Below are 72,089 nucleotides of genomic sequence, written 5' to 3'. Positions count from 1 at the left end.
CTAAGAGGGAAAGGAGGAGAAAAGCAGAAAGATAACTGGCAGAGCCAATTCATCACAGGAAATCTACGCACAATGCCAAGTCTTGTTTCCAGGCTTAGTACTAATGTGGCTTTTAAAGAATGAATCAAAACAACATTTGTGATGTACAGTCAAACAAAAATTACATATTGTATTCCGTATACGACTGGAGCCCCTTCTGGGAGCAATGGCAGACTGGGTCTCACCGAGTACTAAGCCAATCACTGCAAGCTTCTAGTAATGTTTAGGGACAAAGCATTTGCAAGATAAACCTTTATAGGTGAGACGCTTAGGGGGCAAATTTACCAATAAAAAAAAAAAGAAGCCCTAAGGAAGGGTTAAACCCCAACAAAAATAAGTCAACTCTGCACAGGGGATCCCCTTTAAGAGATCACAACATTATTGGAACAAAAGTTAAAAAATATTCAGAAAATACTATTTCTAGTAAAATCCCTAGTAAGCAGCTTTATCACATCACCTTTGTACACCCATCTCCCACCCCGTGTACCCAAATACAGGTATGGGATCCCTTATCCGGAAACCCATTATCCAGAAAGTTCTGAATTACAGAAAGCCCGTGTCCCATAGACTCCATTTTAATCAAATAATTTAGAATTTTAAAACTGAATTCCTTTTTCTCTGTAATAATAAAACAGTGCCTTGTAATTGATCCCAACTAAAATATAATTACCCCTTACTGAAGGCAAAACAATCCTGTTGGGTTTAATTGTTTTATTGATTTTTTAGCAGACTTAAGGTATGGAGATCCAAATTATGGAAAGACCCCTTATCCGGAATACCCTTGGTCCCGTGCATTCTGGATAGCGGGTCCTATACCTGTATTAAATTCAGATTTTCATGGTTTTATAGTCTTTTAATGCCATAAATAAACTAATTTCCACGAATGGTCATTTATCAAGATCTGAATTGAAAAACCACAAATTTTTCAAACTGTTGCAGAAAAAAATGCAACTTTTATGAATTGTTGCACAAATGACTGTCAAAAAACACAGAAAACCTCTAACGCCACAGAGCAAAGAAAGATCTTCCACTTGTAAAAGGGACATCTGACTTCTACGTGATCTAGACAGGTTTTCGATGGTGTATTTTCTCTCAGATTTGTTGCAGTTTTGTTGCATAAAAAAATCATGTTTTTTCCACAACAAAATTGTATTTTGGATTAAAAAAAACCCGAACCAAGCACTAATAAATGCCCATCTTAGACATGTAAAATTTGTTTTTCAAACAACCATACAAGGTAAATATTAGGTGAAACCAAGCAGGATATAGATACCCAGTTCCATGCAAATCCTGGATGTACCTCTAATGTAACAACTCACCTATGAGTAAAGTGGTGGCAAAGTTAATACAAAATGAGCCCGTGTCCATATGTTCCTTCAGAGAGCTGAATTCAGTTACTATAATTGACGTGCAAGGGGCCTTTGAGCCTGCCACCCAGGCAGTATTTGACAGGCAATTTGCCAGCTAGGGCCACTGTCGGGATTACAAATTTTCCAGCTATATACCTGCTGGTTAATGTGTAAGGCTAGTGACCATACCTGTACCTCTGTGGCTGATCAGCCCCTTTTAAATAGAGAAAGTGTCTGCCCGGTCCATTTTCCCCGCCCCATACACCCATTCCCCTGCCTAGCCCACCCACTTCCCCGCCCCATACACCCATTCCCCTGCCTAGCCCACCCACTTCCCCGCCCCATACACCCATTCCCCTGCCTAGCCCACCCATTTCCCCCGCCCCATATACCCATTCCCCTGCCTAGCCCACCCATTTCCCCCGCCCCATACACCCATTCCCCGGCCTAGCCCACCCATTTCCCCCGCCCCATACACCCATTCCCCTGCCTAGCCCACCCATTTCCCCTCCCCATACACCCATTCCCCTGCCTAGCCCACCCATTTCCCCTCCCCATACACCCATTCCCCTGCCTAGCCCACCCATTTCCCCTCCCCATACACCCATTCCCCTGCCTAGCCCACCCATTTCCCCACCCCATACACCCATTCCCCTGCCTAGCCCACCCATTACCCCCACCCCATACACCCATTCCCCTGCCTAGCCCACCCATTTCCCCGCCCCATACACCCATTCCCCTGCCTAGCCCACCCATTTCCCCACCCCTTGATGTCACTGCCTGCGCCTACAAACCCAAAGGCCTGTATTCTAAAGAAAAAAAGGTGGCAACCGTGGGCCCAGCAGGATCCTCTGTGGCTCACACAGACCTGTCCCACTGTGCTGAGAAGCAAATTAGCAGTGCAGCTGTATTTTTTGTACATTTCCCTTAAATGACTAATTTTTATTATTATTATTATTATACTTTCATTTTCTTTCATGGCTGATGCTTGAGAGTAAATCTAGACTGGGGAAGCGGAAGGCCCTGGAATGTGAGGAGGAATCATGTTTTGCTGGCGTATTTCCCATACCAGGCCCAGGGCAGCAGTAGCTATAAATACACCTCACACACAAGCACTAAAATAAATCGAAATTCTGCCTCAATGGCTTCAGCAAATACCAGCACGCAGCCCACCCCTGTCTTCATTCTACAGCTTTTAGGATCTGTTATCCAGAAAACCTCAAATGTGGCATTGCTATTTCCCATAGTGTCCTGTTTAAACAGCAAATCATTCTGTCTGAATTCGTCCCAATCATGAATAATAAATCCCATGCCTGTATATATAAATGCAATCAAGCTACAAAAATGGATCTATACCCTCCATTAAATGTCCCTCTGGTCATCTGGGGGCCACAAAACGTGATTACGGATGCATGTTGCAGGCAGAACTGATTTTAAGCAGCCATGCAGAATACATAACATACACTATGGGGCACATTTATCAAAGCACGATTGTGTAAGATTAAGAAAAATGTGTATTTTTTCTACTTTATAGAACCTTGCATATTTTCCACAATATTTAAAAAAAAACTTAAAATATATATTTAAAAAAATAAAAACTTTTCCATGCTTTGCAACAATTTGCGAGACAAAATCGTATTGTCGCGCCGAGTACGAAAGTTTTGGATTCATTAAAGCTTCAGTATCGTGACTTTCCTTGGGCCAGGTTGGAGCTGCAGAGTGCCATTGAGTCCTATGGGAGACTTTCCTTGGGCCGGGTTGGAGCTGCAGAGTGCCATTGAGTCCTATGGGAGACTTTCCTTGGGCCAGGTTGGAGCTGCAGAGTGCCATTGAGTCCTATGGGAGGCTTTCCTTGGGTCGGGTTGGAGCTGCAGAGTGCCATTGAGTCCTATGGGAGACTTTCCTTGGGCCAGGTTGGAGCTGCAGATTGCCATTGAGCCCTATGGGAGACTTTCCTTGGGCCAGGTTGGAGCTGCAGAGTGCCATTGAGCCCTATGGGAGACTTTCCTTGGGCCAGGTTGGAGCTGCAGAGTGCCATTGAGCCCTATGGGAGACTTTCCTTGGGCCAGGTTGGAGCTGCAGAGTGCCATTGAGCCCTATGGGAGACTTTCCTTGGGCCAGGTTGGAGCTGCAGAGTGCCATTGAGTCCTATGGGAGGCTTTCCTTTGGGGCGGGTTGGAGCTGCAGAGTGCCATTGAGCCCTATGGGAGGCTTTCCTTGGGGCGGGTTGGAGCTGCAGAGTGCCATTGAGCCCTATGGGAGACTTTCCTTGGGGCGGGTTGGAGCTGCAGAGTGCCATTGAGTCCTATGGGAGACTTTCCTTGGGGCGGGTTGGAGCTGCAGAGTGCCATTGAGCCCTATGGGAGGCTTTCCTTGGGCCAGGTTGGAGCTGCAGAGTGCCATTGAGTCCTATGGGAGACTTTCCTTGGGGCGGGTTGGAGCTGCAGAGTGCCATTGAGCCCTATGGGAGACTTTCCTTGGGCCAGGTTGGAGCTGCAGAGTGCCATTGAGCCCTATGGGAGACTTTCCTTGGGGCGGGTTGGAGCTGCAGAGTGCCATTGAGCCCTATGGGAGACTTTCCTTGGGACCGGTTGGAGCTGCAGAGTGCCATTGAGCCCTATGGGAGACTTTCCTTGGGCCAGGTTGGAGCTGCAGAGTGCCATTGAGCCCTATGGGAGACTTTCCTTGGGCCAGGTTGGAGCTGCAGAGTGCCATTGAGCCCTATGGGAGACTTTCCTTGGGCCAGGTTGGAGCTGCAGAGTGCCATTGAGCCCTATGGGAGACTTTCCTTGGGCCAGGTTGGAGCTGCAGAGTGCCATTGAGCCCTATGGGAGACTTTCCTTGGGCCAGGTTGGAGCTGCAGAGTGCCATTGAGCCCTATGGGAGACTTTCCTTGGGCCGGGTTGGAGCTGCAGAGTGCCATTGAGCCCTATGGGAGACTTTCCTTGGGGCGGGTTGGAGCTGCAGAGTGCCATTGAGCCCTATGGGAGACTTTCCTTGGGCCGGGTTGGAGCTGCAGAGTGCCATTGAGCCCTATGGGAGACTTTCCTTGGGCCGGGTTGGAGCTGCAGAATGCCATTGAGTCCTATGGGAGGCTTTGCAACAATTTGCGAGACAAAATCGTATTCTCGCGCCGAGTACGAAAGTTTTGGATTCATTAAAGCTTCAGTATCGTGACTTTACTTGGGCCAGATTGGAGCTGCAGAGTGCCATTGAGTCCTATGGGAGACTTTCCTTGGGCCAGGTTGGAGCTGCAGAGTGCCATTGAGCCCTATGGGAGACTTTCCTTGGGCCAGGTTGGAGCTGCAGAGTGCCATTGAGTCCTATGGGAGGCTTTCCTTGGGTCGGGTTGGAGCTGCAGAGTGCCATTGAGTCCTATGGGAGACTTTCCTTGGGCCAGGTTGGAGCTGCAGATTGCCATTGAGCCCTATGGGAGACTTTCCTTGGGCCAGGTTGGAGCTGCAGAGTGCCATTGAGCCCTATGGGAGACTTTCCTTGGGCCAGGTTGGAGCTGCAGAGTGCCATTGAGCCCTATGGGAGACTTTCCTTGGGCCAGGTTGGAGCTGCAGAGTGCCATTGAGTCCTATGGGAGGCTTTCCTTTGGGGCGGGTTGGAGCTGCAGAGTGCCATTGAGCCCTATGGGAGGCTTTCCTTGGGGCGGGTTGGAGCTGCAGAGTGCCATTGAGCCCTATGGGAGACTTTCCTTGGGGCGGGTTGGAGCTGCAGAGTGCCATTGAGTCCTATGGGAGACTTTCCTTGGGGCGGGTTGGAGCTGCAGAGTGCCATTGAGCCCTATGGGAGGCTTTCCTTGGGCCAGGTTGGAGCTGCAGAGTGCCATTGAGTCCTATGGGAGACTTTCCTTGGGGCGGGTTGGAGCTGCAGAGTGCCATTGAGCCCTATGGGAGACTTTCCTTGGGCCAGGTTGGAGCTGCAGAGTGCCATTGAGCCCTATGGGAGACTTTCCTTGGGGCGGGTTGGAGCTGCAGAGTGCCATTGAGCCCTATGGGAGACTTTCCTTGGGACCGGTTGGAGCTGCAGAGTGCCATTGAGCCCTATGGGAGACTTTCCTTGGGCCAGGTTGGAGCTGCAGAGTGCCATTGAGCCCTATGGGAGACTTTCCTTGGGCCAGGTTGGAGCTGCAGAGTGCCATTGAGCCCTATGGGAGACTTTCCTTGGGCCAGGTTGGAGCTGCAGAGTGCCATTGAGCCCTATGGGAGACTTTCCTTGGGCCAGGTTGGAGCTGCAGAGTGCCATTGAGCCCTATGGGAGACTTTCCTTGGGCCAGGTTGGAGCTGCAGAGTGCCATTGAGCCCTATGGGAGACTTTCCTTGGGGCGGGTTGGAGCTGCAGAGTGCCATTGAGCCCTATGGGAGACTTTCCTTGGGCCGGGTTGGAGCTGCAGAGTGCCATTGAGCCCTATGGGAGACTTTCCTTGGGCCGGGTTGGAGCTGCAGAATGCCATTGAGTCCTATGGGAGGCTTTGCAACAATTTGCGAGACAAAATCGTATTCTCGCGCCGAGTACGAAAGTTTTGGATTCATTAAAGCTTCAGTATCGTGACTTTACTTGGGCCAGATTGGAGCTGCAGAGTGCCATTGAGTCCTATGGGAGACTTTCCTTGGGCCAGGTTGGAGCTGCAGAGTGCCATTGAGCCCTATGGGAGACTTTCCTTGGGCCGGGTTGGAGCTGCAGAGTGCCATTGAGCCCTATGGGAGACTTTCCTTGGGCCGGGTTGGAGCTGCAGAGTGCCATTGAGCCCTATGGGAGACTTTCCTTGGGCCGGGTTGGAGCTGCAGAATGCCATTGAGTCCTATGGGAGTCTTCCAAAATCATGCATTGAAGGTTCAAAGTCAGAAAGGTTTTTACGCCATTTATGATCGTTCGGATACGGAAAATATCGTATTTACTCCGAATTTTTGCAATTCGTTCTTTAAAATACCCGGAATTCAGACTTTGATAAATCTGCCCCTAAGTATGGCATGAAGTAAATGGGCAAACACTATTTCCAATCCACTGCAAATTTTTTGTGTGCCCACTGGAGTCTAAAGGTGTTTTTGCTGCAAAATCAGGCTAAAAATTTGGCTCATCACAGCAACTTTGCAAAACCATACTAGAATTTCACCATTCATTTTGTTTTTCCAAAAGAAAAAAAAAATGGGAAAAAAAACAAAGGAAGAAACCTCAAAGTTCTTATTATATGTCCCTTGCCTTATGCATCAGCCAATAGGATAAGAGCCCTCCCAAGCCTTTAATCTAACTGCATAGAAACACGGTCTGTGAGCATCACTCATCACTACAAGTTTAGGTGCTGTAGTCAAGTAAACTTTTGACTATTTATTTCTCATGTATCCAGTGTGGGACTGGCCAACCAGGATACCAGGAAAACTCCCGATGGGCCCTGGTGTCAGTGGGCCCTCTTGCTTCTATTTGCTGGAGTTGGACTGGTCCATCAGGAAAACGCCCGGTGGGCTGCTTCATGGTCATTCCCTATTCCTGTATGAGAACAAAGTAGAACAAAGAGACTGGGATAATAAAGAGATTAAATGAGCAAAGGTGGAATAATAGTTTATGGAGTGGGCCCATGGTCCAAGGTTTTCTGGTAGACCCCTGGCATCTCATTCCAACACTGGGGGTTTTGGTGGCGAGGGCTGGGGGAGCTGGGGACCACGACGGGTGTCCCTTGGGCGCTGCAGGGCCCATGCGGTGGCAGCCCGATGGGCCCTGCACCCCCCAGTCCGACCCTGCATGTATCTGGATTGCAATTTTGGGTATCAGCTTTGGCAAACTGACCAGATCACCCCAATATGGTATTGGATTATTTTTTTTCAACAAATACATGACCAAATGTAATAATTCTTATTTAATTTGTGTAACTAGATTTTCTTCATCTACTTTTAGGACTTGTTTGAAAATGAGGTGATGTTTGAAGTCACATTTATATAAAGATATAGACAATTTTAAAGGGAGAGAGAGAGAATTATAGGAAACATTGCTTATTGCACAAAATGCTACACATTATTCTGCAGTCCCTTAATAAAGGAGCCCTATAATCTTTTGAACTGGATGTTGGTTTTCTGTAGCTGCTTCAACTATAATTCCCAGCATGCTGTGGGTAAGTATATTGCAAAATGGTGACTCCCTGGGCAGGTGGATAGAAGGCATATTGCAAATGATGCAGGTAAGTTGCAAATGCTGCCAAACTAATTTACTCAACATTCAAGTTTTGTCTGATGTCTGGAGTTGTCATCATTTTACCTGGCAGGCTTATAAAGCATGGATGGTTTATAGAGTGTATCTGATATTACTGGCATCTCGGGAGACACTACAAAGCTAATGCTGTGTGTTTACTTGAATAGGACACAAACTTAGTGCTTTCAAAAACAAGAGGCTTCATCGTAAAGCAGAAGGTATGGCATGTATTTCCAGCAACCATCAAGCCATTTCTAAAAGATCAGTAAATACATTTGCCGAACAAAGAAGTGCCTTTTAAATCTCCAATCCATACACTCCTGTATTAAAAGAAAGATACATACATTTACAGAAAACGGTTACTTTTCTCCCTGACTTAAGGGCGCCATCTACTGGCCGTATCAGTAAAGACCCACTTGTGAATTAATGTAAGGGGACAATTTAATTTCAAGATTTATATACTGAAACAAGGACAGCACTCCTAGGAAACCTTCATCTGGAGTGAAAAACACTTTCTGTGTGAGACCGAAACGTTGAGTAATAAACCTTTCTATTTTTGCATTTATATTTTGCTCACAATTCTTTAAATCCTAGGAGTGCTGTCCTTGTTCCAGTATGTATGTATGTATATATATATAGGCAAATAGTTTAAGCTGCAGATGTTGCTGAATGAATTTATTAAACATTGTATCTGTGTGTGCCATGTGGAGTTGCTACTAGGCCTATAATATCAACATTTGACTGTTTCTGATAAAGAGATGATTGAAACATACTGTCAACATATGGCTCTGAATTACCAGGCTGTATCTGTGCCATTTAAAGTGGACCTGTCACCCAGGCATAAAAAGCTGTAAAATAAAAGTCCTTTTCAAATTAAACATGAAACCCAAACTTATTTTTTTATTAACACATCCATACCCATTATAAAATAATTTAAAAATCCCAGCTGTCAATCATATATTGCCTGCCCCACCTCTATGCCCAAGGCATAGAGGCAGGGCAGAGAGTTACTTTCACTTTGAATTCAGAACTTCTTAGATGTCACTGCCCTCCTCACATTCAATCGCCCTCCCCACCTTCTAATTGTGTAGCCAGTGCATAGACATGGGCATCAGGTCCCCCCCATACTGGCACAGAAACAAGATTTTGGCATGATACAAAGCTTCCACAAAATGGCGACTGTCTTCAATGGCTGCAATTGTGAATTCCAAGGCTAAAGAAAATAAGATTAAAACCATTTTTATAGTGTAAGTAAAGGTTATTTTACTTGACAAATAGAAAACCATTTGGAATTATTTCTTAGGGTGACAGGTCCCCTTTAAGCAACTGATACTGATGCAAAAAAAACTACTGTTCAAAATACAAAAAAATTGTATATACAAAGTTACCTATAGGTCATGTTGATCATTTTTCACTGATAGCTTTGCTTTTGTAAGTGTTACTTGATATCCCTAAACCTGACTGTTTTGCCAACCTGACTGTCCCTTCTCAATCTGTCAGCTTCTAATGCTAAAGGCCTGCTGCAGCACATATATGGCAGCCCCCTCATAGATCAACAAAAGGGCCCGGGGAAATACTTTTTAGGCAAAATTATAAATATCATGCAAAGACAGTGTTATGATAGATTTAAAAAAAAGGTTTCATTTTAGGTGTCAGTATCTCTAAGTCAGTGCTCTGTGTGTTGCACGAGGCACGTTGTTATTGGCTGCTGTGAGGCGGCTTGCTGCCTGCCTTGCATTGTCGATGGCTTCTTCAGCTGCTTTTAGCCCTTCTAACTCTAACAGTGATGACTTCTCTGCTGTATAACTAGTTAGGAATTCTTATTGTTCCATATATTGAAGTTTATATAGAGAATATTGTACCACCTATTGTAAAATATAAAAATATTCACAGTTTAGTGAAGTCATTTGTGTCATGGAACTTGTGTATTATAATAAAGTTCCCCCTACTGTAAAAACTTAGGATATTAGAAGTCACCTCAGAGTTGCACGACAGTGATGTGTTGGCCGGCTCCAAAACTGTGGGACACATACAGCAAATATGCAGGTGGGTGTGGGGGGAGCTCTCCCTGCCGCCCTCCCCGCCTGCAACATAACTGTGCCACCCTTCCAGCTCCAATAATGCCATATATGAACTAAATGCTATATCCCCTCACTGCACCCACAGGATGGCCTCTCACTGCTGATATTTTCAGGCCTGAGGGAAAGTGATGCCAGCACTGCAGCCCATTGGGTTACTTTTTGACTGGCACCCAGGGATGTAGTGTCTGTATGTGGCAAGTATGGGGCCCCATTATCAAGAAATCTCCAAATTACATCAAGGCCACCTCACAGAGACCCCATTTTAATCAAATCTTTTTTTTTTTGTCTCTGCAATAATAGAACAGCACCTTGTTCTTGATGGGAACTAAGCTTCAAGGATCCTGAGTGTTCCCAATAAAAGATCCCAAACCTGCACCAAGCACTAAATGTATGCATGCATGTAACATATACTGTATACAAGTGCTGTAATGAAAAATAAAGTGTGCATCTTCTCTATATTATTCCACATGTGGGGAAACTGTGACTGTGGCACATTACTCCCATACATATAGGGGCACATTCATTAAAGTACAACAGGTCCGATTAGAAAATAATTGTTTTTTTTTTTTTTTTCAAAAGTTTACAACTTTTGTGTATTTTCTGCAATATTTTTGTTAATTTGTGACAATTGTTGTGACATAATTGTATTTGTTGCAACGAGTACGAAAGTTTTGGATTCATTCAAGCTTCAGTATCGTGACTTTCCTTGGGCCAGGTTGGAGCTGCAGAGTGCCATTGAGTCCTATGGGAGGCTTTCCTTGGGCCAGGTTGGAGCTGCAGAGTGCCATTGAGTCCTATGGGAGGCTTTCCTTGGGCCAGGTTGGAGCTGCAGAGTGCCATTGAGCCCTATCGGAGGCTTTCCTTGGGCCAGGTTGGAGCTGCAGAGTGCCATTGAGCCCTATGGGAGACTTTCCTTGGGCCAGGTTGGAGCTGCAGAGTGCCATTGAGCCCTATGGGAGACTTTCCTTGTGCCGGGTTGGAGCTGCAGAGTGCCATTGAGCCCTATGGGAGACTTTCCTTGGGCCAGGTTGGAGCTGCAGAGTGCCATTGAGCCCTATGGGAGACTTTCCTTGGGCCAGGTTGGAGCTGCAGAGTGCCATTGAGCCCTATGGGAGACTTTCCTTGGGACAGGTTGGAGCTACAGAGTGCCATTGAGTCCTATGGGAGGCTTTCCTTGGGCCAGGTTGGAGCTGCAGAGTGCCATTGAGTCCTATGGGAGACTTTCCTTGGGCCAGGTTGGAGCTGCAGAGTGCCATTGAGCCCTATGGGAGGCTTTCCTTGGGCCAGGTTGGAGCTGCAGAGTGCCATTGAGCCCTATGGGAGGCTTCCAAAATCATGCACAGAAGGATCAAAATCAGAAAGGTTTTCCTGCCGTTTACGATCGTTCAGATACGAAAATTGTGTAACTTTCTGATCGTATCACAATATTTTCGTCCAAGCATGACGCAACAAAAGGTGTTAGTCAGGAGGAGTATCTCCCACATACCTTCATCAGGTGAAGGACACTTGGTTCTGGCCTATACAGGCAGGTTTGGGGAGGCTCTTTGGGGGGGGGGGTGTCTGTAACTTTGAGAGAAGCTGAGGTTTCAAATCATCAGAGATCTGGTCAAGTTTACATCTGCGCAGTGCCTAGTATTGGTAAAATTCTTATAAACAGATACTCTCAACCATTACAACTCAGTAAATGTAATAGAGGCACTGTTGAACTTTAGGTATATTACCGTAACAACACATACGTTCTGTACCTACTATATGCCATGCACAATATACTACTACCTTTTGTACAAATCTTTATTTTCCAATAAAATTGATGTTGAATAAAAAGGATTGTGTGGCACCTACAGACCGAGCTGGAACACACATAATGGGAGCTATACTTCAGTTTTATTTCCCCTCACAAATGTTATTAATGTTGTCTGAGCTCGATGTTTAAATATGTACCTTATCACTAATACTGTTAAATATTAACTTGATTTGTCATTTAGGTAACATTGTTGTACTGCTGCATTGTATTATATAAAATGAATAGAGACATAAAAAAGCATAGTTTTTTATTTCTTCAGGATTTTAACTTTCTGTATGAGATTGTTGATGAACTTTGAGGCATTGATGAACGGTTATTGCAGAGGTTAAATGTCAAAAATGAATATACTAATTCCAATTGATATATTGAGGGTCTCTATGAGACACATACTTTTGTTAATCTATGAATGTGGGATATCTATTAAATAAGGAGATGAAATTCATATTTATAATATTTTCCCCCAACAATTAGTGGGAACAAAATGATACTGTAATGCAGTATTTGTGCAAATGTATAATTTGATCAAAACTATTTAGAAAGATTATTGCGGTTGACCAATTTTGCATACAAAAGCAGATTTACCCATATTAAACTCGCTCTCTGTGTTTCATCTGCAGCGGTCCGGATGTCAGCCACAGCTCTCGCTAGCCACTTGCGTCTACAGTTGCAGAACTTCCCCCATCGATGCTTGTGTGCGTACCGTAGGTGTCTTTCGCCAGTGGTTGAAATGCCAGCGACATGATTGAGCTCAAGTCTATATTCACATTCTCTCCCTGGCGTACTCTGAAGCAGACTCCTATGCTTTATACTTTCCTTTGGAAGCGATGAGAGCTCAATGCAAGGTCAGTGGGGCCAATCCGCCATGTTAAGGGATGCACAACATCATCCTCAGGGTAATGTGCAACATTTATATAGATATAAAAAAAAATTTCAATACATAAACTACAAAAGTATAAAAATCCAAACGTATGTAAATGAACAACATGAACTGAAATAAAAAAAAAACATTCCACATCCTTAAGATGATAAAGGAACAATATCAGAAGTAAAAACCTTTAAAATAAGAAACTGGGAAAATAATATTTGGGATCCCCAGGTCATTTTGATAAACAGCTCCCAGTGAGAGATTTATGGTAAACCCTCAGACCCAGACATTATGGTAAGAGCTTTCATTATTCCTCAAATGGATAGGGCAGTACTGGCACAGCTGCCAGTTGTTAAAATTCATACTTACGGTGTTTGCATTATATTATCTTTAAAAGGAGATCACATACTAATATGCATTTTTTTACATTGGCATTATTAGTATGTAGAAGTGCTATGTACTTTGTGGAGAATAAAGTGGTAGTGTGTGGCACCTTTTAAGTATATGACACATGTTAGACTGTTACTATTTTGGTTTATTCCGAATCTGTACTTTCTAAAAATGTATTTTGTGAGGTTATTTTACTCTTAGGGACAGTTTTGCTTGCAGATTCCAAATTGCCAGCCCCACCTTTGAGTTACCAGGAGCGGCAAAAACCTGCTAATGCTAATTTGCAATATACATTCGTTACAAGTTTGTAATGGTTTTTGAGTTATTTGTATATATAATTGCTATTAAAAGCAATGCTTATGTGGGCTTTTCTGTACGCTGCCATGGTGGTTTTGACAATTGAAACCATGTAACAAAAGAAAGCAGACTGACAGACCTGCCTTGCTGGAGGAGACTGACCTTTGCAACATTGTTGAAAAAGTAACAACCAGGAGTTCAGCAAATGCTGCTTTCTATACTAATTACATTTACAAATAACTTTAAATGCACTAAAATGTTTTAGTAAATTCATATTGGAGTTGCTTAGAATTCTTTTATTGGGCAAAACATTATTTTTGGGGTTGACATATCCTCAATTTTTTGTTTTTTTTAAACCAGAAATGTGGCTCTTCTAGTACAGGGAGCACACAATGGTGGATTAGCAATGCCACCCGCTAAAATGAGTGTTTGGAAGGTGAACAACCCCTTTAAAAAATCCATGGCAAATCAGCAATACCTCAAAACCCTAGAACAGAAGGTTTACTAAAAATGGTCTATGCTGTATAACAGGGGTCCCCAACCACCGGTCCGCGGACCGGCTGCTTTCTAATGGGCCGCCTCTGTTCCTGGCTGCGCTGAATATGCGCGTATAAAAGCGTGTGCCACCCCCCGGTCCGTGGAAAATTTTACCTGCTCGCCACCGGTCCTTGGCACAAAAAAGGTTGGGGACCATTGCTGTATAAGATTTGCTATTACTTTGCTTTTCTCATAGAGATTTTCTTAACGCTACAGATTTCCAACATTTTATCTCTTATTATAAATGCAGCTATGGGATCTCTTATCAGGAAACCCATCACCCAGTAAGATCGCAATTATTTTATTTAAATTATAGTTAAAATGATATCCTTTCTTTCTCTGCAAAAACAAAACAGTACTTTGTAGTTGATCCCAATAACACTGCAATAATCCATATTGGTGCCCAAACAAACTTACTGGGTTTACTTAATGTTATATCATTTTAGTAGACTTAGGTGATCCAAATTACCAAAACCTACAGGTCCCAAGCATAACAGATGTAAACCCACAGTTATCCCTCAGTTAACCCTAAGTTTACTCGTAATCTCAGAGCAGAGAAATAGTTAAAAAAAAAAAAAAAAAAAAAAAAAAAAAAAAGGCAGGTATTCTCATATACTATTCATAGTTTAGAAATAAAATTTTGATTCTTTAAATACAAAATTATCCTTAACATGACAAATAACTGAATTACTCACTGTGCACAATATGCCAAGCTTAATTAAACCCAAGGTTTATTTATTTGTTATGCCTAGTATAAAGAAATGCTTTATTCAACTTTGGACTGCTTTGTGGTTAAACAAATGCAGAACTGTTGTAAACAATATGCCCAGAATTTCTGAAGGCACCATCCCATGTATCTTTAATGACAGAAGTCAGCATTCTCTGCTTTTAACCATTCTACATAAAATATGTTGCAGACATTTACCTTGTGTTCATCAGCAAAAAAAAATAAAAAAAAAATACAGAAATCTTTGTAGAAATGTGTGCAAAGGGTCACTCATATTGTTATATTAGTGTTCTGAATTTACTGAGAGATACTATTGGAAAGTGCTAAAAGCAGATAAACCCATTTGGCAGAGTGCAAAATATGCACTTTAATTTCCATCTTGTACATAAGGCATGTGGTCACAAATGGGCTAAATCAGGATGACCATGATGTAGTTGAGACAAAACACACATTGTGATGTGCAAAACAAAAATATCAGACATAGCATAGCTACTGCTTTAATAACACGATTTCCCTTGTTTAAAGAAGGCAAAGATTACACATTCTTTCCAGCAAAATTGTTTTTTGTTTTTTAACTGGCACCATGATCATTTCTCTATTAAAAAAAAACTGGGGGAAGAAAACAAGAGTACCCCTTTGGTGAAGCAGGTACCAACAGAGTAACTTCTTGTAACATTTTGTTAACTGAACAGTAATACAACACTATACTTCAGTTGTGTTAGGTACCACAAGTCTCGCACAGTCCTCGTGATTTTAGAAAACAATTTTAAAGCAGATGCTTAAAGCGCAAAACAGATTTGAAGCAGCATACAAACATCCCTGTATATATATATATATATATATATATATATATATATATATATATATATATATATATATATATATATATATATATATATATATATATATATATATATATATATATATATATATATATATATATATATATATATATATATATGGCCGGTGATTTAAGACAGAAAAGGGCACTCTCCTTAGACCTCAAGGTTCACAAAGGCCTCCTGAAAGTAAACTGTCCTTAATAAAAGTACAGTTTACTTATTATTATGCTGTGTAATATTGGATGGATATTTTATATTTACCCCATAAAACTGAAGCTTGCAGCTCTACAGTTGATAAGCTACACTGTAGTTATAACAGCTGTAGAGCCGCAGCTTGGACATTCCATATTTACATAGTCTAAGAAGGGACCCGAGCCTTCCTGCTTTGCCTGAGGCCAAGCCAGTGGAGGATATTATCTGTAGAACCTAGGTGATTATTCACATATTTATTTGCATCTGACTTACTCCTGTCAGACCAAGAGTCATATTCTGTGGTGCAATATTCAGCCCATAAGAAAGGAATAAGACAAGTTGTCCCTTTTTTGTTTAATCGGTTTCAATTAATTGCAATCTCAATTCCTTTCATGAATGTTTGCTTTCCAACTAAAGGAAAAGTTTTTAGAGTTTAGAATACACTATTTGTATTACAAGGAGTTTGCATTTTCCAATAGTGGAGGACCATCTCTGTGAATAGAAGGATGAGGGGGCTCTCTTTTGTAAGTTTTTGGAGGGAGCTTTGGGATAGGTTGAGAAGTGCTTTGTCGAGGTGGGACAGGTGGTCCAGTAGAAGACGCTAGTTCTACATCTTGCGGTATTAAGGGTGGGGAGGGCAGGTGTCTTCTTGTCCCATGAGGGGATGGAGTCTGTGGTGGAGGTGGGGTAAAAGGCGAAGGGCTGTATGGAAAGAAGGTGTTGGTATGTTCACTTTTCCGACCAAGTGGGGGAGGCTGGAGATGTAGTGGAGAAATGGAGAAGACATCTGGTGTACGTACTGGTTCTCGTGGTGGTAAAAGTGGAGGGCTCTCTGGTGCATCAGAAACTGATGAACGTTCAGACATTTGGTACCGTGGGGAGTATACTTTTGATGTAGGCTGACGGGGAGGGATTGCTGGAGGGCTGTCCAAATGCTTTGATATTATCTGAAACATAGAATAAGAGGTGTAAGACCATGCCTAGATGTCACATGTTCAGTCAGTCCCTCTACTAATGACAAACGTAAAACACTTTGGCCTCATAAAAAATAAATAAAAGACAAAGAAATGTATGCTTTTCTAACATATTGACATAGCCACCAAACGTAAGTTTAAAAAAACATTTTGTGTGTGTGTATATACATACATACATACATATACATACATATATATATATATATATATATATATATATATATATATATATATACATACTGGAAATGGCAAACGAATTGATAGTGTCAAAAGATTAAGAGTAAAGAAAAAATGCACAGTTTACCTTTGATGGAGATGATTCTGCGGGAGCAGATTCAGGTCTTCGCCTTGGTGGTACAGGAGGAGGAACCTGCATTTCATCCAGGTTCTTAGTAAAACTTATTGATGATACTGAAGCTGAGCCTGTGAAAATATTGACAAGCGAATTATTCTGCACCCTAATATTTATGAATATATGACAATGCCTCTTATCTTATCTTATTATTGCATAGTATAAAACAAAATGTAAAACATTCAAAATGTATTATGATATAGAAATGCAAGGGTAAGAAGGAATGATAACCCTCTTCCAAGGATCCTATAGTACAGGTATAGGACCCATTATTCAGAATGCTCGGGACCAAGGGTATTCCGGATAAGGGGTCTTTCCGTAATTTGGATCTCCATACCATAAGGCTACTAAAAAATCTATAAAACATTAATCAAACCCAATAGGATTGTTTTGCAACCAATAAGGATTTTTTAAATCTTAGTTGGGATCAATTACAAGGTACTGTTTTATTATTACAGAGAAAAAGGAAATCAGTTTTAAAATTCTGAATTATTTGATTAAAATTGAGTCTATGGGAGACAGGCTTTCCATAATTCGGAGCTTTCTGGATAACGGGTTTCTGGATAAGGGATCCCATACCTGTACTAAAATTGTGCAGTCCAAAGACAATGTGGCATCTGTTATGTCACATGCTTCGGGTTGCCATGTTTATCCTATTAATTAATAATTAGAAACCCTACGTGCGCCTTCAACAGCAGGTAAGATCTGTGACAATTAACTTTAGCAGATAACTGAAATAGGGTATGTTTCACTCTAATGTAATAACCTTGATCTAAAACTCATGGCTTTATATTTTGCACATCAATCCCTCCCTCCCATCTCCTTGCTACTTTCCAGTCTCATACCTGCCTCTTCCCTTTTAAGTTACAAATTCTGCTTGTGCTGAAAATAGTTTTGCAATTTTTTAAAATGAATATTTATCTATGGTTTTTGTTATTAATTTTTTTATAAACTAAACTGAAAGTAGTTTTATTTTCCAACTTCTTGTGGTTCTGCAGAGCATCTGTATGCACAGGAGTTGGAACTAACTAATTAGTAATCTACAGTAAGGTCACGTTCCAGTGACTCGTGTTGTAAATTATATTTGTATAAATGTTGATTTCTGACAAGAGAATGAAGTATTTATAAGCTAAAGAGACACGCACACTGTTTTCCATGTACACTATTAGGAATCCCCGTACTGGCCCCACTGCCGATATCTATTCTGTCCTTTCAGCCTCTCTTACTTACCACCACTTTCTTGCCTCAACGTGCTATTATTTGTGAATGAATAATAGAACTGCTCTAAATGTGTTAAGAAGAAGTAAAAGAAATCCACATATATTTATTTGCACAAAACGCCACACCCACTGTTTATTTAGGTGTACTTCAACATTGCTCTTGTAGCCAGGTAGCATACGTAGTACCTACGTGAATGAAATGGACTTGAAGGATCTGAATCAAACACACTGCACACGTCAGTGGTACTAGAGGCAGCAGATGGAGGAGGTGGTGTTAAAGGAGTCCGAGGAGAGTTTGGAGCAGATGCTAAATTTTCTGTTTCACTCTCTGGTATGCGACTGTAGCTGATTTTCCTGGGTTCTTGTTGCAGAGGAGTAGGGTGCTTCATTGTACCTGGCCTTGGATTGGATGGGCGTACCCCAGGAGATTTAAGATTATAATTATACTTTTTAGCCTGTAAAGCAATTGGGAGAAAAAGGCAATCTTAATAAGAACTCCAAAAGTATGGACACATATATTACCAGTTAAAAATACAAGAACAGAAGTTATTCAGTTATCTCAAGGAACAGAAAAGACACTTACATTTTTTATCATATATAAATTAAAAATATCTTTTTCATTTCTCATTTTAGCCATTTTCTGGTTACAGAATACTTATTTTTCAATTTTAGAACAGGCAAATTTAACAGTGGGAAATCTGAGCCTGTACAACCAAAGCTGAACGCTGACTGCTCTTGTGGCAGATGGCTGAGCAAAGTTACTGGGTAGACTTTGTCTGAACTACAAAATCTCATCATGCAACAGCACAAGATTTTGTGGCAACCTACACATTTTCATCTCCACTGCTCTAATGTAAGATAAGCTAATGTCAGATAAGTTAAAGATGGATAGTGGGTTTTATTTGTGCATCTACATCTGACATAGGGATGAAATAGACCAGAGTCCATCAAGTTCAACCCTTCCAAACCCAGCACACACAAACCTATACTTACCAATCTATACACTCACATACATAAACTATATATACCAACATCAATACTGTGGGGCATATTTATTATGCTGTGCAAAAAATGGCGAGACAATTTGGCACACATCGGCAGGCTTTACTGTGTTAAAAACGGCGTAATATCAGCGTAAATTTTTTTACGAATTTTTTAACGAGTTTTACTTACAGAAAATAATGGCGTAAAATCTGGTGATCTTCGTTTATTTTACACAGATTTTAACGCTGTTTATTCAGCGAATTCGTTTTACACAGCTTAATAAATATGCTCCCAACTGTAGATTTTAGTATCACAATAGGCTCGGATACTATGCTTGTTCAAGAAATCATCCAAGTCCCTCTTAAAGGAAATCTATACCCCCAGAATAAATACTTAACCAACAGATAGTTTATATTATGTTACGTGACCTATTAAAGAATCTCGTCAAACTGGAATATATATATAACAGTAAATTTTGCCCTTTTACATCCTTTCCCTTGATCCACCATTTAGTGATGGGCTGGGTGCTCCCTCAGAGATCAGCTGACAGGAAATAATGCAGCTCTAACTGTAACAGGAAGTAGTATGGAAGCAAAAGACACAACTCTCTCCATTAATTGGCTGTTGGGGCCTAGCATGTATGCGTGCCTGGGCTTGTTTGTGTGCGCTCATTAATATCCTTCTTAAGGACTGGAGCCCAAAACTGCACTGCAAACTCAAGGTGAGGCCTTACCAGGGACCTATAAAGAGGCAAAATGTTTTCACCCCCTGAGTCAATGCCCTTTTTTTTTTATACAAGACAGCACTTTATTTTCTTTTTAGTAGCCACCGAATGACACTGCCTGGAATTAGACAAATGGCCCAATTAGAAAACGTTCCATTTACCACCATTCTTTGTAATCAATCCTTTAGCCAGTTTTCTATCCAAGTACATATATTATTTGTACATAAATATTACATTACTAATCACTAAATCAAATCATTAGTCATTAAACCAAGATAAGAAGCTTTTTACCTTTTCTTGAATTACCTAAACAAGGCACTGAAAGCTTGAAACTCAAAAAAAAACCTCTGTTTACTTTTAACTATGTATTAACACTTTTAGAATACCTATGTACTTACAAATCTTGGCAGAGTCTTTGCATTGCGTGGCTCAATATCCAAGGACTTCTTAAACAAGTAATCCTCAAATTCTTTCTCTGGGGTATTTCCCATTGGATTTAAATTCTCAAAAAATTTCTGAAATTCAAGCACAATGTTATTTTAGTCTTGGTTTATGAATTACCATATAGGTACATTTAAAGGAGAAGAAAAAGCATATTGGCATTTTACTGCCAATAGATTAGCTACATTAGTGCAAGCTAGAACGCTATATTTAGAAAGGGAAAAAAGGAAAGAAAAGTATGACCTATACATTAGCACCTCCCCCTCTTTAATATCATATTGTAAATGAGTCTGTTTGCTCCGTTAAGACTTAACCTTTATTGATAACAGCATTTACCAACCATTATATATACTGTTAATGCCACAACTCTAATTGGCTACTAAACCATATGTCTACATTACCACATGGTTAGAATATTATAAGCCAAAGAGTTGGCATGTAATACAGATATGAATATTATGCCACTAAAATATGGGCTGTGGGTGGTTGACACCGGGTACAGTTGGGCATCTGGAATCAGGCCCAGACAACAGCCTCTCAAAAATGGGCCCAGTCGTGGTCCTATAATGCCATCAACAAAAATCCTGTGTCATCTGGTCCACATGCCAGACCTACTTGGCCTAAAGTCACTCAGTGACATCAACAAGCTGCCACCCCAATACCCCCCACTCCACCCTACCAATCAGCCCTTGCTGCGGCTATGAGGCCCTGCCTAGCCAAAACTAAAAAGCACCAGACGCACGTTTCACCCTCCACACACAGAGCCTTTGTATAACAGTATATATAATGGTTGCTAAATGCTGATTTCCTAGTAAGACGACTAAGATGGTCCTGCACTAACCAAATACAGTTTTTATGTAAATTTTATTTGCTGATTTCTGCACAATTCTATTTTTATTTCATTGTAATCAATAAAGGTTAAGTCTTAACGGAGTAAACAGACTCATGTACAATATGGTATTAGAGAGGGGGAGGTGCTAAAGTATTATACTTTCATACTTTCCTTTTTTCCCTTGCTAATTAGTTATTTCCCCTTGCACACCCTCTCTGAGTTCCACTTTGGTCAGTAGTTGCTTCCTATTTTCTTATTATCGTAGGACACAATATTTATTCTGCAGAAAGCTTTACCATACCCAAGTAAACAGCCCTAGAATTTCCTTCTGTATGTTTAGGATTGCAGCTGCCATTTTAGCTTGGTCTCAGTAGCTTCAGTGCTGCTGGTAGCTCAGATTACACAGAGTTGGAGGGGGGGGGAACAAACTGAGCAGACGAGTGCCCATGCCCTGATGGATTTTTCTGAGAAAAGGAAGTCTGACACTGAAGAACATGTGTACACAAAAGAAATCCTGTGTTTCTTTAGATAGAGGACTTTTGATGCAGTGTTTCTGTAAGTGCTTATGGCTGTATTTACAGAGACCTTTCTGATAAAGCTTACTTAGTTTTTACCTTTCATTCTCCTTTAACAATCTATTAAAACAAGCATTAAGAGCATGGTACGGTTTAAACTGTATTTTACTATTATTGGATAACACACATGAATCCAGGTCCACATGTATGGGATACATAACTAACAGGTAAAAAGTCCAATTCCAAGTAGTCACGTGAGTTTAAAATATTGGACAACTGAAAATGTAAGCAAAGTTTTGTCCTTAAAATGTTAATATGCAAATTTAGATGCAAATTTGTTTGAGGTTTTGCTGAATCTTTTTGTGAAGGATTAAAAAAAAAAGCATAAAAAATAATAATAATGGTGCTTAGAATAGGTTGTTCTGTAAGTACAACTTAAAGAAGAAAGAAACCCATTTCCAAAAGGCTCCAGTAAAATGTTCACTACCCCCACCCCTCCTGAAACGCCGCTTTATTTTTAGAAATAAACTTACTAAATTAGTGCAGCAAGGTAGAGAACATCAGCTCCTATTCAAACTTTGCGGCCACCATTTTAACTCGTCTCGTCACTTCCCTCATCTCCTGCTACGTGTTGCGCATGCTCCCCCTAGTGACCCCTTGATGTCATTTCAACCACGCTCTCTCCATGTACAATATAAACAAACCAGGCTTGCAGGCAGACAGAGCCCAACGCTGCTTGGCTGCTCCTGCAAAATTCCTCCCCCACTCTGTGTCAGTCAGACAAAACTTCACTGTCGCTTCTGTTCAGGGTGTTGCTATAGTAACGCCCTGAGCAGAAGCGTGTCTGTGATTGGCGATGTGCTGACAGGAGGGGCAGAGAGGTCAATGATGACGCTGGAGATTGTCATGTGACCCGAGCGTCATCAATCCAGGAGATACTCAAGGCTGGCTACTGCGCATGCATGGGGCGCAGTAGGAAAGTAATGCGCAGGCGTGCGCCCTAAAATCTCTACAAGACTGAAAACCTGACTATGCCTTCTACTACATGAAGAAACTTTTATGGAAAATGAAGGAACACTGTAAAGAAAGCACTGAACAGTATAAAGAATCTCTAAGAGTAATTGTATGTTCTCCTAATTGCCATTAATTTGAGATGTACTTTTTTTTTTACCTTTAGTTGTCCTTTAACTTATAGGTGAGCCCTTTAATCTTAATTTCTCCCCAGACTACTAATGATTTTGATCAATAAAAATGTGTCAGTTCTCATTGGACCATTATGAGTATTTAATACATGTCTTACAACCGTGCTTTCATTTGACTACCTATAAATGTCCTTGTCTGCTGTACCATTATCCAATTAGGAAGACTTTTTGGCAGTATAGGGATAAATATACAATCGATGTTGTATAATTAAATGCATCAAATGTTGTTACATTTTATAATCTACCAAATATGGCAAATTAAATTAGTTATAAAGATTAACAGATTAAGAAAAAATAGTTAATAAAAATAATTAATGTAATTACAACATACTCGTATATCTGGTTCTACGTCTAAGCAATAAGGCTGATTCTGGTACTGCTGTATTTCCCCAGTGATTTCAGCCACTTTCCTCCTTTTGCTAAAATTCACAAGTTCTTTCCCATGCCTCTTAAGAAAATCGGGGTTGCCTTCTTCTGTCTTTAAAATATTTGTCAAATAGATTCCTGGGAAAAAAAACAAAACACTGAAGATCAGTTTTCTGATGCAGAGTAGATGGCACACCTATGCACAGAAATCAAACATTTACAAAATCCTGTAATCTCGTAACAAATATTGTAAAACCCTTAATTATACATATCATAACCAACATAGCTATTTCCATGGTGTGGCCTTCTAAAGAGAACATCATACATGCAGCCCAGCTGTAATGAAAATGTACGAAGGGCACATCTATATATCCAAAACCTCAAAGAATACAAAGGCTTAGAAAAAAGCAAAATGACTAGAAACTGCGTAGAGGTAGAAAATTGTAAATGCCATTCATTTTTGCAGTGCCATCTATTTATTCTGTGGTCTCTTCACACTAACCAGTGTAAACCTGGCTTAACAGTGATGATTTTTGGTTATATCTCTGAACACATTTACTAAAACACCTTATTTTTCAAAATCCACATTTTATAATGTTTTTGTTCCTTCTTTTTTTACCGTCTTTGCATTTTGTTTGTTACTACATTTGCCATAGCATTAACAGGTAAGCTAACCAGATCATCATTGGGTGATTCTTATTTTTTTTTATTGCAATAAGAATTCCAATAAGACTGATGTGGAAAAATGCTACAATGGGCATTTTCAACAGTTTCTGGTCAGTGGTTATTCACAGATCTTGCCATTGGGAGCAGGGAGCAGGGAGCTATCCTTGGCTTTGATTGCTCATGAATGACAATTAAAATGATGCATGTGCCATATCCCTAAGGCTTATGCCACACAGTCTACAATAAGACTGTACTTCACACACCTTCAGTAGGTAGTACCAAAACAACTATGTTAGTAAGTAGTGTGTTGTTAGAGCTACTACTTCTACTAGTTCCTCTTCAATCTTGTGTTTACTGATGCTGCTATGAGAAAGAAAATTGCCAATATTTAAGTCCTGTTTAGGTTTGTGAGGTGGAGGTGTGTGGAGTTTGGTCCTATTGTAATGTGCGTCTTTAAAGTGTGAATTATTACTTTGGATGATCATCCTGCTAATGTAAGAGCAATAGGACTATATATTGGTCTATATAATAGACAAAAATGTTTTGGTTTTTTTTGTCTTTTTGGCAGAAATATAAAGAGAACATTTTGCAAACAGTTTTGTTTCATAATTTTTTAACCTTTTAAAATAATATTGTATGTGACACCTGGAAAAAGTCAGCTAGTCCTGTGGATGGTGGCACTGACCAAATTAATTACTTGTTCTTTACCTAAATCTAGTCTCCTATAAATTTTCTTTTAATAAGTAATGTACATTTTAGTCATACAGTAATGCACATACCACAAAAAGGCACACACGGTGGATTAATTGACCTGAGTTTCGCCAAATATTTCTTTTGGTGATCTTCACTCAGTTCATGAGCTTCTTCCAATATTTTTCTCTGACGGCTTGGTACTTGCTTTGAAATGCAAACAAAAAACATTTAGAAAACAAATTTGAGGGTATATATTTTTGTGCAAAGAGTTATATAAATTATAGCAAACACAAGTTTTACCAGTGCAGGGCAAATACAATTATGTTGTATATACTACTTGTATGGGATCCGTTATCCCAAAAGCTTTGACATGCAGAAAGGCCATCTCTCAGACTAAATTTTAATTATTTAAATTTGTAAAAATGATTTCATTTTATTATATAATGATAAAACAGTACCAACTGAAATATATCCTTATTGGAGACAAAACAATTCTATTGGGTTTAATTAATGTTAAATTTATTTTTTACAGACTTAAGGTATGGATGACCCAAAGTACAGAAAGACCCTGGACAGAGATCCCATATCTGTACCAGATGTCACAGTTAATTTACTATACCTGTCATTTACAGTGAAAACCACAATTTTTCTACATAATTCTACTGTAACATCTTATCGGAAGTCATATGCCTAGGATTTATTATAGATAAGCAGGGTACAATATAAAGTTCTCTCACCTCAAAGGTGTTATCCAGCCTGTATATAGGAGAAGAGTTCATGGCACTCACAACTTCAAGTACACCATTAAAATTATTAAGCTCTTGAAACACTTGGAGAATTTCTATGATGCGACTAACCACAACCACTCGCTCTTCCAGATTTTCAGTTTCTACAATGCACCTTTAAATTAAAAGATAAAAAAAAATAAAGTTTGGTATTTTAAACTTAACAGAACCAATGGACAGACCAGAGATGCCCAACTCATCAATGCTCAAGTTGTTGTTGTTCACAGCTGTGGATCCACAGGTTGAACAATGCTGTGTTGAATGAAAAAAGCAAAATGCTTTTAACATTATCTACAAAGCAATAACCAAATATTTCCAATCACATAAGAAGACAAGGAAGATAAACTGAATTAGAATTTGACAATTGTTTATTAAACACAAAGGAGTTTGGGATATAATTTAACTGGCAGGTATAACACTATACTTTACTATTCATTCCTTAAGCAATTTATCAGTTTAAACTGCAAGCTTGTTGCTCAGTCACTGTTTTCCAGCCAAGCCCCCTGACCTAAAACAATGTCATACATCTCCCAACCCTATTACTAATCAAACCCCAATGAAAAGTCTTACCTCTGACGTGCATACATTTAATTAAAAGTACTCTTATCATGAGCCAATTAAACTAACCCATCGCCCTGAAGGTTACCCTTGTGGCTAGTTGTTACCCAGCACTTAAGGAAGTACTCAGTGAATAGACCTCAATGAACTGCACAAGGTTACATGGAATGAAGGCTGATTTATTTAGCTTGCCTACAAGTTCTTAGATTGCTCACATATTGAGTGAGAAGCTAGAGCAATAGCTGGTAACAGACTTTAACAGGAACCTTAGACCCTTGAGAGCAACTTCTGCGCCTATATAGATCACCCAGAATCAAGGCACACCACCACCAGCAAGGAACAAAAGTAACCCTGGTTCAAAATCAATGAAAAAGTCATGAGGAGTCCATAAGGTGACTTTATAAACAATGGCCCCTTATAAATAAAACATAAAAACCATGAGGTGGCAGAGTCTAACTGCCAGACACAAGGTTAACACACAGATAAAGCAATTATATTGACTTGAACGTGGTTTTGCTAATTACAGTCTGTCAACGGCTCCCTGTGCTTTTAATATTAGTTTATATTTTATTTTTATAGTATTTAAAGTTTTTATGTACTCTGTGCTCAAATCTATACAACAATTGATTTTTTAGCTATTTCTACTATACTTTGCATGCAGTTAGTTCAGAAATGCAATCACAAGCAAAACAAATCAATTAATGCAATATGAACAATCGTTCATAGAAATGTTTGCAAAAATAGGAGGACGTGGAAAACAGAGGAAATCTATTCCAACTGTACTTCATTTACAATGCTTCCAGGTATTTACAGACTGTATATAAGTGAGACCATTAAAATTTCCTCTTGACATGAGTGGATGGAAACAGCGATTATGCCAGCAGAAGGTTGGCTAAAGGCCACCAAGACTCTGTACATTATGCTACAATGAAAACAAAATGGCCTTAACGGAAGCTTAGAACTCTATAAACAAAGATAGACAATAAGATTAGGTGTTACCTCTACAAAACACCAATTCATGCTGAACATGCAAGACCTGTAAATATTTGGCAACTACCGCAAACTTCACAAAAATATTTACATAAAATTACTGCAGGAATTGGGAGCCATTTCATATATATTTTTATTAATATTTTGTAACCACTTTATTTTTAAAGGCCACCCTTTCTAATCTCTGTGGTTATCTAATGGATAGAATCAAAAATAGCCGAGGGTTTTTCTTTGGTTCTGTAAAGGATTTATCAACTATGCATGTATATTTTGTATTGCCTTCAAAAACAGTTTTTTTTATTTCTAAACACTTTTCACACTTATCTCATTCATAAGCAAGGGGGCTATTAACCCTGTTGCTGCCTAAGGAGGCAGACCTACCTTTACCTTATACCTACCCATAGGTACAGGTCATGTGCTTGCACCAAAGTGAGGGAGAGGCAGAACTGCTGGTACAGATAGCACAACTACACTCTTTACAGAATGAAAAAGAGTTCCTATATCTTGCAGGGTAATTTTACACACATAGAAAATAAATATAATTCCTTGTTAGGTTTATTGAGGAGTAAAAGAAGACATCCCTTTACTTTGCTCATAAATCCTGCAGAGAATGAGAACAAGTTACATTTCAAATAAACTCACTTTTCAAACCAGAGGGTGAGATTAGTTGTGTGTCTGATCATCTTAAGGAGATTGGGGGAGTTGGTTTCTTTGTCTTCCTTAGTCCATACACTTCCAACAAGCTCTGATGACTGCACAGCCCTAAAACAGCATCCAAAAAATGAAAAAAAATCAGTCAGTCAGTTTTAAACATATATTGTGGTTTTATTGTTATGGAAAGTATTAAAGAAACAGATCAATAGTTTAAATTCCATCTTGGTCCACCTAGAATATGGGAGAATATGGCATAAGCTTAAGGCTAACAGCACATGCTGTGCATTCCCTACAAGCAGATAAAACCCTCCATTGATACACAGTGTAGGGTAGGTATTTGTGTACAAATGCACAATTGTGAATTTTTGGCCTGAAATCCCCTATATGTGCACATCCCTACTAATGGGAAATATTGGCTAGTTTTTGGGCTCTTTTTTTACCGGTGGTGAAAACAACATGTTGCATTAGACTTAAGATTATTACAGTATCCTGTGCATAAATGTACTCTCTCTCTTTAAACAAAAACTTAATGAGGGGGTTGACTCTTCTGTTGTCTCTTTAGAGAAAATCCAAGGTATGTTTCACTGTGGAGTGCATGGCCAGGGAGAGGGAGAGGGAGAGAGAGCACACCAAGCAGCATGGGACTGGAGCACAAAGAAAGAAGAAAACTTTGCTACTGATATTCTCTTTGTGCAAGTGTAGGTAATGCTTTCAATCTATTCTCTGATCTCACTGGCATGTCTGCAGTTAATGGAGTGCTCATTGCCTATTTTTCAGTGATCTTACTGGCATGTGCAGAGTTAATGGAGTGCTTATTGGCCATTTTCCAGTGATCTTTCTGGCATGTGTAAAGTTAATGCAGACCTGTCAACTTCCCCAATTTCCCCGGCAGTTTACCAAATTTTTCACTCCCTCCCCTGGTCTTCCATCACTATCCTGAATCCCCCTAGATTTCTACTTCCTGAGGCCAAAAATCAGAGCCATTCAGCGATGTCAGCTGAGCTATGTGAGCACATGTGGCGAGCAGTCAGTGGCTTCAGAAACACTTGTGCGCATGTGCAGTGATGTCACTTCCAGGTATGAAAATTTTGCACAGTTCTCACAAATTCAAATGCTTTTAAGTTGACAGCTCTATTAATGAAGTGCTTATTGGTCATTTTTTAGTGGTCTTACATGTTTGTCTGGGATTAATGGAGGTCTCATTGGCCATTCCTACAGTGATTATACTGGCACAGCTGGGGTTAACATGTTATCCATTTTCTGTGGCAATAATACTGGCTTCATATGCCGAGTATAACATTTTCTGTATTAATGTTAGGGTTAATATGCCCACTATCCATTTTACTTAGGGATTACATTGGCATGTCAGGGGTAATATACTCATTATCCATTTTCTGTGGTAATTACACTGGCACGCCTAGGTTATGTTTTGGTAAAATGGGTGTGGCACTTAGGAGTGCCAAACATCTTGCCACATGGGTTTTCCCCATAATTGTTTTCTAATTTCCATGTTGTTCCCCATGTCAGTTTTGAATTTTTTTTATATTTTGGTTGCTAGGTTATTTGAAATCCAACAACTAGACTATATTTTTGTTACTGGATGAAGGCCTGCAGAATAGGACAAAAATATCCTCCAACTTCAACATTTCTCATTTAGATCATAATGTTAAAAAAACATACAGACTTATCATGATACACTACCCATGCACCTCCTTACATTATGAGTAAGGCAATAGCGACTAAGGTTGAAAGAGAGATCAAACTTTTCCGGAATATTGTACCCCCATACCTAAGTTTTATAGTTATTGTTGTTATTAGTGTTAAATCAAACTGTAAACGATAAGGAATCTTATTACAGTCTAGAATGTTTAACAAAAGTGATAATAACGTGGGAAATAAGTTAAAGGGGCAAGGCCCCGTCAGAAACTATTAGTTTGTATAAAAATGGGAAATACAAGATAGACATCGCGATTTTTTTTTTCATTATATAAATACTGATGCAACTATATATGTAACAAACAATGCTTTTATATGCTTTGAAAATTTGAAAAAATAAAAATATTAAAAAAAAAAAAAACATACAGACTTTGTAATGTTTTAGTACATGCTTCGTCTTCTTCCATAGGCAGTAAACATTTATTTTAAACCGTGTTCCATTACAAAAATGTGATTAGATTATTAAAGTATACCTGTAAAGGTCTGACTCCAACAAAGTCAACTGCCGAGCAATCTCTATTGGATGCAAAGTAAGCAAGTCAAAGGTTTCTATTTGACCACTCCTGCTAATGTGCCATTCTACGGCAGGTGGTAAACTTTCAAAGGTTATACTGTGGCTCGGTCCATTAGCTTGCACCTGCTTCTTTCGATTAATTATTTTAGTTATTGATTCTACCCATTTTTTCATTGCTTTGCCTGCAAAAAAAGACACCTGATTAATGAAAGATCCCCTTTAAAGGAAAACTATACACCCAAACAAAGTAGGTCTCTATAAAATATATCACATAAAACAGCTCATATGTAAAACCCACTGCATTTAAATTAACCACATTTTAATTACTTTTTGCCATTGGGTAATCCTAAATAGAAAATTGCAAGTTATGTACTAAGGGCCACCCCCCTGGAATCATACGATTCACAGAGCACACAAACAAACCAAGGGCACACACATGGTACTTTGAAGTTACTCAGTAGCCGAAGGTAAGTAATAAGGACAGAAAAAACAAATCATTCAAAAAACACAAAGAATTGTTTAAACAGAAGACTATTGAAAAATTGCACTGTTGGTAGTTTTGGGACTTTCTGGATAATAGATTCAATACCTTTACAAGCTTTTTGAATATTTTGGGAAGTGGGGTCTATGGTGCCTACTACATTTCTGCACAATTACTAATACCATCTCTTCTAGTGTTATAATTATGTCAGGTCATGTATTCAATAACTGTATCATGCAGCTATTGAATACCAACTGGTCCAATGTCCTGTCATTTGGATAATGCACAACTTTACCATGCATGTCGCTATGAACTATGAACAAAGAGACCCATACATGGGGAAATAGGATATGCTCTGGTTGTCATATTCATTTACATTTGTGCTAATCAGGGCTGCTCCTGAGCCAAAATTCCAGTCTTAAACCTGAAATACAAGTGAGGAATGCAACAGAGGCAACATCAGCAAGTGGTTAAGGCAGAGTGACCAGTAATGCCAATAAACTAGCCAAATTTTCTAACAATCCCATCTGAATATTAAAACTCCTGTTTTACCTCTAACTGTTCCAATGAATTCTTCTAGTCGGATTAAAAGATCTGAATCTCGTTCAAAGTCATAAAAATGATGTTCTACCCAATGTCGACAAACATTTAGAACACTGTGTTTAAAAAGAATACATGAAAATACAAGTTAGGTTATTTTGTATCATTGGTAGATACATAAGATGCATATATTTTTTTTCTGCATATAGATTAAATTTATTTTAAAAAAGGAAAAAAAAAAAAGCCTTGCTTTACAAACGTAATTTCTGTAAGTTGTACCCCAACTTTGGGGTACAAGCGGCTGGAACCCCTACCACATACAATATTAGAGAAATCTACAAATAAATTGTGCTTGTCAAAACAAGCCCTATAGACATTTTTTCATGGTTGTACAAAAAGAAATCATTTTTTTTCTATTTTGTTTCTTTTCTAATTCTAAATTGGATTCATGACATTTTATAACGGAGTAGTGATGAGCGAAATTGTGTGCCTGGTGTTGCTGTGAAAAAAACACCCACAGTAGCGTGGTAAAAATAGTTGTGAGTTTCCTTGAAAAAACACCCAATGACTTCAACGGGTCATTTTGCGTATATTTTGGGGAAGCGAGACAGAAGAGATACACTCATCACTAACTGAGTACTGGTATCTATAGCCATTATAGAGGAAGCTGTGAGAAGACCCTCTTTCCAGCTGCTCTATCACGTACTCTGCGTGAGTGGCTGGGAGAGCAGGGGACACAGGAAGGAGAACAGCTAAAGGGAGTGCCATTTTTATACTGCTAACAGTTAGTATTGCCCAAATATCACAGTCTATTGTTTGTTAAGCGTACCGCAGCTGTACAGGCTGTACATATTCCTTTCTAAATCTTTTCAGCTCTGCGCTAAGTGGCTGATCACCATTCTCCATAGCTATCCGGTCAGCTTCACTTGGTTCAGGATCTGGAATCTCAAACCTAGAATAAACCAGTCAAGAATAAAGAAGAAAAGGGAATCATTTAGTGTTAACATGCACTGAAATTCAAATTTTTCTAAACAGCTTGTTTTATTTATATTCCTAAAAAGTTAACTGCTTTGGCCTCACAAACGTATTGATTCACAAGGCCAATGAAATGTATTTGAATGAAGCAGATATTTATACAGGTATTATCCAGAAATCCATTATCCAGAAAGCTATCCAGAAAGCTCTGAATTAAGGGAAGTGCATCTCCCACTGACTCCATCTTAAGCAAAATAATTTTTAAATGATTTCCTTCTCTCTGTAAAAATAAAACAGTACCTTATATTTGATCCCAGTACTGGTGGCAAAAAAATTACATTTATTTTCTATTTTTAGTGGTATCTAAGATACTTGCATTTTTCGACTCCTAATAGAATCTTCTTGGCTAAACAGTCAGCAAACTGAGAGTTAACTAAATACAGGAAGTAAATAGAAAGTGTATAGACAGGTAGGGTCACTGATGCTCTAGACCAGGGGTCCCCAACCGCCGGGCCGCGGACCGGTCCTGGGCCGTGGACTGTATGTGATTGGGCTGCCGGCGTTCCCCAGAGCAGCAAGTGCCAACCAATTCAGGACGTAAAACGAACACGCCGCGCAACTGAAGACGTAAAATGAACGTGCCGCACATAGAGACGCGATTGAACACACATCCGCCCCTGCAATTTGTGCTGCACCCGCACAGTAACCGGTCAGTGGCGCAAAAAAGGTTGGAGACCCCTGCTCTAGACCAGTGCTGTCCAACTGGTGGCCTGCGACCCCCCTCTGTGTGGCCCCCCAGCTGTCTGACTGATTTGATGGCTTACCTTTGTGTAAATTTTAAATGGTATGAGTATTGAGATTAACTGGCAACTGCATTGCTCACACCTCAGATTCAGGCTGTAATCCCCCTGTATTGTTTAAAAATGTAATCCCCTGTGTTGTTCACACCTTTTACTTTTCTGCATTGTACACCCCTGCAGTGTTCACATCTCAGAATGTAAGAGCAGTGCCTGCATTGTGTCACTGTGTGTACAACCTGCCCTATACTATCTGAATGGCACACACAGACAGGGTAGGGCAGGCAGAGTATGGCACACACAGGCAGGGTAGAACAGGTAGAGTATGGCACACACAGGCAGGGTAAAGCAGGCAGAGTATGGCACACACTGGCAGCATAGGGCAGGCAGAGTATGGCACACAGAGGCAGCATAGGGCAGGCGGGGTACGGCAGGGAGAGTATGACACACACAGGTGGGGTAGGGCAGGCAAAGTATGGCACACACAGGTGGGGTAGGGCAGGCAAAGTATGGCACACACAGGTGGGGTAGGGCAGGCAGAGTATGGCACACACAGACAGCATAAGGCAGGCAGAGTATGGCACACACAGGCAGCATAGGGCAGGCTGAGTATGGCACACACAGCAGCATAGGGCATGCAGAGTATGGCACACACAGCAGCATAGGGCATGCAGAGTATGGCACACACCTTATTTTTACTGGACAGCAGAGACTGAAAAAGGGTATGTGTTATTGAAAACATCCCCCCCAAAATAGAAACTCTCTGTTTAACAGATACCTACCTTTCTATAAGAAGGCTTAAAAGTTCTTGGGGTTTGCAAAAAGATCTATATGTTGTCAGAAATGTTCGAACAAAGTTGGGATCTGAAAAAAAAAAAAAAAACATAGCTTATTTAAGTACAAATATCTGAAAACATCTTGCATAATATGCTTAGTGTCAGAGCACTACACAGAAATGATGATCTCAATAGAAGAAGACTTGGGATATCTTAGAATTCATGGGATGCAGTAGAAGATTTTCTGATGCTGCTTTTTTGATTTTTTTTTATTCTTTAGATCCCATGAAATTAAAAAATTAGAATACAGAAACTAAAGAAAAATAGGAATTGAATATGGTTGTACACAGCATCAGTGTCCAAAAGCCTACAATTTAGTAACTTTCCAAAGCCCTGGGTAATAAACTGAAACAGCAATGATAACTGGTATAAGAGCATAAAAATCGGTTTCTCCATCTAATACATAATTCAGTATTTAAGAGGGAGATTTCACATTTAAATTAAATAAATGTTAGTATGATGCAGTGTGTGATAAGTAGTGGCTTTGCAAACTGGTCTTGGTTTTTAGGTTTATGTATAAGAGAGAGAGAGAGAATGACACAATGAAGAAAGTGTGATTATTATATCTCGATATCTACACTTGGCACCCAGGCATTTATAGATATTTTTTGGAATTGTGGGTTTTTTTTACACTGTAGTTAATATACACTTCAGAAAAATAAGTACGTTTCTGAAAAAAAAGTATAAAAAAAACAAAACATGAATGAAGTCATCAACTACAATGAGTAAGGGGCCTCCACTTACTGTACGGCATGGTAATTTGCACCTGCATGCATTCATTCAATATAAAGAGAAAATCTATGAGCCTATGGAATTGGTTGCAAAGATTTTTCACTTGACAGTAGAGGACACAAAGCATACAAATGAGCAATGTGCACTTTTGGGGTAGGGGGAAAACATGGTATTGTGTCTGATTTTTGCATTTTCCTCAAAAAAAAAAAAAAGCCCAAATATCATTATCAAGCTCCAGTAGCAGAATATATTTTCTCTAGACAGTAATGTCTAAAAATGAATACTAATATGAATAAACCATCATCATGTAATATAAATTGGATTTATTTTTTTTTTAATTTGAGACCCAGTGAATTTAAAATGGCATGCACCTACATAAACCTTTGTTCAAAGGGGTGGCTCACCTTAATGTTAACTTTTAGTATCTCATGTTGGTAAGTTATAAAATGTCCTCTTTCTATGAACTTTGCATTTGGTCTTCAATTACTTATTTTTTATAGTTTTAAAATTTTTACTTCCTACTTTCACATCTTTAGAGCTTTCAGCTTATTCAGCCCTCTCCTATTCATAATCCAGTCTCTCATTTAAACCACTGCCTGGTTGCTAATGTAAACAAGATCCTAGCAACCAGATAGCTGCTGAAAAAGAACTTACCTGAAAAACCATAAAAAAATACAAAATGAAGACCAACTGCAAAACTGTCTCAGAATATAAATGTGAATGACCCCTTTAACATGAACACAATACATTCTGGCTTGTGCCTGTTTCTTGCACTTTGGCTCGTGTCCTGGTGTTGTTTGAATAAAGACATAAATCTTTCTTAAGTAAAACAATGCATAAAACGTATATTCAGTTGACGTTTTATTCGCTGAAATTTTCTTGAAAAAGGTGTATACTGTCTTTTTAAAGATAATGTAAAGCCAAAAAATGCGTGCGTTATTTAGCCAAAATGACATAAATTTGCAATATAAACTCATTAAAAATTATCTACAGTTTTTGATTAGAAGCCTTTATAGTTTAAATCTTAATCCTAATCCCAGCATCAGATCTGCTTACAGCTATAAATCTACATAGCCAAAAGAAAAGCAGGGGACTGCTCTGCACCAGACTTGAAATTAAAATCAAAAGCAGGGACTGTCCTATACCAGACTTGAAAGAAAGCACAGGACTTTGTTTACTGGAGCTTCATTCTGGTCACTTGCTGATAAGAGCATGTCAGGCAAGGAAGACAAGACAAGGAAGTAAAACACATGCAGAGAGTAAAACGTACCCACTCCTCATTCGGCTGGAAACACTGAGAAATACAGAGCTCCATTTAGTTGTTTTAACTGCTTTGCCATCTGTTTTTTAGCTTTAAGAATCTCTCTTATAGTGCTTTCCTAAGCTTTATATAAACACTGAGCTTATATTTTGACTTCCCCCTTTAAGAAAAACAATGGCAAGTTTCATGGAATTATATTAATTGTTACATTAGTAACTCTCAACAACTCCTAACAGTCCATACACACATTGTGAGAGTGAGTGCGCATGTGCATGGTCTGGGAGGCAAATTAATATGCCTCAGTCAATTTGTTATACAGGTATCGGACCCCTTATCCAGAAAGCTCCGAATTACGGAAAGCCTGCCTCCCATTGACTCCATTATAAGCAAATAATTCAGAATTTTAAAACTGATTTCCTTTTTCTATGTAGAAATAAAACCGTACCTTGTAATGGATCCCAATTAAGATATAAATAATCCTTATTGGATGCAAAACAATCCTATTGGGTTTAATTAATGTTTTATTGATTTTTTAGTAGACTTAAGGTTTTGAGATCCAAATTACGGAAAGACCCCTTATCCAGAATACCCTTGGTCCCGAGCATTCTGGATAATGGGTCCTATACCTGTACCAAAAGCTTTCCTAAACAAAATCCCAGGGGTGGCACAAGCCAACCGGGTGCCCTAGGCAAACCAGCCAGCTACTTTGCCTCCTCCTGCATATGTGCGATTATGTTCTTAGGGAAGCGTATAGGGTGTAAAGCGGTGGCAGGGGGCAAGACATTGCCGATTAGGGGTAGCCCCCCCCCCATCATTGTGCCCTAGGCAGGTGCCTCTTCTGCCTACCCCTAGTTCCAGCCCTGCAAAATCCATTCAGAGTAAATCAAGCCAAAGTAACCCCTCAGCAGGTATGGCTAGCAATAAGCACAAATCTGCTGCCTATATGCTATAGTGACAATAAAAAATATGCTAGTTGAATGCCACAAAAGGAAACTTGCACACTCAGTAATGCTCATCCGGCATTTGCCTGTTAAAGTTTGCAATAAATAAAATATTTAAGGCACTTAATAATTTTATTATAATACTGTCTTTAATTTAATTCTCTTTAAAGCAAATATGCCTCCCTTAAATTTTAATAGCACATATCTATTCAGTTCTTTCACCCTTTCAGTGAGGCAATTTTTAGACCACAACAACAATGGGGCGACCTACAATTAGCTTTAAACAATTGCTCACAAATTCCTTAAGAAAGGAAGCAGACATCATGATGACGCACAACTACTATTTTTGCAACAAATAGAGAAGAACCAAAAATAGGACTGCTTTTAGTGCAAGGAACAATAGTGCAGCGAGTGAAGACCCCAATGAGTTGTTCCTGGGAGTGCAATTAATTATGGAGGACAAGATAGCAGACAGGTCATTTCCTGTCACTATAGCTGCAGACTATGCTCATTAGAGAGAGTGCAATGCTGCATTTTGACTTCTAATTATAAAGCAACCACAGTGAAGCTTTATTTTCTTCTTCTTCCGTTATCGTCAGTTTTCTGCACAGTGCCAAGAAAACAAATCAGCAAAGAAATACGGGAATCCACATGTTGGTATTGGATACTGGCCATTAAATTTTGTCATGTTACAAAATCACTAACAAACACAACTAGAAAGGGAAGTTTGAGAACAAACTTCATTGAATGAAATCTGGCTGTTGTTGGTTCTCCCAGTTTTTCTAACCTTGGATCATAATTATATAGTAAAAACCACTGTGCAAAGTTTGTGGACCCTCGTTTTAATAGTGTCTGAATGGCAGCAATTTAAATTTTCCCACTGAAAGTCAATGAATGACTTCTGATTGGCAATTGGTGGATGTGCCCATTTTTTCTAACCTTGACTCAAAGTCACCCAGTAACAAACTGTGCAAAGTTTGGACACCCAGGCATAAATAGTGTGAGAATAACAGCCTTTTATTATATTTAAGCCAATGAAATTCAATGGATGAAATCTGATTGGCTGGTAGTGGCCCAACCCACTTTTCCTATTTTTGAACTGCAGTCCCCCAGTGACCAACTTTGCAAAGTTTAGGGACTCGGGCTTAAAAATTGTGTGTCTGACAGCTTTTCACCATTGAAAGAAAATAGGTGAAATGGTGGCTCGCCCACTATTTATAACTTTGAACCGCAAATACCCAGTGACTAACTTTGCAAAGTTTAACAACAACTTAAATATAATGGCAACAGTTTAAATATAAACCAATAAAATTTAATGGGTGGAAATGGATTGGCTGTTGGTGGCTCCGGCCACTTTTTATAACCTTTACCCTTAGTCCCACAGTGACCAACTGTGAAAAGCTTGGGGACATTGGCATTAAACGTGTAAGAATGGCAGTAGTTAAAATTTCCCCACTGAAATCAATTAAGAAATGTGATTGGCTGTTGGTGGCTCAGACCATTATTTCTAACCCTGAACTGTGACTTCAAAGCTGTAAGAGTGGCAGCAGTTTGAAAAATCTTCCCTGTCAAAGTCAATGGAAAAATTGGGGGCGGCGCCACAAACAGGCCGGGGGGGGGGGTCGCTTAGAAAAGCACAAGCAACCTGCTCCGCTATAGGGCAAAGAAGTGTGAGAGTCTGGGTGTTGTACCCCTAAAACTGTAGCATTTAGAAAATGGGAAGTGCTAAGAATAAGAAGAAAAAGAAGATTAAGAAGTGGAAGAATTAGATGAAGTCCCCCAAGCCTTCTGGGATCCTTTCAAAGTACAGTTAAGGCTTTCACTTACTAAATATTGCTTTTTAAGGACTAGGTATGACAAGGTCCAGCACGGTTACAAATATCTTATCAACAAATGCCGATTTACATAATGAACTTGTCAAAACCAATGACAATGTAAAAGGTTGATAATTCTATATAAGAACTTTGCATAAAACTGCTTTAGGGAACACTGTTCAATAAATCTGACTACCATTCCAACGGCATATCAGTTAATCAAAAAAGCATTTGTCAGCAGACTAGTATTTTAGTAATGAAAATCATAGAATTTTTTCAAAGAGATTCTGTTATGATTTTTATGGTGTACTTTTTATTTCTAAATTACACAGTTTACATAGCAAATAATTTGCTCTACCAACTAAAATTTTATTCTTGAAGCAAACAAATTATATTTTTAGTTGTAATATTGGCGTGTAGGCGCCATCTCAGTGCATTGTGACTGAAAGATGCAGCACTACACATTAGAACTGCTTTCAGGTTATTGTTTCTCCTACTCCCATGTAAGTGGAGGAGTCCCAAGCCAGACTTGGATTTTCTATTGAGTGCTATTCTGATATCTACTGAGAGCTGCTATCTTGGTCACTTGCCATTGTTCTGCTGATCGGCTGCTGGGAGGCGGTGATATTACTCCAACTTGCAGTGCAGCAGTAAAATGTGACTGAAGTTTATCAAACCACAGGTCACTCGGTTGTAGCACACTGAGAGGAATACGTCTAAGCCCATGTGAAATTTCAAAATTAAATATAACAAAAAATAAGTTTGCGGTTTTGAAACATCGATTTCAATGCAGGAGTTTGCTGGAGAAGCTCTATTAACTGAAAAAACATGTTCCTATGACAGTAGGTCTTTAAGTCTAAATATCTTATGTAGATGTACAGGCCCAAGTAATCTTGTAAAACTATTGCTGTGTTATGAACCTGTGTTATGATCTGGAATACTAAGTATAAACTATTGCAGTGCATGTTTCTGCTTGTGTGACCAGGTTCTAGCCTCTGTGTGCTCTGTCAACCTGCAAGGAAGTGTCAGGACATGGTTAAAAATCATACGAATTCCAAATTTCAGAATATTTTTTCGTGTATATACACACAGGAAAAAAATTATATATACAGGAATGGGATCATATATCTGGAAACCCATTTTCCAGAAAGCTCAGAATAATGGCAAGGCTATCTCCCATAGACTCCATTTTAATCAAATAATGCTCATTTTCTTTTTCTCATTAGTAACAAATCACTTCTTTGTACTTGAACCCAACTAAGATATAATTAGTTTTATTGGGCTTATTTAATATTTAAACTTAAAGTATAAAGATCACCCCATTAATCTAGAAAACCCTAGGTCCCAGACAGATACCCTAAAAACAAGTTTACAAAAAAGGAGACAAGTTATCCTGTGTTTCCTTTGATAGAGGACTCAACATTACTGTAAGTGCGTATAGCTGTATTTACATAGACCTTTCTGATAACACTTACTTGGTTTTTACCTCTCCTTGTCCTTTACAGCAAACTACTAAAATCAGCATACATAATTTTAGCAGAAAAATTGATACATAATACAGAAAACAATGTTAAGAGCAGATTTGTATTTCCCTTTTGGGTGTCAGACGATCAGCAGAAATAGCATTGGTGCCTACCTGCATACATGTGATAAGTTAGTCGTTCAATGAGTTTTACTACAGTCCCAGCTTTGATGATGGGTATCCCAGATTTGGGCTGCACATTTTCCTCAAATACAATATTCTCCTCAGAATCGGGTTCAGTAAACCTGTAAAGCTTAGGACTAGGGAGCCTCATTTGTTCCTCTTTCTCTTCTTGTGACATAGTTACATCCAACATTCTTTCTAAAGTACTTCGGTACTGCAGGGATATTAAGGCAGCCATCCAGTTATTTTTTTCCTCTGCTGACTTTGCAGCAAAAATAACACTGTTCTCGTCTTTTAAGATAATCTCAAAAGCATGTCTGTACTCGTTAGTGTCATCCTTGTCGTTGATTTGTACCTTTCGCATAAAGAACTTCTCTTTCAATCGATACTCTGCATTACTAGCACCTGGCAGTCTTGGCTGTCCATGATTTGACTTGCAACAGATCATCAAACCATCAAATAGGAATATGTGTCTTTCGTGTTTAGCCCCAACACGTGTTAAGGCTCCCTCCATGATGAATTCGTTACAGCACTGCCCAATGTCTTTTCCCTCCCATCCATCAATGTTCTTTTGAATTTCATTCATTTTCTTAATAGCTAGTTGTTTCCCCTTCATTTGCTGACTATAAAATCGACATGCAGATTCACTGTATGAAAAAAAGAAAAGACAAAAAAGGATTATCATATGTGGCTGCTTGATGACAAAAATAAATAAGGTTTACCCTGAATTATGCTTTTATGATACAGTTCCAACTGTTTTGCTTGTTATATTGGATCTGGCAAGAATAACGGGTTAGGGAATGTCCTGTGGAGAGATTAGCTGCCTGCAATAGATCTCTGCTACCACAGGCAACTAATCTCTCTGAAATGCCTTTCCAACAGCAACAAAGGGATCGCCGGTAGAAAGGCCTATGCATCACTACGGTTTTCTGAAGTTGCGCCACCACAAATATGCAGTGTTTTGTCCTTACAAGTCTATCTGACAGATGGTAAGTTAAAAATTTAGTAGGAATCTTCAAGCAACAGTTCCTGAAAGAATTGTTGCATTTACATACAACATAATATAACATACTCTGGAGACTATTGAATGCAGGAAAAAAAGGACAGCTAGAAAGATAAATTACCATCCTTTTTACTTCTCAGGTTCTACTAGAAAATATACAAATCAAGATCAGTAATTATCTAAATTGCCCATATAAAAGAAATACCAAAGTATTTCTTTGTCTGTAAAAATTATTTGTTAGTAAACATCCACCCTAATATGACTCAAACTAAAACTTAGGCATATTTAAGAGCTAGGTCTCTGACCCCACTGTAAACTACTAAAGAAATATTAATGAAAAGAATTAAGGCCTTAATAGCAGACAGACAGCCAATGCATGGAAATATTCACATTATTCTTGCAATATTGATCAAACCTGAAAGAAGTGTCCAGTAATGACGCTTGACGGCTGTGCAGGAATGTCCTACGTTACAGCTTGCAAATGGAGCAAACTATGAGAGGTTTTTAAACAATAACACACACTGTGTGCCTTAATGTCACTTCCTTTAAAAACATAAAGGCAAAAACCACTCCCATTTTGAATTGCTTCCAAAATCACTTGACACAAGGGGGGAAATGTATCAGACTGTCCCACTGTACTGTAGAAACAGCAAAAAGCAGCATTGTTTTGCAACTCCCTGAACACTACTAAATGGTAACTTTAATTTGTTGCATTAAAAAAAATATAGAGAGCACCCCAAAAATGTTTTGCATTGCTTACTGATTATGATCCTGAATAAGTAGTGACCATTAAACAGAAACACAAAGCTATGTATACCATAAGAAAATCTTTACAGCTTGTTGTATAATGTTAAATGGAGTCAGTATTGAGAATTAGATTAACTTTTTTCTAGACAATTTTTACTCTGCATTTAGATATATATAATAATTTCAGTACAAAAATAGCACTATTTTGCTTATCGTTAACATATCAAAATACCACCTGCTCTCACGAAAGGTGTAACTTGAACCTGGGGGTCCCAGAGGAAATAACTTGCTCCTAATTTGTTAAGTCCTCAGAATACATGCTTAGCAACCCATATGATGTCATCACACCACAGTCAAGTGCTACTATTACATAATGTTGAATTTCTGTGTCTACAATAATGCAGTCAGAATAATATTCTGAATTTGCACAAACATTTGGATTATTGCAGTTTGTACCAATGGTTACCTATAACATGGATTTACCTGAGTCGCCTCTTAGCAAGGCTCTTGGAACATATTCTTTCCATGCTGCTCTGAAGGTTTAGTAGAGCAGTTATTGACTGCTTTAAACATTCTTTATCTTCCTCATCCTCACTCTTTTCTTCTAATTGCTGAGATTTAAGAATAAGTTGGGTGAATTTCTTAGAGCATTGCACACATTTTAACAATGTAGAAAACAATCTTACTTTAACAAACGTAATTAATTAGTCCCTTTACTCTTTTAAGGGACCAGGGCTAATAATATAAATGTAGCGAAAATAAGAGAAATAATCACCACTTTAGCATTTGGACATCAGAAATGAACCCTTTTAGTTTACTATGGCCAACAAACAGCGATTACTTACAGACCCAAGGCCCTTTAGGCTAATGCCAGACGAGGCGTAGGGCGGATATTTTCCGCAAGCAGAAAAGTGCTTGCTGAAAATTCCGTCCTACTCCTCCTACATGTTCCTGCACCCAAATGAATGAGATACGCTCGGATGCAGGCACATGTAGCTGATATACACATGAAAACGTGAGATAATGCAAAAGTATCTCATTCATTCGGGTGCAGGCACATGTAGGAGGCGGAGGGCGGAATTTTCTGCAAGCGCTTTTCCGCTTGCTGAAAATATCCGCCCTACGCCTCGTCTGGCATTAGCCTAAGATCAAGTCAGCAGCTTGTCTGTGTATGGGCCCTTTTCCACAACCTCCCTGACAATATATGGGTGCATTGGTGCATTAATATGGTCTTCTCCTGACAGGCCTACATACGGTTATGAACTGATTGTTGGCCTGGGGGCCGAACAATTGGATCAGCCTGATTTGGCCCTGAAAAACCTGCAGTCTTGATAAAATCACTAAAGTGCATCCTGGAACCAATTCGTTTTTTTTTTTCTTAGTATGTTATCGCCAAAATAAATAAATAAGCTTACCAGAAAAAAGTAACAGGAAAAAAAAAAAAAAAGATGCCAATATGTCTTTGAGGGTGAATTTAGTTTCCAAGTATTACATTATCATGGGTATTTTTTTTTCCTTTCTTTTTTATGTTTAATGTATTAAACATTACACAAGGTCTAAAATCTTGTCACAGATAGTAGGGTTTGCATGTCTAAGACATCCTGTTTGTTTCTCTGTTCCTCTTCTGATAAAGCACCCAATGGCATAAAATGCATTGGAAGGAGCCTGGGGACTATTTGGCACTAGGATGCACTTTGTCATTTGGTATGGTATGAATATTGTAAACTTCTATTTTGAATTTATCTGTAACCAACACATGTTTTTTGTTAATTTTGGTTTTATGTATGCTTTTTCTATAATTAAAATGTATTTATTATTTTTTGACTGTGCTACAACCATTTTTTTTCAACTCCAGAAAGACCTCAAGCACTTTTAGTTTACAAATCACATTCATCCCCATATATCATTAAACTATATCTGGACATTTTTTTCAGAGGCTTGGAAAATTACTGTAATGCTTTAAATAGGAACTAAAGCTTAACAAAGAAGTAGGGAAGAAATGCTGCCCATTATGTTTTGGGCTTCTGTACCAGCCCAAGGCAACCACAGCCCTTTAGCAGGGAAGATCGGTGTCTCCAAAGATGCCCCAGTTGCTTGTCAATTTCTTGATTCAGTGTACATGCTCTGTTCTGCTGACAGTTATCTGAGCTTAGGGACCGACTTGCAATATGCGTGAGTGTGTAAATATAATATACAAGTTACAATGCAAGCCTGATTAATAATTCACTCATAACTGTATTATATGTAATTTCCGACACCAGCGCATTTTGCATCAGAATTTAATAATGAGCCCTGAAGCTCTGTAGCTTTTAATGCAAGCATAATTTTCTGCTTGATAATATGTAATGACCCCTGAGCTTAGCTTTTCCATGGCAATGCAGAGCCACAGACACTACTAACAAAATCCAAGATAGTAAGCTCTTGTGCACAACTTTGAACGTCTGGATCATTACTTTTATAGAGATGCTTAACCTACAGGCTTGTGCAGTAAATTTAGCATATGAAATACAGCATTTCTATCCCTATTAATGTTTAGTTCTCCTCTAATGTGGTACAGCTGAAATGTTTTTGCATTGTATTTTTTAACATTAAGAGCTATAAGCCTTTTACAATACAACACATTACAGTAAATACAATACATTAAAGGGGACCAGTCACCCTAAGAAATAATTTGAAATTCTTTCACCTCACTTACATTATATAAGTAATATAATCTTGTTTCCTTCAGTCCTGGAATTACACAATCGCAGCAAATAGGCAGGTGCCATGTTGTGGGCAATGTTATTAAGGCAAGGTTTGTAACACCCCAAAATCTTGTGTATGTGCCAGAATGGGGGGCCAGATACCCAGGCCCATGCACTGGCTACACAATTAGATGGCTAGAAGGGAGGGGGAAAGTGAAAGCTGAATTGAAAGTTAAAGTACTAGTCAGCCCCACCTCTATGCCTAAGGCATAGAGGTGGGGCAGGCAATATGTGATTGACAGCTGGGATTTTTAAATGCCTTTATAATGGGTTTGGATGTGTTAATATGAAAACGAATTTGGGTTTCTTGTTTAATTTGAAAAGGACTTTTATTATACAGCTTTTTATGTCTGGGTGATAGGTCCACTTTAAATACAGTGCTTGTCTATTTGAGATTATGACTAAATGTACTTTACTACTTACCTTAATAAATTCAAAGTAGTGCAGGCAGTAGTAAACAGGAGCAAGAAGTAGCCGAGGTAAAACATATTGCACAGCTTCCTTAAAACCTTCACCTATAGACTGAATGTGACATACAAGACAGGTAAGAGGAATGTGTTCCTTTTCTCAAGATAAATAGCAAATTTTACTTACCCACCAATGATACTGAGCCAACCATTTTAGACAAGGATTAGGATCCACTATTCCTTTGCTGAGCATACAAATTTTTGTTCTACTTAATTTTTATTAAAAAAAAAAAAAAAAAGTATATATTTCCTTTGCAAACCATTTATTAACTATTTCACTTTACTTTACTAACCTCTAGCTCTCCTGACATTTATGTTAAAAGTGACACTACAAATACAAAACACATTAGGGGATACATTGAGGGAAATTTTGATTATTACATTCCCTTTTAAGTTCTGTAGAATATTAAACCCTGTGTGTGTTTTAACTGCACTTAAAATACAGCCTATTCTTCATGCAGATATTACTTTATGCTCACTCAAAATGAATGCAATTACTTATGCAGAATAACATTTTAGAAGATTAAACAAGAATAAGCTTTGATGGCACGTATTTGAAATATACCTGTAGATAGAGGGCAGCACCAGGCTTCGAAAGCTGGCCAAGGAAATGATCATGAAAACCTGGTCGTAGAATATCCTGAGCATAGGACTCATAAGGGTCAAAAGCCAGCTCCTAAAAGAATGGGAGAGCATAAAATAGTAAAAAAGTAACCATCATTCATATTTAAATGTGTTTTTTTTTTTTTTTTTTGCAAACTACTAATATGAATAAAGCTATATCTAATTACTGGAAAATCTTACATTCCATACTGAAGCTGTGTTCCAACAGTCTGTCTCCCCCTACTGGTTAATGTAAACCATCACCAACAACTTTTCCAATTTTTAAAGGTAATTATTTTTAGCTTTTCACTTCCATAAATTTACATGTAAACACTCCAAGTTTAGGAAATGTGAATACTTGTCCCTAATGTTTTAATTTTTGCACCCAAGACCCACAATATCTCTTAAACACCTTACCTCAGCCAGATCCTCAAAGCAGCTTCCTACTAAAGGATGAGGGCTGCCTTCATCTGTCATTTCCACAGTGTCCTCAATAAGGCCCAACAGTTTCACACTAAGTTCATGGATATCAATTATTCGACTAAATATATTTTCTACATCCTACAGCCAAAAAGAAACAAAAAAAATAGTTATGTTATAAATAAATGCAAAACGCATTCATGTTTAATCTGTTAAAGTATAATTCCTGTTAAGGAACTATCATTTCAGTGTGACCATTATTTACTCTTGTGAGGCTCTGCTGGGGCTTGAACCAGAGACCTCTTGGCTTCTGGCTAGCTCTTGCCTGTGTAGATTGAGTACTATGACCTGTCCTTAACTCTTTTTATGTTTGCCTTAACTAGTTTGTGAATGCACCATTTTATCAGTGTTATTGCATGCCTGCTCCATTCTGCTGTAGCAGTTCTGTTCTTGCTTCTCTAGATCTTTGGCCCTCTGTCTTGTTCCAGCAATTCTTAGGTCCTGGTGTCTCCTAAATGAAAGACTCACAACGTTGCCCTTTAGAAATCACAGCAGTATAAGTCATTACTGAAAGTATGAAGAAATCCAACTTGCCAGTCACAGATTAAGCAGATTCTCAGAAACTTGCTCATCATTTTTGGTACATTTCATTTTAAAGGATAAGAGAAGTCAGAACTCTCTCTCTCTGAACTATGACACTACACATGATCCAAACTGAAAGAATACATAGGTACACTGTACCAAAGTCAGTCTTTGCTTCCCCAGGGTCCTACCAGAAGTCAAAAAATTGTCTTTTGAAATAAGTCCTAAATGTGTTATTACTGTATATTACCCCCTGGCTGCTTACTAAACCACACTATTTTCATTAATTATTTTGAGTGTATTTTAAAATTGTACCCTCTCAGAAATATACCAAATTTACCAATTCTAGAATATTTAGCATAGTTTATTTTAATACAATTGCCTTTAATGTGTATATTTAATTTCTATTCCATAATACAACAGAAGGTTTAGCAATGAACTAGAATAAATACCATCCACATGCAGCAATCAAAATCAGCCCTCATTCCTTTAAAATGCGTATTAAAATTTAGAAACATAAAAACGTTTGCCAGCAAAATGTAAATTTGATGCGTTTGCCATCAAAAAAGTACAAGCAGTGTACATTCATATGACTCTTCCATTACTTCTAATGTTTGGTGTAGGTTTATTATGCTAATGGGAAAAAAAACTAATTTTTGTGAACAGAGTAAGCCTTGCTGGTTTAAAACAGTACTTACATGACTAGAGAATAATTTGGGGCTGGATACAAATGGTTCCCGGAACACTTTGATGATGAGGTTCAGTTCTCTTATGTACTGTCTAACCTCTGCCATAAAAGACTTGACAAGGTCATAGTAGGTTTGTTCACCTAAAGTAGATGGCTCTTCATCAGCTAAGCACAGTACACTCATGTCTTCTTCATCTTGATGAAACATATCCATTAATACCTGTACGTATAAACCAAGGCATTATTCAAAAACAATGAAAAAAAAAAAAAAGCATAAAAACATACACATAAAAACTACTATCCCTTTTATTCCATTCCAAGTAAAATAAAATTGTACAAGTTATAACTACATAAACTGCTAAAATTAAGCAGAGTATGTTTTTCTAAAACAATGAGTTTTAGTTTATTATAGCAAGCGTTAAAGGGCACTAATCCCAATGCAATAAATATTAAATACACAAAGATTAATTCGGAGCTCTTTATAACCATATTGGCCAGCATCTTTGGAAGAATCTATGTAGAAAACTGTATCCCCCTTTAGAATAATGCGTATCTCAACAGTTAAAAAAAAGGTCTGGTCGCTTTAAATGCCTGGAGCAGTGGTCAGGTGGCCAGCCTGAATGCCAGTTAGAGCGAGATTTGAGTAAAATGGCTATTTGCTCTGCTAGAATATCCTGGATGCCCAAACTCAAGGACAGTGTCAGTATTTAGGTTAATGTGTATTTACTGTTTTAGATAGTGTTGAATCAGTGCTTGAAACACTATTTTCATATCATTGGTAAGCATATACAAAACTGCTTTACTGTGTGAGTAGGGCTGGGCGATATACCGTTTAATACCGAATACCGGTGTTTTTTTTTTTTTTTTTTTTTTTTTTAAACTATATTCATTTTTCAGATACCGCAATACCGGGGTGTCAGGGTACTCACCCGTGCGGGCTGGTCTTGCGCGCCTCCTTGCGTGCGCGCGCGTCCCGTTGCGCGTGCGTCAAAGCGCACATACATGTCGAAGTGTGCACGTCCGTGACGTGCTGACGGCGCCGGTTCTGCGCATGCGTGGGGGGTATTTAAAGCTATCAAACGCCTCCTCCTGTGCTATGTTGTCTGCGGCCTTGCCTGGGAAACTAAGCCTGCCTGATTTACCTTACAACTTTCTGTTGCAGATCCTTTGCTTGCCTGACTCTGATTTTCAATACTGCAGTAATTATTCTCTAATTTATTAGGAAATGCGGTTAACACCTAATCATGCATGGAAAAAAAAAATACCGTCAAATATCGTGACACCGATATAATTTTGAAAAATACCGTGATATAAATTTTTGGTCATACCGCCCAGCTCTATGTGTGAGGGCCACAAAGTATTTTTTTATTTTAATTTTTATTATTTTACTTAAATCCCTAACTTCTGTGAAGAAAAGAAATACTTTAAAAAGCAACAGCAGTGGAGCAAGCTGAAAAATCAATAGATAACTTACCTTATCAACACACATTGCAACTTTTATGTCTTGCTTTGTAATTTCATAATGCCTTATATTCCGAACGTAATTCCCAGCAAGTTTTAAAATATCTGCAGAAATGTATTCTAATACTGCAACTATGTAAACAGATACCTGATGATCAATTTTATAACCTAAGACTTCCTGGAAAACAAAAAAAAAATCAAAAAATCATTAGTTACAAGTCAACCTGAAATTAACCAAGTTGTATATATATATATATCATTGGGTTTGTGCTATTATATGGATAAAGTTATTAACTTTATATTTTGGTAATATACATTTTAAAATGTAATATTAGAAGGATACCAAAAAAAAAAAAAAAACAATGTTTACTGTTTTTGAGTTAAACTACAAAACTTCATACAGTTTGGTTTTAAAATGAAAAAAAAGAAAAAAAAAAAAAAAAAAAGCCTTTCACGAGACACTGTCAGACTGGGAGAAGTTATGGACACGAAACATGCAAATATGACTTTTAGCGCCAAAATCTGCCCATCTGCAGGCACAGGGAAAGGCTGATTCCAGAGTAGGTGCCAATTCCCGAGGGCGTGTTAGCGTGTTTGGTTCCTTTGAGCAAATTACCCAACAAACTGTCGATTGTCAAATTGATAAATGTGTTGATTTTTTAAAACTTGAAAAAAAAAAAAAAAAAAAGAGAGGTAAAGTTACAATCACTGGGGGTTCCTCGTAATTGTACTCACTTACCTCAAACCCTGGGGTGTACGTGAGTGTTCCTCTTCCTCCTTAGGTCTTTGCGCATGCACAGTAGAGTGAAAAGCCGAACAAAAGTAAGCCGGCCTCTTCGCTTAACTGCGTATGGGCAGGCCCTGTGATCACTGGAAAAGGAGAAGTAAGGAAGAGGATCGCTCATCGTTATTATCCCTGGGCCGGTGCACTTTTCTCATAGCAGGAGCACCAGCCAGGGTTTTCAGGTAAGTGATTACAATCACTGGGGGGGGGGCTAACATTTGTCACCCACTAGTCATTTAGCCTTTACGTCTTCTTTAAGAATGGAAAAAATACCATACATTTTCTCACATTAGTACAACTTTGAGATGATGTTTTGTGTTAAATCACAGTATTCTTAAAACATTCCTGATTTATATTACTCAGTTGTACAAAGCCTGACATGCTGTCAAAAACCATATGGACAGGTTAATAGATTGACATATATGCATTACCTTTAATAATGGATGGATTTTATCTACAGGAAGAGACAATGGATTTCTACGTTTCTTCTTTTCAATAGCAGACTGAGCATCAGCAATCGCCCATTTGTCAATGGGGTGAGGAAAACTCTTCTGCACACGTTCCTATGAGTACAAAAAAACCCACTTTGATAAACTCTAAAGAAAGGTGGTATTTCCCTAACAGCCATGGGGCTGTCAATCAATTTTAAATATGTCTGAAAGTCCTGCAACTTTTCTTTTTTCTATAGCGCTGGCCCATTAAGTCATTAGGTTTACCCACACCAAGCCCATACACCTATAAAGCTGAACTGAGCATTCTGCTAATGAATTCATTCCTGAGGCCTAATACTAGGGATGCACTGAATCCAGGATTCAGTTCTGTATTCGACTTTTTTCGGCAGGGTTCCGATTCAGCTGAATCCACGGTCCTGGCTGAACAGAATCCTAATTAGCATATTCTAATTCGGATTTGGATAGGTTAAATGATGCCACATGAACACGGAAGTGGAAAATTGCATATGCTAATTAGCATTTGGTTCGGTATTCGGCCGAATCCCTTATGATGGATTCGGGGGTTTGGCCGAACCCAAAAAACTGGATACGGTGCGTCCCTACCTAATATATCCATTGCTTAAGACTTAGACATAGCTCAGAACATGATGTTCACATGCTTTCAAACAATAGCTTTAGAAGTGTCAATCATACCACCACCACAATGACCAAAATGGCCAGTACACAACCATACCCACAAATACATTGATGCACATTTTCTGGACTTTAAGCTCCCTCCTGCCAAAGACAGGCTTACATGGACTCATTTAGATTTGTAGCTATGCAACCAAGTGACCCACAGGTCATAAAATCAGATATTTAAAGGGGATGTAAATCCTGCTGCACAGCACTGCTCAACCAAAGTTAACTCAGTTATTGCTGGACTACAAATTCCAGAATAATGTTACATATAATGAAGGTAGAGGTATGCTGGGAGCTGTAGTCCAGCAACATCAAGGTTGTATTCCTAAAGCAATATTGCACCCAAAAACTTTTCCTAAACCTTTCCCCAAATCTCCACAGCCAGCTACTGCTTTAAGACACAAACAATTCTCAAATGAGAATCTCATCTGAGACAGCATCATGGCTGGGTTTACAACCCCTTTAACATTCATGATTTCTGTATTTATATTTTGGAATACCGCAGAAATGAAAACAAATACAAATATACATACAAATCTAAAACTGGCAATCCCCAAAAGATAGCATTGTCAAGCCATTGTAAAGGTGTTCAGCACTGAATTAGACATGACCATTTTTTTAAAAAGCTTTATAAAATTGATAGTGTGTATTACATTGAAACAAAAGTTTGTATTGCAGGGGCTTTTGTGGTTAACTTAAAAGTAACTGCAAGCACAAGAGCATGCACACTTGCTCCGTCTATCTCCATAGACGGCAAAGGAGCTAAACGTAGTGACAATCTCTGCTAACTGCAGAAAACCCCAGGTCCCGAGCATTCTGGATAACAGGTCCCAAACCTGTACCAGGGATTAAAAGCAGTACAAATCCATATGAATAAATACAAATTACTGCTGTAAAATAACGTTCACTAATTTTATTAAATTAGGACATACCTTAGTTTAGGCTTTTCGGGCTTGTGCCTTAAGACATCCTTCTTCCCAAAACATCAAAAGAACCCATCCACAAGGTAAATTTATTTGAGTAACCTAATATATCTATATTGGGGAGGTAATGATGCAGCTATATACAAATGTATAAGGCACAACCCAATAAGAAGCATTCTCTGTATAATCCTGGGTGCCGTGTAAAGAAACTCAAGCAAGACATGCAATACACTGAATTGTTTACAATAATTTTCAAGGAACAACTGGATTTTTTGAAAACTTGAACATAGAAATTATTTGTTTCTTTACAGGGCAAAATATTATTTAATTTGCAAAGACAGTTTTTCTGGTATTAATGGGGTTATTTGATAATTGTCAAAACTTAGTACATGTGGTAACTTTCTATTAACCAGACAATTCTATTTTTTTTTTTATAAAGGAAATCATTTATGGTTATAAGGGAAATATAAAGTGTAAGCAGAAGTAATCTCACTGCAGAATAGACCTTGAATAATTTTGGACACTCACCACTGCAGCTACTGAAAATAGAATAAAATGCAGTACTTTTAAGTGGCATCTTTACGACTAGATCAATATATAAACTATTTTAAAGTACCTCAACATCCAGGACACTGCGGGGCTGCGCTTGGCAAAGCATGCTTAGCAGCTGCAGGATTAACTCTTCAACATACTGGAGCGCATCTTCAGCAGATGAAAGGTTGGGATGGACTTGCTCTTGAACCTGAAACGATTACAGTATATTTATGTGGATTTCAACAGTAGCAATTTAGAAAATGCAAACCATTTAAAACTATACAAGATGTAGACCATGTATAGTTGCTAAAAACAGGGCATTCTGTAATATGCTAAAAGTTAACGTAAAGAAGGACTACCCCTTTAAGTCAGGGATCCCCAACCTTTTAAACTCCTGAGCCACATTCCAAAAGAGCTGGGAAGCAGCACAAGCATTAAAAAAAAAATAATGGGGTGCCAAATATGTGCTGTGATTGGTTAATTGGTAGCCCCGATGTGGACTAGCAGCCTACAGGAGGCTCTGTACACAGTACAGAATTTTATGCAACTAAAACTTACCTCCAAGCCAGGAATTCAGAAATAAGCACCTGCTTTGAGGCCACTGGGAGCAACAAGGGGGGTGGGGAGCAACTGGTTGCGGATCACTGCCTTTAAGCCATGCCGATATATTAACATGAAAATGCTAAACCCATTCAATAGTTTTATCACTTGAAGATAATAAAAGTGCATCTTATATGTACTATGAAGCAGTCAAACAAATACAGCGTTCAAAACATCATATTAAAATGCACAAGTCACGAAGGTATAGTAAAGATCCTCCTTGAAAGCTTGCAAGGTAAACTAGAGAGGCAGTACCAGGCCTGTTTTCACATATATTTAAAAAGTCACTTTAAAGAGAAGGAAAGGCTACATCACTGACAGGTGTCAAAATGTTAGGCACCACTAATGACTTTAATAGATTACCTAAAACCCCCGGTGTAGTTTTCTCCTAACAGGAGTACAGGCCAGGGGTATCAGGTAAGCGTTTACAATCACTGGGACGTGTCTAAAATTTAGCGTACTCCAGTGATTTTGCCTTTCCTTCTCCATTCAAAATAGATGTCACAGTTTATTGTTTACAAGATCAGTCTCTCACTTTATATCAATTTCAAGGCTCTCTCCTTTGGGCATCACAGTTACATAGATAAACATCTCCCCTTTTCAAGAAAAGTTTATGTAGTGTAAGAATGCCATGTGTAATAAGGCACCCCTGGTACATTTCCTGTCTTGGGCAGCAACATTACCCACCCCTTTTAATCACTTGCCCATCCCATAACGCAAAGTGGTTGCGAAAGCCACCAAGACCAAGTGTCAACTTTGCAGAAACTTATGTATTCTACTCAACACTTTTGCTCTGTCAGTTTCACACAAGGCTTCAACAGTTACTAGTGTCAAAACCTACAGCTCTGAACAACTTTTTTTCTGAAATCAGCTTTCATTACAGCAAATGCCTTTTTTGCCATAATCATAATGGTAATACATCACCTATAAGTATGGCAAAAGAGGATAGCCTGGTTATGTTTAATTGATGTCTAACCTAAGATTCAGCCGAAAAAACAAATGAACTGAAAACAATTTAGATTAATGTATGATGCCCATTTTAGAAATGCTATTTATAGAGTTAGCCTACTAATATGTGGTATACTAGACAGATTGTCTCTGTTTACCACAAAAATAATTAGAAGGTAGATTGATTTGCCATCTGCTGGCTTCATGCACGCTGTTGATTTTCTCTCCTAGGTATATTAGGCTGCTCCTTATCTCAAAGTCAAATAAAGACTGCAAGATAGGGGAAGAAAGTGATTTGTTTATACAGAGGTTAATAATGCAAGTTTACAAATTGGTTTTAGATGCCCAGCTGTCAACAAGCATGACAATTTTTACAGCAGGAAAAAAATACATATTTTATGATTAAATCAACAAGATGGTGAGGCATGCCCCTTAAGACATTACCAGCATTATACTGCACAGGTAAGAGCTTTTAAAATTTAACATATTCTTGAACAAACAAATTTAGTTTTTTTAGTTGTAATATTGGCAGCCTTTTCAGTGCATTGTGTCTAATTCTGAGCTTTTAGAATCAGGCACAATGGATTTCCATACAGGATTCTGCTTGAGAAGCTCTATTAACTGATGCATTTTGACAGTATTCCTTTAAACTATTACTCTGAAAATATTAAAACTAAAGGGGAAAAGTAGCATTTAAAAAAAAAAAAAAACAGAACTTTCTTATAACCGATGCCTGAAGAGGAACACATACTGTGAAATTGTTTATTCATCTTTCCGTCGGTGTGGTTTTTATGGTTACAACTGTCTACTTATGGGAGGTCACATGGACAGCCACAATTCCAGGAATTATATTGCCTTCTCATAGGTCTGTTAAGCAAGCTGCGAGAAGCACAATTGGAAAACAAGTTTTTGGCTTATCTACTATAATGGGCTAGGGAAAATGTAAAAGCATGAACAAAATAGAGAGATTAAAAAGTTACAGGTATAGGAGCAGGGGTATTCTGGATAAGTGGTCTTTCTGTAATTTGGATCTTCAAACCTCCATAGTCAACTAAAAAAATCAATAAAACATTAAACCCAACAGGATTGTTTTGCATCTAATAAGGATTAATTATATTTTAGTTATATTTTATAATGGAGTCTATGGGAGACAGGCTTTTTCATAATTATGAGCTTTCTGGATAACGGATTTCCAGAAAATGGATCCCATATGTGTATAAAAACGTGTAAGATACAAAGCATCAGCTTTGAATTACCTACATTTTAACTGAAGATTGCTTATCTCAGCTACTGTAGAGCCAACCTGGGAGACCTAGTTTACCTAGTACACATGTGGCCTCAGGTTATAGTAAAATGTACGTAAATCTATTTAGAAATGCAAAGATGTTTTACATTTAAAGGCAGTAAGTAAAAAGTTAAAAAATAAAGGTGCAGCTTAAACATAAGTAGATTGCCCTGCCTGAAAGCTAATCAGTATACTGCCTTGACTGTACTGTAGAACCCAGTGTGTGAACTTCAGCATATTCCACATAAATGAAAATTTAAGGAGTGATTGTGAATTTTTTTTCCAGGATTCCTCGCCTTCAATGAATTTATACTATTTTTGATACAAGACATTACCTTTCTGGCCCTTCCTGTTGCCTGGCATTTGCTACTGCTGAGTTCATAGCTGACAAGTACCTCCATCATTCTCCATCAAGGGCTTTCCTAACTTACCTTGCCTAACATCAAGGATCTGCTCATAAGGGATATAAGTGGCTAGCATCCTTAAAATCACGTGAATTTTTGTCACATAAACATCTGTAACCCTTCCATGTCCTAATTTACACATCTGAAAAGTGGATTCGGTGCTTTGTTTTTTTGTTTTTTTTTTTAAAAACACATTTCTGCAGTAAATGTTAAAATTTCAAGGACGCAGTTTGTCAATGCTGTCAAAAAAATACCTTGCTTGCTTGCAGAAAACTGGGGCTGTACATAGACAATATTTAAAAACCATACGGTATACATGCTATTTGTACAACCTATTATTGCATGAGTGCTGTTTACTCACAATAACCTAATTATGTTTAACTACAAAAGTTTGGACACCCCTGGGCAAATTACATATCTAGTTAATTTTGTAAAGTAATTTATTTTCCAGGGTTCTGCGTATTAAACAAACTTGTCAAAAAATAGTAACTGTGGCATGAGTAAAATTGGATGGCCTTCCACTTGTCCAACCATAAACACTTTTTGCAAGATCCCTGTCTCAAATTATCTAATTAGGCTTTAATAGCCATTAGGAGTTGTCACCTGCTGATAATTGAAGAGCCTAATAAAATCTTGGCCACCCCAAACTTTGGACTGTCACTCATGAGCTCCTCTAACCAAATGACCGAGGGTCTGAAAATAAAGCTAAATGACGACTACAAAGCCGGGAGGGGCTGTAAAGGGATTGGAAAGCACAGTTTTCCATTCTCCATAATGTGATCAAAAAATGTCAGGACACTGTGGAATCAAGGAAAGATCTGTAAGAGCAAGGCAACTTTCTGAGACAACTAGTCTTTTGCTAGCCACAAAGGCAAACCCTCATATGACTGCAAAGGACCTGCAGGAAAGTGTGGCTGGCTGACACAGGAGTGGCGTTGCACATTGTTCCACAGTGCATTGTTGTTTACACAAAAATGATCTGCATGGAAGAGTCATTAGGAGGAGGCCCATGCCCTCACCACAAAACAGCAACTTGGAAACAAAACTCTTTTGCAACAATCATGAGAAGTTTGTTTGTAGGAAAAGGTGCAACATTTTATTGGGGGAAAAAAATTTGGGGGTAGATTATGCTTTGGGGCTGAAGGGCAGCCAGTAGCAAAGAAGGAGACACTGTACATATATAGGACAGAATAGATTCCACAAAATAACACCAAATTTTGCATGCCAATATGAGACAGCAAAGAAGCCATGAGCTGCTTGAGAAAAAGCAAGCTAAAGGTTTTGGAAATGAAGTGTTTTCATGTACAACAGGCAGGGCTGCCATTAGGGTTGTACTACAGTCTGGGGAACCAAGTGTGACTATAATATTTACAGATACTGCCTAATTACAGGAAAATAGCAAAATTTATATTCATGTATTCGCAACAACAAATCCCAAAGAAAATAACTTCAAATAACTTAAACAACAAATCCCAAAGCAAAAAACTACCATGAGCTATGGCAGTTAAACCATACAGCTTCAGCAGCTTTGACTATAGTAGTTAAGATAAAACATATAAGGCTCACTACAAAAAAGACTAACTGGCAACTACAGAAGCCAATATGTTAACTGCATAAACACTTTGACCAAGACTTGCATACAGATAGTTATGGATAACTCACTTTTCATAGGAATAGGAAGTACACCCACAGGTGTAGAAGTCATGAACCAGCAATTGTACCCAAAAATGCACAGGTGCCTCTCACTATAAACATGGGTTTTTGCACACATTAATCCCACAGAATTCAAGTATAAGCTCTTGGTTTCTAAGCAATAGCATTTACCTAAACAAAAACACACTTTATTTACAGACAGGGTCACTTCACATCTGATGGCAATGCTACATATCCAGGCAAGAGGGTCTCTATTATGCACAAGACAACACTTGCCACCACTTGGTAGCCAAAAACAGTTAGAGCATTTTTTTAACTCTATGGGCAGGAAAAATGGTAAGAGTTTTCAGGGATCCCATCCAAAGCAAGGGTAAACACCCAGCAACCGAGACAACTGCATCACAAGCACTTGGGAGTGGGTTGAAGGGGATGCATAGTTAATGCAGAAAATGTGCTCTCTGCACTACTGATGAGGAAAAAAAAAAACCTTGTTTCGTACGATATTCAGTGCGTATATGGCAAGTCGACCAATATCGCAGAAGACTGCGAAAATCGCCACGTGTGTGGATGTTCACTATGCAACTCAGTAAAGGGGGTAATACTTGTCAGGTCTAATGCTATATACTAACACGTATACTACAAAGGCACAATTAGGGTGCCAAAGTTTGTAAATTTGTTAAACCAATTCGATACCCATTGCAGCAATAGTTTATGTCTGTTGCTACCCCTCCTAGGGTGCCATATGTGAGCAATTGCCATACAGCGGACAATAGGCAACTTTTATAGCAAAATGTCTAGCAACTGGTTGCTTCCCGGCCTTTGACTTGCCATTTGAGATCACCTCATTCACCAGAGTGTATGTCAAACTGCACTTGATTTTCATCCTCTGTCCAGACTAAATGCGTCTCACCACTCAGTTAGATGCAATGATTGCATTGCAACATTCATTCTTGGCCCTGGTCTAGTTTTTTAGGGATTAGCTTGATGTATCAAAATGAAGTAAATATTTTGGTCATCCATGGTCAACCTTTAATGCCAGTTATCCTTGGCCTGCTCCATTTTGTTATGTAAATGTTTATCTTTATTCCAATGGACCACCACTTCCTCACATTGTTGTAAAGCAGTGCTCAAACTAGGTTTTAAAAATCATTACATTTTACAACAGGGAGTACACTATATTTTATAATACATGAGTTTTAGTGAGTCCGGTAACAACAGACAGCACTTGTAAGAACTTAAATATGACTTTTCTTCCAGGGATAAACATTTGTATTTCTCCTAAGGATATTATATTGTTTCATACACTGAAATATCCACATATAAGTTAGTACAGGTATGGGAGCCGTTATCCAGAATGCTGGGGACCTGGGGTTTTCTGGATAAGGGGTCTTTCCGTAATTCGGATCTCCTATCTTAAGTCTGCTAAATAAATTATTTAACAGTAATTAAACCCAATAGGATTGTTTTGCCTCCAATAAGGATTAATTATATCTTAGTTGGGATCAAGTACAAAGTACTGTTTTATTATTAAAGAGAAAAAGGAAACCATTTTTAAAAATGTAAATTATTTGATTAAAATGGAGTCTAGGGGAGAGTGCCTTTCCGTTTTTCTGGCTGTTTTATGTGGCCCCTGGTGACTGTGCCTGACCGTGCAGCACTAATCGCCTGACTGCCTGTGCCTTTCTGGACACCTGTGCCCCAAAACATCAAATCTCACATTTAGCATGACACAATAATTGTTTTGTCAAATACTATTTAAAGGAGAAGGAAAGGCTAATAAAGAGTTAATCTCAAGCTGCAGGCAATAGTGCCCTTAAGTCTCCCCATACTTCACCCGTTCAGAAGACCAGAAGCCTAACAGGAAAAAAAAACGCTGAGCTGGGTAGAGAAGATTCCCATAATGCATCGCTCCCTCAAGACTTGGTGACTTGTAAATGCAGGTGGCGCATGCGCACACAGCAGAGCGTCCGGTTGCCATGGCGATGCAGCGTCGCCGAACTCTGTGACATGCAGGTGGGGGAAGCGGGGGGGCAGGTGCTGCGAGCGGCGGAGGGTTTGTGGCAGGAGCGGGGGGTTTTGTGGAGCTTGGGGCAGGAGGCAGGGAGCTGCAAAATCTTTGTGACAGGAGCGGGGAGCTGGCTTGTGCTTTTCAGCCCATACAGACATGCTGGACAAGATGGCGGCGCCATTCACTGAAACAAGCATGTAAGTTCTAGTATGTGTATCTCTGTAAATCTTTCATTAGGCAAGCCAGGAATATAGCATTTTTACACAGCAATAGTAGTACTATTTAATAGTGTGCTTAATAGATTTTAACTTTCCTTCTCCTTTAAGGGCTCTGGCACATAGGGAGATTAGTCGCCCGCAGCAAATCTCCCTGTTCGCGGGCGCCTAATCTCCCCGAAATGCCATCCCACCGGCGAAAATGTAAATCGCTGGTGGGATGGCATACGCGGCGCTTGTCTTGAGAGGAAACTTCTGCGTATGCCATGCCACTGGTGATTTACATTTTCGCTGGTGGGATGGCATTTCGGGGAAATTAGTCGCCCTTGAACAGGGAGATTTGTTGCGGGCAACTAATCTTCCCGTGTGCCAGAGCCCTTAAGGTTTCCTTTTTAATTAAAGAGAAAAACAATATAAACTTTACACCAAGTTTCACCACACTGTTCCCTATTGCAGTCTGTGAGAAAATACTTATATCTATGCAGACTGTTTGACCCACCTGACTGCAGGTATTTATATATAGTATATTATAAGTGCTTATTTAATAGATTTATTTTTCAAAAAAAAAAAAAAAAAAACCCCAGCCATCGCCAGAGTGTTTCTGCATAAATCTGGCAATGGACCGGGGGGTGGGGTATACAGCGTGACACGGTGCTGAAGTGAGACGGAACATGACGTCATGCGCATTGGACACAAATACATTTAATTCATGGAGTATAAAATTAGCTGTGCTAGCCTGGTTTCAACAAGTTCTATGCAAATTGTGCTAAAAGTGTTATTACTTTCTGTTTATAAAAACTTAATTTTGGGGTTAAATATTTTTCTCCTGCCTGTGCGTTACTGCTCAACCATGTCTCCAATGTCTGAGTTTTCCTTTTTTTTTTTTTTTTTACTAAAAAGTTATCTGAATTTTACTCTGTATCAACAGGTGTAACATAGAAAAGGTGCCGTTGCCAATAGCAACTAATCAGGGCTATCCTTTTTTTTCTAACTTGTAGCAGACTAACTGCTGATGCTGCAATACAGCATGAAGGTTGATCACCCTTGAGGTGTTTGCCTGGTCTAAGAAGATTTTAACCTATGCAAAATATTGTACATTTTCAAGCATACTATAAAAATATCAATTAAAAAAAAAAATCACTGTTTTCTTTTGCAGCAGATCAAATGTTCTGATAATGGACATCTATGCAGAAGTTTATGTAAGACACCCTTGCAGCCTTTTTCATGAATAAAAAAATATGTTAGAATTATTGTAAATTTAATAAAAGAACTTTTTTTCCCCTTCCCAGAATATATTTATGCCACAAAATCCTTATTTCTTTTCCAGAAAACATTGGACAGGGAGGGGAAAAACATACACAAGCACACACAATTACCCTGCCAAGTACTTAAAAAAAATGTAGTGCAATTCACGCAAGTAGAACTGTAAACAACAGAGTTAACGTCACCAAGCAGGTCACAGTGTAGGGTTGCTAATGAGCACAGAAATAGAACAGTAAAGGGTCAATAGTGCTTACAAGCTACCTGCTCTGTTGGGTAAATAATTGGAAAATATGCATGCTTTCTTAAAAAAAATAAACAGAAAGATCATTCTGATTTATGCAAAGAACTGGCACTTTTACTATGTAGCTTTCTTGAATATTACAGGTCAACTGTGCCAGTGTTACAACTGGTTAAAAAAAATAAAAACAAAGATTTTGTATGCCATGCATTGCAGTCTAAATACTTCAAGCTTTTCCCTGCAACCCATTTGTTGGCGATTTCCTGCATTCCACCTTAGCAGAGCATGGGAATTAATATATTTGATTCTTCTATATGTGCCAGTACTCACACAGGCATGTAAGACCAGAACACAGGTAGAATGCAGCATGCTGGGTTCCACCATTATTTGGCACTTACATATGTCTGTGCAAGTACACCACAATAGGGAAGAATGGGATGCATCTGTTCCAGGGGAATGCAGCAAGGATCCACCATATGGGAACGCAGGAACAGACACTCTAACAAGCCACCGAGGTGCATCTTGTTGTTAGTGCTTGTGATTTACTTTCAACTTCCTAGTATAAAAATAATTCTGTTCTCACAAAGACCAGACAGGACTAAATGTAACTATCATGGCCCTTAACAGTTTGGTTGTTTGTTTAAAAATTGGCCAGCTTCATCCTTGCTGTCTGTATGTTCCCAGCTTTAGCTTTTCACAAGGACAGATAAGGGATATTAGCTAAGGTAGAGCAAAATAAAATAAAACTTTTAAGATATATAAATGTAAGAAAAGTGGAAAAGCAAATAAATAAATGAAGAGGGGGGAAGGGGGAAAACCAGAATAAAAAGTATTAGTTTGTACTTAGCATTAGTTGCATTCCTATATTAATGGGCAGTCTAATATGCAGTTGTTGTAAGTAACTGCAGTACTTGATGCAACAAGCCAAATAAAGCACAAGAGTACACCAATTTATAGCAAGACATATCACATCACAGTTTGAGATGTTTCAGGCAAGCCGTGTACAATTTGTCAAGCCATGTTGACAACTATATATCCATACACACACACACACACAACCATGCATATACATACATACATACACGTACTCAAAGACAACAATAATGTCGCATTGGTCCTCCAATGCTGCCCTTCTCAGCCACATCGCTAGTGTAGAGAGCGCAATGGTGCTCTCTGCACTAGTGGAGCCATATTTCTGTTTTAAAAGACGGAAATATGGCTCCTCAAGTTGACAAGAACGGTCCAAAACTGAACTCCACCAATCAACAGTCACACAGATTGTGTACAAATGAAGGAAATTCCCGAGCCAGAAGTGGTTGGCTATCAAAGATAACTCCAACTGCAAGGTGTCTAAGAGGTCCGAGAGGTTACAATAGAACCCAGGGTAACTTCTTAGCAACTAAAGGCCTGTCTTATAATGTTGATGTTTAAACACTAAACAGCAATTTTGTGGACAGATGAAACTAAAATAGAACTTTTAGGCTTAAATGAGGAGCGTTACATTTGGAGAAAGAAAAACACTGCATTCCAGCAGAAGAACCGTATTCCACTTGTAAAACATGGTGGTGGGAGTGTTCTGGTTGAGGCCTGTATTGCTGCATCTGGGCCTGGATGGCTTGCCATCAATTCTGAACTACACCAGAGAATTCTAAAGGAAAATGTCAAGACATCTGTTTGCGAACTGAATCTTAAGAGACAGTGGGTCATACAGCAAGACGTCGATTAAACGATTAAAACACACAATTCTTTCTACCAAAGAATGGTTAAAGAAGAATAAAGTAAATATTCTGGAAAGGCCACATCAAAGTCCTGATCTTAACCCAACTGAACTGTTGTGGAAAGACCTAAATGTGAGCAGTTCATGTGAGGAAACCTACAAACATCCAAGAGCTTAAGCTGTTCTGTATGAAGGAATGGGCTAAAATTCCTCTGAGTGGATGAGCAAGACAACAGTTACCACAAACATTTAGTTGCAGTTAATGCTGCACAAGGTGGGGGAGGGGGGTCACACCAAATACTGAGAGAATGTTTCACATACTTTTGCCACATGCAATTATGTTATTGGATCATTTTTTATTTTTTTTCAAAAAAAATACATGACCAAATAACTTTGTTTTATTTGTTTCACTAGGTTTTCTTCATATACTTTTTAGGACTTGTTTTTCAACATATAAAAATATAGACATTTTTAAAGGGCTTGCAAACTTTCAAGCACCATTATAAAATGAAAGTATGAATTATTAATATTAAATTCAGGCTTCTTCTCCTATTAAATGCAGTATGGGACCAGTTATCCAGAAAGCTTGGGGTTTTCTGGATAAGGGATTTTTCTGTAATTTGAATCACTGTATCTTAATGCAGTACAGACACTAAAAAATTACCTCTGCAAAATAGTAATGTGCCGTACATTAAAGCTGCCTATAGGTCATGTTGATTGTTTTTTTGCTGGTAGGGCTGATTTTGTAAAGGTGGCCACACAAAAGATCGTTCCCACCCTCCACAGACGTTCAGGGCTGAATCGTCAGATATGAAGGTAGAATCAATAGGATTTCTACCTCCTTCTGCCCATTCAGTCCTGAAGGTAGATTTTGCTCAGGTGCCTTCAATGGCACCAGATCAAAATCTTTTAATCCGCCCAATTGGCGAGTCGACCGATATCCGCAGTCTTCTGCGATATTGGTCGCCTCGCCAACTTGCCATACACGCACCAAATATTGTACGAAACAAGGTTTCGTACGATATCATCGGTGCGTGTATGGTCAGCTTAAGTAATTGTTCCTTGAAGTTCCTAAACCTTACTGTTTCTTCTCAGCCGGTCAGCTATAGCTTCTAATGCAAACGAACTCCTGCTGCACCAATATGGCAGCCTCCACACAAAGGAATATGGAGACTGGATAGGTAATGTAAAAGCAAATACAATGTTATCATAGATGTAAACAAAATATTTAAATATCTGGTGTCAGTATCTCTTTAAGTCTGCTAAAAAATCATTTACACGTTAAATAAACCCAGTAGGATTGTTTTGCCTCCAATAAGGATTAATTATATCTTAGCTGGGATCAAGTACAAAGTTCTGTTTTATTATTACAGAGGAAAAGGAAATCAATTTTAAAAATTAGATTTGCTTATAATAGATTTGTATCACATGGAGTGCCATTCTTTTGGACAGCAAAAACCCAGTTGCTACACACAGCGCTCAATCAAGCACACATCCAAATGTCAGCTCTCAAAAATTTTTGTGCAAGTAACTGGCTGGAAACTCTCCTTGACCAATATAGCCATTCTGTATGGCTTACTTGAGACCTCCATAGCCTTAACAAAACACAGAGGCACCAAATAGTTTGCCACTTGTAAATTTTATGGAAGCAGCCACTATGATTTAGTAAACCATGATGACAGTGGTTAAATTCCAGAGGCTTTATCTGAAGCCAGTACTGCTAAATATTGTGACTGTAGCCACAGGCATGGCTTGCTCCAAACTAGAAGAAACAATGTGAGCACCTGAGTGGTTCTAACCCACAAAGATGTATATATTGCTGCATCTTAATCCCATCTGCACAAACCAATAAATATAAGCAGCTTCCTTCATTATCTATGAACTGATATGTCTGTTAGCAGGATTGATTAGAAAGCTGGCCCTAAAAGGGGATGACTAACTTTTATATGATATAGAGCAGTGCTGTCCAACTGGCGGCCCGCGACCCCCTTCTGTGTGGCCCCCCACCTGTCTGGCTGCTTTGATGGCTTACTCTTGTGTAAGCTTTAAATGGTATCAGTACTGTGATTAACTGCCCCCCCCTGCATGGTTCTCACCTCAGATTCAGGCTGTAATCAGGCTGTATTGTTTAAATATGTAATTCCCTGTGTTGTTCACACCTTTTAATCTCTGCATTGTTCACCCCCCCCTGCAGTGTTCACACCTCAGGCTCAGGCTGTAATCACCCATATTGTTCCCCTGTTCACACCTCAGGAGCAGTAGAAACCCACAAATAATCCCTGCACACTACAAAAAGAACATATACTGAGGTGGTACTGCAATTAAAAACTTTTTTAATATATAGTTATTGTGCAGACTGTTGGAGCAGTGCCAGCATTGTGTCACTGTAGGCTGCCTGTGTGTGCCATACACACAGGCATCATAGGGCAAGCAGAGTATGATAGCACACACAGGCAGGGTAGGGAAGGCAGAGTATGGCACACACAGGCAGAGTATGGCACACACAGGCCAAGTATGGCACAAACCAGCCAAGAATGGCAAACACAGTGAAAGTATGGCACATGCAGGCAGGGTAGGGAAGGCAGAGTATGGCACACACAGGCCAAGTATGGCACAAACCAGCCAAGTATGGCACACAGGCAGGGTAGGGAAGGCAGAGTATGGCACACACAGGCAGAGTATGGCACACACAGGCAGAGTATGGCACACACAGGCCAAGTATGGCACAAACCAGCCAAGAATGGCACACAGGCAGGGTAGGGAAGGCAGAGTATGGCACACACAGGCAGGGTAGGGAAGGCAGAGTATGGCACACACACACAGGCAGGGTAGGGCAGGCAGAGTATGGCAGGTTTTTGCTGTACTACAACCATTAATATGGGTATGGTCATGTGATAACATGGGTGTGGTTTCAAGTGGGTGCGGTTTCAAAAAGGGGAGTGGTCAAAACTGGCTTCCATTATCGGCCCTCCACCACGTAGGTCGGAAAAATTCCGGCCCTCGGTACAACAGAAGTTGGACAGCACTGATATAGAGCAACCTATTCTAAGGAATCTCTGTGTTTGTGAATTAGCATTCCTGCTCTGCTCGTTCCACACTGCAACTAAAAAAGCCATCTGGTTATTAGGGTTCCAGACACTGCCAACTAAAAACCATATGGGCTCCGAGGGTTTTATTGTTATTCTTATTTTAAATTGTATCTGCCTATGTATCTGTCATTCTAACATTAAAAATGCTATAGTAGTGCTGTCCTACTGGCAGACTGCGGGCTGTTGTTACTGCTTACCTTTGTGTAAGCTTTACTTTTTATAATTACTGAGATTAACTGCCCCCCCCCTGCATTGTTTACACCTCAGATTCAAGCTTTAAGGCCTTGCATTGCTTACACCTGTAAGCCCCTCCACTGATCACACCTGTAAGCCTCTCCATTGTTTAAACCTCAGATGTATGACTGTGTGTGCCATACTCTGCTTGCCATATCCACTGCTTTCCCTAGGCTGTCTGTGTGCCATACTCTGCCTGCCATAAGCTGCCTGTGTGTGCCATACTCTGCCTGCCTTGCTCTACCCTGCCTGTGTGTGCCACACTCTGCCTGCCCTATGCTACCTGTGGGAGGTGAACCTGGCTGGGGTTTGTTTTTGAAGTTTGTTATCATTTGAAAATAGGTGTAAGGGGGTCCACTAAGGTGTGTAATTATGTGCGGGGGTTGCTGGGCTACCCACAGGGGAAAAGGAAGGTCATGGATTTAAAGGTATGGCTTAATTTGACAACTTTTTTCACATATGATTGATGGGTGATCCGTGCAGTGAGCACCAACCATTTGTCTTTTTGAAGTGCTACCTCCATTAATGGGGACATAGGCTTAACAATGTTTGTGTTAATATGGGTGTGGTTTAATGCGAGTGTGGCCAAAACTGACTTTCATTACCAGCCCTCCACCACGTAGACTAGAAAAATTCCGGCTTTGATACCAAAGAAATTCGACAGCACTGTTTCATGCAAAGTAAAATAATACCAGCATTTTGAAGATCCCCTGCTGTGTTTTAATATACACTTATGACGCAATGTAAACTTAAAATATATGTTCACCCAAAGAATAAAATAGTATTTTTTCCCTCTGTCCTTCACTGCATGCCTGACTACAGAAACAACATAGCAGAAATTAGATCTCATGAGTCAAGATTACAGTTCCCCCAATGCCATAAAGACTTCTGTTTCAAGTTCAATTCAGTCTTAACTTGTGCAGTCGCACCTGCACCAAATATGAAGATTCCTGTGAACCCCTACACTGCTCCAAGATCGAAACTTTCCCAAAAGCAAAACTATATACACAGCTACAGTAGAACCTTGAGTTTATGTTTTACAGGGAACTGTGTAAAAATGGCATACATTCAGAGAAGGGGAAAAAAACTGTCAATACCAGGAGAACTGGGGGCATTTAATTAGGATTCTACTTTATTACCATGCCACATATTAAAGGGCAACTTGGCAGGCATATGAAGTGCAGTCAAAGTATGACACCAGCTTTCCTTCCTTGTGAGCCTGAAAAGATCAGTAAAAGAAGAAAAGTAATTGTTCATACAAGACTATTTTGCTCACCAGAACTACAAAAAATAAAAGCACATTGCCCTAAGCATACCTTTATTTAAAATTATTAGATGGACAGTTGAAATAAACTATCTTTATTTTTCCACTAAAACCTGTGAGTGCGGCATTTACTCTATTTTGTGCTACAGTATTATTTAATACAGCACCCAGGCTCTCTATTTTTTCTTTTTACGCGAGTGCCTGCTGCCTATGACTTAAAATTAAATGTTGCATATTAAATTTGTATTATAAATTCAGTTTACCCCACTACCATTAATCAAAAAGTTGCACTTTTTCGGAGCTCAATGGAAGTAACATTATCTCCATTTTTGATGAAGGTAAAAAAAGAAACTGTACTGCCTAAAGAATGATGAAAGTGATACAATATATCAAACTTGGAAGCTGAGTTATGGCTGCAGATTTTGAGGTCAGCTCTGTTAGGCCAGTCATATCTACAGTAATGGTGGCTCTAGGCTATTGCAGCAGACCTGGGCTAGAGCAAGTGCCTAATACAATAAAGGAAGCATACCCTGTAGCTGCTGGAAGCTCAAGATGTATAGGGGACCCAATGTGGCACAAACTGATAAGCAGTTTCACGAAATTATGAAAAAAAAAATTTCCCCAAAGTTATTCCTAAAATGATTTTGCTCTGGGGCCCAGTAGCTTCTATTCATACCACTGTGCCAAGTTCAGAGAACTTTGCACATGAGTGAGTGCTTATCCTTCCAGGGAAGATCAGTGAAGGAAGAGCACAAAGAAGTTCTCAAGACAAAAGTCAATAGAAGTTGCTTAGTGCCACAGGTATCCTCAGGCATATACAGACAGCCATATTACATAGTTTAAAGCAGTAGGCACTATTTCTTATAGATGCTTTGAGTGTCTAAGACATAACGTTTAAATTAAAAACATCTAAACAAATGAACTTAAAAAGATAAAAGAATTTATTGTTTTAAATAAAGGTCTTACAAACTTCTAAGTTATTGCCTCATATACCTCTAGCTCATCTGCCCAACTAAAAAGAAACTGCCGTATACTACAGTTCACCTGCTTTTCCTTTTATATTTTATTTTGCAAATATGCTAATGCTGCAAGCAGATGAGCAATGAAACCCTAAAGGTGAAAATCCCAAAGCAAAGGAATGTCCAGCACTGACCATAAAAACCAGGAGGAGTGCTGGGCACCAAAAAGATGTGCAACGGTCTGCAGGGCAGTCGCCTCCAATCAATGGTTCTGTGACATCAGGAATAATGTCATGCCAGCTCTCTGACCAGCACAACCATTAGCCCCCTCACTAGTAGCCAAACCCAGAGGACAGGCAGTATGTAGCAAGCTTCTCACTGGATAAGATCACTTTTTGTAGTCTATGACTCCCAAAATTAAACTGTTTTTTTAGAATATATGGAAAGGAATGGAAAGTGTAGATGTTCCACTACCTTACACTGCAACCCAATTCTGGTATGAAATAACTTTACGTAGAGAGTTAACATATGAAATAGGAACATTTGAAATTTTTGCAGAATGCAGTTATCCCATAGCATTGCCAGCATATGTCTTTCAATGTGTTACACATAAGCAAAAAGAATACACACATTTACAGACATGTAAGAAGTATAAATAATGTGCAATTTCAGGGTACCATAATGTATTATAAATGAGAATCTTCACTGCTATGAAACAATGAATATCTGAATTTTTTTTCTTTACTATTTCACATTTTTTGTTCAGGAGCTCTCTAGTCTGTCATTTCAACTGCTAAAACTAGTCTGTCACCAGATTGCTAGAATCATTGATCCAAATCCATAAAAGTCAAGAATTGGCCTAAATGACAGAATAGAAGACAAACAGAAGAATGGCTGAACAGAAATAAAAGACTGATTAAATATGACAATAAGAACCTAGCAAATACATGTATATACATTTGGTTGTTGGGCTTGGACCTGTGATTTTAGAAAATAGACATATGTTTACATTGCAGAGAAAAAAAAAATATAAATTCATAAAAAAATAATAATTTACTAAGTTTCCCTTTACTAAACCTGTCTGACATGACTCACTCAATTTTTCATTTTCAAAACACTTAGAGGAGGTCTAAAATTTAAACATTGAGGGGTACACTCCCCAGTGATTCTAACTGATATCCTCAGACCCTGAGCCAGAACTCTTCTTGGCTGAAAAACGTGGCAGCCCAGGTACTATTCCAGTGAGCATTGCAATGCCATTTTGCCAAACTTTCCCAAGGATCACTTTCTGTTGGTCTGGGTTGCATGCATGTGCAGACCTTTTATTGTAATGAGTATTACACTAGCAACATAAAAATTAGGTGTATATTTTTTTTTATACAAGTTTTTCATAAGATGTACAGTAATGTGACCGTTATGGCATTGTTCACCTTCCAGACACCAGCAATAATTTTATTCAATTGCTTTTTAATTTGTATTTGTGATTGGTATTCTAATATTGCTTTAAAACAGCTCTGGGAGAGGGTGGAGTCACAGACACTGTAACCTGTTCTAATTTGATATGTCAGTTACTACATTTCTTATCTTGGACTCTGCTGAGTATAATGCTGGAGTTTTATTAAAAGCAGCTAACATTCCACAGCTGCTGCTGATAAATGTATCAACTAATGTAGCAAAATGTAACAGTTCAGGGTCTGCACCTGGATTGCTGAGCTGCCAAACACAAGAGACAGTACCATTAAAGTTTAAACTTCAATTTTAGAAAAATATACATTAGAAATAATAAATAGAAGGCAATTGAAAAAAAAAAAAAAGCCTTGTTGCATCTGAAAATGTCTGTGCTGAAAAAAAAGTGAACAAACCCTTGAACCTGTGGGAAAGGATCATAGTTGACACCTACTTTTGCCCCTTGCAGTACTTAAAATCAGATCTGGCCTTGGTTTTAACAGACATCTAAATATCACAGCCATAAAGAGGACCGAGATTTCATTTCTGACTAGTTGGACCAGCTAAGTTCCATTATACATATCCATTTAATTAGTGTGGAGTGTGAATAAGGCCAGTGACAGGGGACAGCTGTAGTCATTTGACTTTTATGTAAAAGGGGACTTAAAACCCACAAATACAATGCTATCTAATGAATGAAAATTTTAAGAAACTTACCAACATGCAATTCATTAAAATGAAATGATTGGTTTTAAATGTATTTGTGCATGCAATTGCAACTGAAAACTGTATTTTTGTACCATCTCTTGATACTATGTAGCAGAAGCATGATTATTTGGAGGTCTGTTAATTAGCTGCCTTCTGCTACATTGTTTAAAAAGACAGGCCTTGGTATACAAAAGGTCAAGCAGAGTTTTACTTTTCAATAGCAATTACATTTACAAATAACATTAAAACCATTGAAAATGTGTAGCTGAATTATATTGGAAAGTTTATAGGCAGAGTTTTTTAAGGTTCCATGTAACAAAACAGCCTGTGGCCTCTGGGTGTTGCAGAAATAGACTGGTTTGTCACAGGTTGAACATCCATGTTGTAACCCCTCTTACCTTTTTCAGGGCACCAACCAGCAGACCCTTCCATTTGGGGGAGTTCTCCTCACTGAAGAAGTCGTACTGAAACTGTGGGGCCTGCATGACGGCTTCCCTCGGCATTTGTAGAGCTGGGGGCGGATTATCCTAATCCTCACAATGCCAGGTGGGGGAGAAAGGCGCCTGCCAGGTAAGGAGACTGGGTCCTTCAAGTGGGGGTGCCACTTATGCTCCCCCGCCCCGCCAGATAAACTCCACCGCCTTCCAAATGAGCAGATGCCGGCTTTAAGGCAACAAATGATCCATAAGGGTGGGGAAGTTGAAGAAGTTGCCCCTTAAACGGGGCAGCATAGGGCGCACATTTCCCCTTTGGGAGAAAGAGAAGGAGGGGGGCGGCTCATGGACACCGCTTGCACTTGACAGCTGCCTGTACATATATGACAGCTGTGTGTATACATAGGAGATGGGTGGGACTAGGCCGGAGGCACGCACTTGCTTACTCCTAGTCCCGACCTCTCTTAATTCCGGGGTGAGCTAGGAGGCCGCGGATGGAGGTGCGATTCAGGGGCTGCTCTGCCCTCCCGGGCCCACACAGGAGCTGCCAGCGCGCCGCCCCGTCTCTCTGCTAATAACAAAGGCAGACTGGGAAGCTCCAGTGGCGCAGCGTTCTCCTTGAGCATCCAGAAAACGGGGGTCTGGACGGGCGTCACTGGATAAAAAAAGACACCCCGGTTCCCCTCCCTGTTGTCTGCTCCTTCGCCGCCCCTCCTTGTTTACGGCCGACTTCTCTTTCCCTTAGCAGCTCGACCCAGCCTGTGGTAATGATGGCGCAAGAGGACTCTTGATGCGTCACTTTGTTATTATTTTTGTTGTTAGTTTATTCCCCCCACACTCTCGCCAGACAGCAGCGCTCAGCGGCCGTTGGAACAGACTTGTATTGCGACTGCGCGCAATCTAGGGGGCGACAGAAGGGCTGCCTGCCGCCGTCATGTGACCACCGACCTTAACTCCGCCTACGCCTGATTTAGCCACAAGCGCACCACTTTTTTTTTTTTCAAATAGCTTTATTATTATGGTACTATACCTTTGATCAGCGTACTGCATACAAATATGCTGCTCAATACATTCAATGTATTTTCATATAAACCTGCAGTATTGGGGAAACCTTATACATTTTTTGCTTCATTCTCTTGATTTTTCAATTTATGTCAAGTTTACTTACCACAAACCCCTAATTTGCAGGGATAGTTCTGATATTTGTTCCTTGTAAAGCATCTTGTTAGTTTTTAAAACTGTGTACAGTGTCAGACTGATGTGTCTGGGGCTCACTGGGGCTGCCACCTCAGGGGGCCACCCAACCCCAGTCTGAGCTCCTCCACTGCCCCATCCTCCACCCACATGCAGCTTGCGCGTGATATCAGTTCCGCAGTGTCCTGACCCTGTACCTCTAAACCTGCCCCCAGCTCTATCACCAGATTTCCTAAGGAAATCTGCGGGCAGAGACTGGGTGCATTTTTTTTTAAATTATAAATCTAATATATAGGCACTATGTAGCTCTCGTTTTTTGCTATGCTTTAAGGATGGCTCTAAGTGTATAGCCCCATGAGAGGAGACACCAACCCAGTAGTGTAACTACATGTTACTGGGCCCCACAGTAAATTAAATTTAGGACCCCAAAACATTAGTAAATAAATGTATTTATTTGTTAGGGGCCTAAGAAGACTGCTTTAGTAATCTTTCTTTTAAACCTACCTTGATACACACATCAATTTCTTTTTACTTTTTTTTGTTTTTTTGCCCTAAAAGTCCTTTTTGACCAGTAAACAGTGTATCTACTTTTTTCAGTTTATTTGTTTTCAGATAGTACACCAGATATAAAAACTTTTCAGTTGCCATTTTTTTTTATTTTTGACCGGTTTTCTAATATTGAAGTTCAAAGTGTAATTTTTCATCTTCTCATCTCTCTAAAAATCCTCTGGGAAGAGGTCACTATACACTACTCTAATTTCATACATTAGTTATTACATTTCTTACATTTGGCCCTGCGGAGCATAATTTCTGAGTTAAGA

At 39.1% G+C, this 72,089-nt stretch overlaps 1 protein-coding gene across 1 annotated transcript; it reads right to left on the bottom strand.

The window, feature by feature from the left end:
* Positions 1–14,264: 14,264 nt before the first annotated feature.
* sos1 (SOS Ras/Rac guanine nucleotide exchange factor 1) lies at positions 14,265–71,007 on the bottom strand. Its single transcript, XM_002933875.5, has 22 exons — positions 70,039–71,007; positions 51,692–51,817; positions 49,451–49,582; positions 48,249–48,413; positions 46,785–46,994; positions 45,502–45,645; positions 45,047–45,157; positions 44,438–44,536; positions 41,754–41,881; positions 39,512–40,167; positions 33,074–33,155; positions 31,349–31,471; positions 30,532–30,635; positions 29,458–29,680; positions 27,257–27,376; positions 25,019–25,181; positions 24,368–24,485; positions 22,888–23,060; positions 19,965–20,081; positions 18,049–18,313; positions 16,591–16,709; positions 14,265–16,259 (listed from the first exon to the last, which is right to left on the bottom strand). The coding sequence occupies exons 1-22, from the start codon at positions 70,141–70,143 to the stop codon at positions 15,765–15,767; spliced, it is 3,978 nt and encodes a 1,325-aa protein (XP_002933921.2). The 5' UTR covers positions 70,144–71,007; the 3' UTR covers positions 14,265–15,764.
* Between the last annotated feature and the right edge of the window lie 1,082 nt (positions 71,008–72,089).

This window comes from Xenopus tropicalis, chromosome 5 (genome assembly GCF_000004195.4).
Source record: "Xenopus tropicalis strain Nigerian chromosome 5, UCB_Xtro_10.0, whole genome shotgun sequence".
Lineage (NCBI taxonomy): Eukaryota > Metazoa > Chordata > Amphibia > Anura > Pipidae > Xenopus > Xenopus tropicalis.
The sequence above is the reverse complement of the archived record's forward strand: the minus strand, read 5'-3'. Positions and strand labels throughout refer to the sequence as shown.

What these genes read in the sequence shown, in the direction of transcription:
- sos1 (XM_002933875.5), bottom strand. Translation starts at nt 70,143, where the DNA reads ATGCCGAGGGAAGCCGTCATGCAGGCCCCACAGTTTCAGTACGACTTC. An exon ending in GCTTTGAGGATCTGGCTGAG is followed by an intron (nt 45,158 to 45,501) that starts GTAAGGTGTTTA and finishes CCATTCTTTTAG; the next exon opens with GAGCTGGCTTTTGACCCTTA. An exon ending in CTCACCCTCTGGTTTGAAAA is followed by an intron (nt 25,182 to 27,256) that starts GTGAGTTTATTT and finishes TTTAATTTAAAG; the next exon opens with GTGCATTGTAGAAACTGAAA.